Source organism: Manis pentadactyla, chromosome Y (genome assembly GCF_030020395.1).
Source record: "Manis pentadactyla isolate mManPen7 chromosome Y, mManPen7.hap1, whole genome shotgun sequence".
NCBI lineage: Eukaryota > Metazoa > Chordata > Mammalia > Pholidota > Manidae > Manis > Manis pentadactyla.
The window spans coordinates 450398-522486 of record NC_080039.1 but is presented as its reverse complement, the minus strand read 5'-3'; the positions used below and the strand labels follow the sequence as shown (position 1 = coordinate 522486).

Sequence of the window (72089 nt, the reverse complement as noted above, 5' to 3'; positions counted from 1 at the left end):
AATAATTCTTTGCATTTCTGTGGAGTCTGTTGTGATTTTTCCGTTCTCTTTTCTGATTCTATTGATGTTTATTGATTCTATTTTTGTTTTAATAAGTTTAGCTGGAGGTTTAATCTATTTTCTTTATTTTCTCAAAGAACCAGCTCTTGGTTTCAGTCATTTTTTCTATTGTTTTATTCTTCTCAATTTTGTTTATTTTTTCTCTGATCTTTATTATATCCCTCCTGGTGACTTTAGCCCTCATTTGTTCTTCTTATTCCAGTTTCGATAATTGTGATGTTAGACTATTCATTTGGGATTGTTCTTCCTTCTTGACATATGCCTGGATCGCTATATACTTTCCTCTTAATACTGCTTTTGCTGCGCCCCACAGAAGTTGGGGCTTTGTGTTGTTGTTGTCATTTGTTTCCATATATTCGTTGATCTCTATTTTAATTTGTTCGATAATCCATTGATTATTTAGGAGCATGTTGTTAAGCCTCCATGTGTTTGTGAGCCTTTTTGTTTTCATTGTAGAATTTATTTCTAGTTTTATACCTTTGTTGTCTGAAAAGTTGGTTTGTAGAATTTTAATATTTTGGAATTTACTGAGGCTCTTTTTGTGAGCTAGTATGTGGTCTATTCTGGAGAATATTCCATCTGCACTTGAGGATAATGTATATCCTGTTGCTTTTGGATGTAGAGTTCTATAGCTGTCTATTAGGTCTATCTGTTCTAGTGTGTTACTCAGTGCCTCCTTGTCCTTACTTATTTTCTGCCCAGTGGATCTATCCTTTGGGGTGAGTGGATTGTTGAAGTGTCCTAAAATGAATGCATTGCATTCTATTTCCCCCTTTTGTTCTGTTAGTATTTGTTTCACATATGCTGGTGGTCCTGTGTTGGGTGCATATATATTTAGAATGGTTATATTCTCTTGTTGGACGGAGCCCTTTATTATTATGTAATGTCCTTCTTTATCTCTTGTTACTTTCTTTGTTTTGAAGTCTATTTTGTCTTATACTAGTAGTGCAACCCCTGCTTTCTTCTCTCTGTTGTTTGCCTGAAACATGTTTTTACGTCCCTTGACTTTTAGTCTTTGCATGTCTTTCGGTTTGAGGTGAGTTTTTGTAAGCATTATATAGATGGCTCTTGCTTTTTTATCCATTCTATTACTCTGTGATTTGATTGGTGCATTCAGTCCATTTACATTTAGGGTGACTATTGAAAGATCTGTTCTTATTGCCATTGCAGGATTTAGATTCGTCGTTACCAAATTTTCAAGGTTAGCCTCTTTAGTACCTTACTGGTTAACTTAGCTTGCTTATTGAGCTGTTACATACGCTGTCTGCAGATTCTTTTCTTCTCTCTCTTCTTATTCCTCTTTCTCCATTCTTTATATGTTGGTTGTTTTATTCTATGCTCTTTCGTGTTTCCTTTAACTGCTTTTAGTGAGGAGTTGATTTTATTTTTTGCCTTTAGTTGGTATTTGGTTGGTCTGCTTTCTTTGCTGTGATTTTATTTTCTCTGGTGACACCTGTTTAGTCTTAGGAGTGCTCCCGTCTATAAGAGTCCCTCTAAAATACCCTGTAGAGGTGGTTTGTGGGCGGCCAATTACCTCAACTTTTGCTTCTCTGGGTATTGTTTAATCCCTCCTTCATAATAAATGATAACCGTGCTGGATACAGTATTGTTGGTTCAAGGCCCTTCTGTTTCTTTGCATTAAATATATCATGCCATTCTCTTCTGGCCTGAAGGTTTCTGTTGAGAAGTCTGACGATAGCCTGATGGGTTTTCCTTTATAGGTGACCTTTTTCTCTCTAGTTGCCTTTAAAACTCTGTCATTGTCCTAGATCTTTGGCATTTTAATTATTATGTGTCTTGGTATTGTCCCCTTTGGCTCTTTTCTGTTGTGAGTACTGTGTATTTCCATGGTCTTTTTGATTATTTCCTCCCCCTGTTTGGGGAAGTTTTCAGCAATTATTTCTTCAAAGACACTTTCTATCTCTTTTTCTCTCCCTTCTTCTTCTGGTTCCCCTATAATACGGATATTGTTCCTTTTGGATTGGTCACACATTTCTCTTAATGTTGTTTCATTCCTGGAGATCCTTTTGTCTCTCTGTGTGTCAGCTTGTATTCATTCCTGTTCTCTGGTTTCTATTCCATCAATAGCCTCTTGCATCTTATCCATCCTGCTTATAAATCCTTCCAGAGTTTGTTTCACTTCTGTAATCTCCTTCCAGACATCTGTGATCTCCCTCCAGACTTCATCCCTTAGCTCTTGTATATTTCTCTTCATCTCCGTCAGCATGTTTACGATTTTCATTTTGAATTCCTCAGGAAGACTGGTTAGGTCTGTCTCCTTCTCAGGTGTTGACACTGTTATCTTGGTCTGCCTGAAATTTTGCCTTTTGATGGCGATAATGATATTTTGCAGAGCTGGCATGAGTGACGGCTGGAAGAACTTCCCTTCTTGTTGGTTTGTGGCCCTCCTCTACTGGGAGAACAGCGACCTCTAGTGGCTCGTGCTGGGCACTGGCGTGGAGACGGGGTTTCTGATTACTGCCCAACTGCTATGGAATTTATCTCCCCTGTTGCTGTGGGTATGGCGTGCTTCAAACCGCTACTCTGATATGGTGGAGCCGTGTTGGAGGGGGAGCGGCCAGGAGGCTCTTTATCTCCGTGACGTGCCTCAATGCTTCCTGCTGCCCGGAGGGTTAGTTTGCCCAGAGTTACCCAGATTCCCTGCTGCTGGACTAAGTGTCCCAGGATGATTCCTTCCGGCTGTTGGGTCACTGTCCCTATAAGACTTCCAAAAAGCACTCACTTTTCTTTGTCCCCAGAGTGCCATCCTCAGGTACCCACTCACAGGTCGTACTGCCCTGTTTCCCTAGTATCCAGGACCCCACGCATGCACTGTGTCTGTGCTCTGGCCTCAATGGCTGGACCTGGGTGTTCAGCAGTCCTGGGATCCCTCCCCCTCCTTCTCCGTCTCCTCTTCTCCCGCCGGTAGTTGGGGGTTGGGGATCTCGGGTACCACCGGGCTAAGGCTTGTATCTTACCCCCTTCATGAGGCGCTGGGTTCTCGCAGGTGTGGATGTGGTCTGGATGTTGTCCTGTGTCCTCTGGTCTCTATTCTAGGAAGAGTTGTCTTTGTTATATTTTCATAAATCTATGTGGTTTTGGGAGATTTCCGCTGCTCTACTCACGCCGCAATCTCGGCTCCACCCCATAAAGCTTTTTGTAGAGGGTTACAGCAGTACACACAAAACCTGTTTGTGACATTCGTGGTTACGGAGAAATCTTGAGACAAATTTTTTTAAATTCACATAAGGTACACCTAGACAAGACAGACACCAAAGTCTGAGGAGAATTTTCCCAAAACTGAACCTAGAAGATGGGGAATTCATTACAGATAAAATTAAAACTCCTTGATGCCAAAAAACTGCCTGTCTTGGTAGATAAAATTAAAAGCACTTGATGATGAAAAACTATATCAAGCAAGAAATATGTAATTAAAGTTTATTACCAGTAATAAATATTAATACATATCCTTCTGTTTTTGTTTTAGGTTTTTCAAATCAACATTTCGTATTTTTTCTTTGACTGTGTCAGTGGTTTTGATGTCCTTCAGTCACATAAACATATATTTTTCTTGGTTATTTGTGTTTACACTTACCTTTAAAACTAAGTTTCAGTAGGTGGGTAATTCAAATATTTTTCAAAAGTTCATATTCTCTTTAATTTACTAGCTCTGCAGGTATTCCCCAAAGAGAAAAATAAATGTCACAAATGTGTGACTGGGTTTTTGCTTCTTTGTTTTCTTTTATTTACCTTTAGTTTTTGTGTGGTTTCTTAGAAAAATTTCCCCAGAAAAATACTGATCTTAAGAATTTCTCGAAATCTCTAAAGTTAGCTTTTTAATGCCTGTAATAATTCCAGCAGGAAAAAATGAGACCAGGAAGCAAATTACTTTGTTCTACCCTGAATCTCTTTATATATAGGATGATTTTGTATACCCAAAACTCCTTGGCCAAGATTATATTCTTAAAAATATTTTTACACATATTGCTGTAAGTGGTGTCTGTGGGTGAATGATTGCCTTTACTGTTCCCATAAATGTAGAAAATTAAATCTTTATTTGTATAAGATGAAATATATGCATGAGTCACATTATAATGTTCATAATTGTTTGGTTTGTCTAAAGGTTTCCTTCACTTCAGTTAAAATACTTATAATTAAAATTCTCAACTGCAGATGTAAGTAAGCCTCTACAGCTGCTTGTGAGGTGTTTGCTTCTCTTTTTAACATCTATATAGTTAAGGTATTTGTGTTTCTTTTTAGATCATGAGATATTTTAATAACTTTCATATTTCTCCTGAGGCATTTTACTCTATACCATAATAAACAGAAGTGCAAATAACACGTCTCTGGCATGACCTTCAGAAGAACTGGGAGAAATTTGATTCCTTGACCCTGAAATAATGTCTTATCTTCTGTGCACAAGCTTGGCCTCAGTACAAACTCTGTGATTAGAGAGGCTTGGTCCCTGAAACAAGTATGCAATATAATATGGTTATGCAGCTAAATATATTTTGCCACAAAGAAGGAAAACAGTCAAAATTCCCATGAACAACTACAATACAGGCCTAATTTTATAAAAATTTAAGGTTAATTGTGAACTCAATAAGTAGAATAGATTTTTACTAAAAAAATTCTGAATTTTAAACCAGACTCCCTGAGATGAAAGAAATTTATCTTCTGCAATATAGCCTGGCTTTAAATAACTGGTGCTAGAATTGTACCTGCATTTCCTTTCTGCCCCCTAGAAACACACAGTTCTTATCAGTACAGAGCCTTCATCAACCCTGTTCATCTGGGGCTGTCTAAACCTTAACCCAATTATAAAAACTGCTTGCCCTTAGAGGGCACTCTTGAAAACTTTGATACTTTTAACCAAATAAGCTAAAAAGAAGGGAATTAGATACTCGTAACTCAAATATTTATCAGTTTATGTGTCTGTATGTTTTTATGAAAAGTACTGCTAATTGTAGTCATTACATCTCAATCTGTATGTTTGTGTGTCTAATTGTGTAAATGAAAGATTTTTCTACCTCCAGATGGTATTAATAAAAAATGACATAAAGACAAGCACTTGTGAAAGTTGAGCATTCTAAAAGTTCCAGAAAACTCCAATAAAAAAATAAAGAATTAATGCTAATTTAAGTTGAACTGAAATGGACATGTACTTATGGTTATCAGCTGCCTGGTTACCTAAAGTCATTTAAGTTGATGTTACCTGTTAAATCTTTTAAGAAAAAATGTTTAGGATTGACTTTGTCTAGTGTTTGGTAAAAGTTTTGTGAGTGATCTAGCATAGTTGTTAAAAATGAGTAAACTAAATAAGTGTAGCAAGTGAACATCTTAATTGTGTGTTACAGTGTGTATACCTACAAACCACCTGAGAATCTTTGTAGTAATCTAAAACCTTCAACTATTGCTAAGTAGACATATTATATGCTTAGAGATTTTGCTATAAAGCACACACTTCCAGAAATTATGAAAGGTGACTATAAATTTGTTAATCTAAGAATGCTAGTGTAATAGTTTACAATAGCCACTTATCAGTGTTCACTGAAAATTAACGTTCCTAATGGTTTTAAGTTCTAAATAAAACTACTTAAAATAATAAAGAAAACATCTCTGCTTGCTAGAAAAGATGTGTGTTTTAATAAGAGAAGGTGTAAGGAATGGGAATTCATTTTGTTGATGATAAAAGAAGGTAACTGTTCTAAAGTCCAGCTGTTTATTTTAAGGGGGAAAACTCTGAATATGAAAAGAAAGTTGCAGAAAGTTTGTGGAAGAATTGACATAGTCATGCTGTGTGCAACTAAAGCAAATGAGTCTTGATATCAAGTACAAAGCAAAATTAGAATTTTGTTCTCAGTTAAAAAGACAAAGTTTTCTTAAACTGTTAGTCTGCTCTTAATGTTGAAAGATTGCAAAGAGCTTTCTAGGTGCTTTATGAAAGCAGTTTCCCATACTTAAAGTCTCAATGAGTTGTCTGAGTATTTAAGAAAATTATACCCTACTATTAAAAGGACTAAAAGCTAAGGTTTGCTAACAACTGTGTAGCCTTCTATACTTGCTTTTAAAATATTTTATTGTCATTCTGGTTAAGTAGATAAGTATTATTTCATAGTGACTTACTATTCTATTTAGACTATTTAGGCAAGTGCCTTAAAAACTTCCTGCCAGCTTCCCAAAATCAAATTCAAAAAAGGTGCTTTTACCTCTAAGTAACCAATATTTTCCAGAGGGCCCCTGGAACATGTCAGAGGAATTTTTCCTCTACATCGGTGAAAATATTTGGCTAAATTGACTTACTTATCTGATATATATTTACCTGGAAAGCACTGTCAAAGATAATGATGCTAAACTTTGTTACTGAAAGTTTTATGTTACAAAAATATCCAAATTTCGTATGTCAATCATCCTATATTAAGCGTCCATCAGCATTTAAACATTTCCATTTGTAAGTCTTGTCACTGTTTGATTACTCCTAAACTAGTAAAGAACGAGACTCTAACAGAGCAAGTATTAGTTACGTAAGATTAAGTAAGCTAAGGAAAATAATTTTATGACTTTATTTCAAATGTTGCTGTCAAAATGTTGTAAGTTTTTTCTCTGTAAGCTGACAACAGTTTAGTGAATGACAATACCTTTAGAAGCAAAATTGAAACAATTGTATTTCTACATAATCCCTCCAGAATTTAAAAACTCTCGGTGAACATTTTTCTATTTTATGGCAGTATGTTTATTTGCATAAGCTGAATAAGAATCTACTTTCCTTGTAACAAGACCAACTAAAAACACTGGGTATATTACGAAGGCTTTGACTGGAATGTCACACCTGAGAGACACATGCTCAAACTCAGATATGAACAGACAGCTGTAAGGAATTAAGGTTGACGTTCTAAAGCCAACAAAGCTCCTCGGAAGAACTGGCCTGGTACCTTGCTTACAGAGTTCCCAGCAGCCTTACCAGGTGAGTAAGTAAGGCCACTTCCTGGCAGGTGCAGGATCCTCAAAATGTCTTGGGGACCTCAAGAAGAGAGGAATTCATGAAAATCTACAGGTACTGCAGGCAAGACCTGATAGCAAGTGTCTCTGGCCCTGAGAGGCCTTTAAAAGTCCAATCTGAAATTCCTTACCAAAATTTCCAGCAGAGCACATTTAAAAGAGCATTTGTAATCAATTGCTCTTCTTGTACACTTAAGCAAATAATCAAGTCAAGTGTTAAGTATTTTCTTAATCTGGTTACTTCTAATAAAATTGAGGGTAATTTTGGAGAAAAGAGTTGTTTCACTAAAGCAGCCTTATTTATACTGAGTCCCAATATGAATCATTGGGACATAGACTAGATCTAGAGTATTTTAGTTTCCCCAAGATAACTGGCTATGATGTTCAATTACAGCTTCCCTATTTCTAATTCTCATATTCAGCCATGCATTCTTAAACTCCTTGTCAAGTCTGTTCTTCCAGAATGGAAAATTCAACTTCAGATGTTGCTACTAAACCTAATAACATGATCTGTTCTGTCTTGCCTAAGAATCCATAAGACTGCAAATAGTGATGGAAATGGAATGCAGGACGGAAGTGCCCATTTTCCAAAGCCCTCTTGACTGACCACTGGTGGAGACCTAACTGCACCCCTTCTCAGAATGAAAAAGCTATAGTGATCGTTGCCCCCTTTCCTCTAGAAGAAGCTATGGTCTCCAGCTGCTGAGGGGTAATGAGACCGGATTCATGGGCTTACACAGAGTAGGGTGAGGGCCTCTGGAAAAAAACAAAAGCAAGATAATCCATGTGACATTTGCTTTGGCCTCCTAAGGGGGCTCCACTTATTTTACCCAGGTGCTGTTTTTCTTCCTCCAGCCCCAAACAAATAATTTGTTGCAACTTAAGTAATGTAGCTAGCAAGCCCAAAACAACAGAGTAAAAACAGGAAGGATTCTGTATTAAAACCCAATTAGTTAAAAAAGTTTCTTAGCCAGCATCACTCTAATACCAAAAGCAGGCAAAGACCCCATCAAAAAAGAAAATTACAGGCCAGTAACCCTGATGGACATAGATGCAAAAATAATTAACAAAATATTATCAAACTGAATTCAAAAATACCTTAAAAAATCATCCAACATGATCAAGTGGAATTCATCCCAGGGATGCAAGGATGGTGCAACATTCGCAAATACAGCAACATCATCCACCACATTAACAATAGGACAAAAAACCACATGATCATCTCCATAGATGCTGAAAAAGCATTTGACAAAATTCAATTTCCACTCATGATAAAAACTCTCAATAAAATGGGTATACAGGGCAAGTATGTTGTCAACATAATAAAGGGCTTAGATGACAAGCCCACAGCCAACATCATGCTTAATGGCAAGAAGCTAAAGCTTTTCAGCTAAGATCAGGAACAAAACAGGGATGCCCACTCTCCCCACTGTTATTCAACATAGTACTGGAGGCCCTGGTCGTGGCAATCAGACAACACAAAAAATAAAAGGCATCCACTATGGTAAAGAGGAAGTCAAACTCTCCCTGTTTTCAGATGACATGATATTGTACATAAAAAACCCTAAAGACTCCTCTCCAAAACTACTAGAACTAATATCTGAACTCAGCAAAGTTGCAGGATACAAAATTAATACACACAAATCTGTGGCATTCCTATACACTAACAATGAACTAGCAGAAAGAGAAATCAGGAACACAATTCCATAAACAACTGGATTAAAAAGAATAAAATACCTGAAAACAAACCTGACCAAGGAAGTGAAAGACATCTATATCCTGAAAACTGCAAGACACTTTTAAGAGAAATTAAGGAGGACACTAACAAATGGAAATTCATTCCATGCTCTTGGCTAGGAAGAATTAATATTGTCAAAATGGTCATCCTGCCTAATGCCTTCTACAGATTCAATGCAAACACTATCAAAATACCAACAACATTCTTCAATGAACTGGAATAACTAGTTCTAAAATTCATATGGAACAACAAAGGACCCTGAATAGCCAAATAATCCTGAGAATGAAGAATAAAGCAGGGGGGATCTCGCTTCCCCACTTGAAACTCTACTACAAAGCCACCGTACTCAAGACAATCTGGTACTGCACAAGAATAGACCCGTAGACCAGTGGAACACAATAGGGACTCCAGATATTAACCCAAACATATATGGTCAAATAATATACAATAAAGGAGCCACTGACATACAATGGGGAAATGACAGCCTCTTCAACAGCTGGTGTTGGCAAAACTGGACAGCTACATGTAAGAGAATGAAACTGGATCACTGTCTAACCCCATACACAAAAGGAAATTCAAACTGGATCAAAGGCCTGAATGTAAGTCATGAAACCATAAAACTCCTTGGAAAAAACATAGGCAAAAATCTCTATGACATAGACAGGAGTGATCCCTTCATGAACATATCTCCCTGGGCAAGGGAAACAAAAGTAAAAATGAACAAGTGGTATTATATCAAACTGAAAAGCTTCTGTACAGAAAAGGACACCATCAATCGGACAAAAAGGCATCCTACAGTATATATTCATATATACATATTCATAAATGACATATCCAATAACGGGTTGACATCCAAAATATATAAAGAGCTAACCCACCTCAACAAACAAAACGCAAATAATCCAATTAAAAAATGGGTGCAGGATCTGAACAGACGATTTTCCAAAGAAGAAATTCAGATGGCCAACAGACACACGAAAAGATCCTCCACTTAGCTGGTCATCAGAGAAATGCAAATTAATACCACAATCCTGAGATATCACCTCACACCAGTAAGGATGGCTACCATCTAAAAGACAGCCAACAACAAATGTTGGCGAAGATGTGGAAAATGGGGAACACTCCTACCCTTCTTGTGGGAATGTAAATTAATTCAACCATTGTGGAAAGCAGTATGGAGGTTCCTCAAAAAACTCAAAGTGGAAATACCATTTGACCCAGGAATTCCAATCCTAGGAATTTACCCTACGAATGCAGCAGCCCAGCACTATTCATAAGAGCCAAGAAAAGGAAGCAACCTAAGTGTACATTAGCAGATGAATGGGTAAAGAAGATGTGGTACATATACACAATGGAATATTATTTAGCCATAAGAAGGAAACACATCCTACCATTTGCAACAACATGGATGGAGCTAGAGGGTATTAAACTCACTGAAATAAGCCAGGTGGAGAAAGACAAGTATCAAATGATTTCACTCATATTTGCAGTATAAGAACAAAGCAAAATCTTTAGGAGCAAAACAGCAGCAGAATCACAGAACTCAAGAATGGACTAACAGTTACCAAAGGGAAAGGGACTCGGGAGGAGGGGTAGGAAGGGAGGTATAATCGGGGGAAGAAAGGGGGCATTATTATTAGCATGTATAATGTTGGGGGTGCTGTACAACACAGAGAAGACTAGTAGTGGCTGTACAACATCTTGCTATGCTGATGGACAGTGACTGCAATGGGCTATGTGGTGGGAACTTGGTGATGGGGGGAGTCTAGTAAACATAATGTTTCTCATATGATTGGAGATTAATGATACCAAAACAAAAGTCATTACCATGTCCAATTTCATATACGTTTTATTCTATGTTATCATCTAGGAGTTTTACAGTTTTGCACTTAAAAAAAAAAAGAAACACAAGTTGCTTCGAGGAAATGGAGCAAGAAGAATATCTTGCCAAACAGAAGTGCAGGGGTAACGTTTTCCCTTTTTGAACTAAAGTGTGTGAACTTTAGTGCACATTATCCATTGGGCAGGTAGAGTGAACGCTGTTGAAGTATTGGCTTTTATAGGCAATTGGTGTGCATGTGAACCGTGTGGTGTCACAAAAGTTAGGTGTACACTTTCCATCGAAGACTCTCTTAGAAATTTCCTCTAGTCACATTACTTTGCTCATTCATTTCAGTTCTTGGTCCTCACCTCATATTCAATCGTTTTTACATGAAGGTATCAAATAGTACCATTTAACATTTTTTCATACATATTTCTGTTAAGCTCCATAAAAGGAGATTTCCAATAGTCAATGGTATTAGTTTTCATGGTCTGGTAAGTTAGCTCTTAGGAGGAAAGGCCCAGAGGCCATCTAGCTATTAGTAGACTGGGTTTGGAATTTCCCAGCAAACTCATTGTGCCTTCAAAAATTAAAGTCAGTAGTGTTCAAATGCTCTTTCATTTGAAAGCAATGTGAAATGAATAAAAATAATCACCATTAACTGTTTGCTGCTGAACTAGCCTATGATGGGGCTAATTAAAGAGGCTGGACAAGAAAGGGGTTACAAATTACTTTTGCTGGGGCACTCTGGTGGAGATGAGTGTCTTGGAGGATAAACACTCAGTTTTTCACTGGGCTGTGAACTTAACTGGAGTGTATCAAGCTCAATTTATTAACCCAAAATTTGTACCCTGTAAGTTAACTGGGCAATATGGGGCCTGGATATCATAGCTCACTGCCAATTTCCATAAAGTCTATTTAGTTTGGTTGGTATTCTAAAGGAAAAAATTATGTGTGTGTATACACATACCTCAGAGATAACTGTTAAGTTCAGTTCCAGACCATTCAATAAAGTATCTCAGTAGAGTGAATCAAATGAATGTTTTGGTTTCCCAGTGCACATAAATGTTGTTCACACTACACTCTACTGTTAAGCCTGCAATGAAATTTATGTATAAAAATACAATGTACAGACTTAATTAAAATTACTTTATTGCTAAAAAATGCCAACCATCATCTGAGCTTTCAGAGAGTCATAATCACTGATCACAGATCATCATAACTAATATAATAATAACGAAAAAGATTGAAACGTTACAAGCATTAGTAAAACCTGACACAGAGACACACTGTGAGTAAATGCTGTTGAAGAAACTATGTAAGGTTGCCATAAAACTTCAATTTGTAAAAACGCATTATCTTCAAAGTGAAATAAAACGAGGTAAGCCTATATATACACTCCAACACACATACACATGTGACAGATATATGTATTACACTGGCTTTGTTGTTCATACCGATGCTCAGTGAAACGTGTTCTGGAATCAACTGTCCCTCCTCAGGGAGGTCAACCAGAGGCAGAAGAAAGAACGAGGTCTCCTGTGCAGTTTAGACGTGAGCAGCTTCACTAACCGGAACGATGGACGGATCCGCTGCTCCACCGGCCTCTTTATGCCGATACACACATCCTGTTCCTCTGGGGGACGGCCTAGGTCCGGGGGCGGGGGGGGGTTTGCGGAAGTACCCGGAACTGTTTGCAAGGTTCCGGCAGCCCGGCAGCTGAGAGCTCCTTCGGTTCCGTAAGCGCCCGTTTCTCCTGCTGTTTCGGAGAACGAGCGGCAGTGATGGCTCCGGTGTCTGGTTCGCGCAGCCCGGAGCGGGAGGCCGCAGGCTTCGGGTGGGGAACGCCGCAGTTCGTTGAAGAGCCCCAAGCCCAATAAAGCCACCCTCTCCCTGCGGCGCCGCCGCTCGCGCTCGCGTTCTTGCTCTCGGTCGGGAGACCGGAATAGCCACAGCCAAGGCTCCCGAAACCAGTCCTGTCGCTCCCGCTCGCGGTCACGCTCTCGAGAGCGGCCCTCTGCGCCACCGGTCACCCCCTTCGCTTCTGCCTCCTCGTCCGCCTATTACGGCGGCTACTCGCGCCCCTCCGGGGGCGACAAGCCGTGGCCTAGCCTTCTGGACAAGGAGAGGGAGGAGAGCCTGCGGCAGAAGTGAGTGACGCGAGCGCACCTTCGCTGTGAGGGGCCCACCTGCCTTCGGAGTCCGCCTCGTCTTTCATCTTTCTAACTATTGGCATTTCGTGCTCGCTGCCTGCCTGTGTCCATTTTCTTCCCTTCCTTCAGTCTACCCGCGACAACACCTTATTCGCCCTTTTCTTCCCTTAGACTTTCACCCACCCGAGGGCCGCATCATTCAGTGCCCTGGTCTCTCCCTACCCTCTTGTCCCCCCCCTTATTGTAGCAGACATGGCCGAGAGCCAGACCTACGGGAATTGAAGCGTTTGCTTGGTTTTGCCATAATTCGCGATCATGTTTTTATGCCCCACAAGTTCATGGAAAGGAGGAGCACTACTTAATTGATCATAAAATTAGCAGTGCCAGGCAACTTGTTGAATGGTCAGACAGGTTTGAGATACCATGATATGTAAGTGGCAATATTTTTTTAGTGAGTTGGGGAAGACTGAGATAAGGGGTTTAAATTGGAGGGTAGAAAAGCCTCTGAGAGAAGATGACTGAATGTAGAAAAACTGATCTTCTAAACTGTAGGTTAGCCTAAATTGAGAAAGGTCTTGTTGAGATCAGCCTTCATTGACAAAGACCTTGTCAGTCTTGACTATGAAAAGTGAGGTCAGGGTGTTCAGGTCTCCTATAAGGAGAGTGAGTACTGGAGTGGAAGAACGGATAAATTAAGAAGCAGAAAGGAAAAGGGTTATAACTTTCGCTGTGTAAGTGTTAATATCTAAAGCTTATATGAGTGTTAAATTATCAGGCACTGTAGTAAGTGCTTTTACATGTACTGTGTTTAAGAAAAAACAAGAAATATAAAAGTATTACAGGCATTGAGGGTCAGGTTAATGTCCAGTAGCTGGGAGATGTCTTCTTGAATCTTTTCCCTCCAGAAGTGGGAAGTAATAAGGCATAGTGATGAAGAGGAAAGGCTTCAGAATTAGATCGCCCAAGTTGATGGGAGAAGCAAAGTACGGTTGATAGCAGAACACATTTCACTGAGCATCAGTGCTTTACTAGGTAATAGTGTTAAGTTACTTAACCCCTGTGGGCTTAATTGCTTAACAACTTAAAAAGGGATAAAATTAGCACAAAGTCTCTCAGAGCTATGTGATGATTTAGGGCCTGGAACATAATAAGTAGTCCTTAATTGTTAACTGTTAGGGTTTGGTGCATGGGGGCAGAAAAAGGAAAAAGAGGCCTGAGTTAAGTTTGGAGACATAACTCTCCAAATAACATTTTTCAGGAAGTTACCCCCACACTTTGTCAATCAAAAAGCAACCAGCTTCTTAAGGGACAATCCTCACCAAAGGATGTTTGGAACCTCTCACATGAAATTTGCATTTGTACATTTAATACATATAAGATAAATAATTTATCTAAGAGTACAGATAAAGCCAGGTGGCAGCAGGGATGAGACCTTGACTGCATACTCTTTCCTGCCTGTCAGGCATTCTTTCCCCGGTATGCATGTCCCAGTTTCAGGTTTTTAAGTGTGTCCCCTTATACACTGTTTCCTCAAGGGGGTAAACTGAGTCTAACTTTGTGATTATACCACGTTTTCCCATGAATAAAGAAGTAAAAACTGGTTTATTCAATCAAACCAAAATAAATTACATTTACTTTGTAAAGGTGTTTTTTTAAAAAGAGTCACAAGCAGCTAAACTTTGTGGAATTGAGCCCTAGTTTTTTGTGTTTGTTTATTATGAGAGAGAGCAAAAATTGAGAAGAAATAAAAAATAAATGAGAAAAATTTCCCATGTCCTCCAAGAGCAGATAGAGAATATATTCCTTTTCTAAAAAGGAACTAGGGAAAACAGAGAAAACCAGCCCTGTATGCCACTGAGTACAATTTTTATTAAAAAGTTTGTTTCATTTTCAGTGCTCCTTTAATTTTCTACTTGTAATGCTTTATTTTTTAGCTATCTTCTTTAATTCCTGAGTTTCTTTGAATGGAATGTTTGACCAAATAACAAGAAGAGTTTCTCTTTACTCTCAAGAATGTGTATAAGCAAATGAAGTTACTTCCAAATGTAAAACTGTTTTCTGTCACATATTGCAGAAGATGAAATGGGCAATTAGGAGCTCTGCCGTCTTTCAGCAGAAGGGACACACTTGACAGCCTCCTAGCCTCTTTGTAGTGTATACCATTTGATAATACTATCAAAACATCAAATTCTCTGAGTTTACATTTACACAAAGTTTTCATTAATTTAAAGTTTAAAATGTAAAGGGAAAATAGGACTTAACTGGACTTCTTTGAATTTGATGATATATTTAGTAAACAGAACTTAGGCCATGGAGTTATAATTTACACACCTATATTTCTAGGAGATTAAGTGAGAAACAGGGGATTGGAGAATTGGGAGCTCCTGAAGTATGGGAACTTTCTCCAAAGAATCCAGAACCAGAGTAAGTGATTGAAAGCTTTTTGTAATAAATTCCACTTAGTGATGATAAATGATCTTTTCAATGTATTTTTAAATTCAGTTTGCTGATATTTCTTATTGAGGATTTTTGCATCTATGTTCACAAGGGATACTGGTCTGTCACTTTTTTGTAGTGTCTTTGTCTGGTTTTGGTATTAAGGTGGTGTTGGCATCATAGGATGAATGTGGAAGCTTTCCTCCCTCAGTTTTTGGAATACTTTGAGGATAGGTATTAACTCTCTAATGTTTGGTAGAATTCTCCTATAAAGCCATCTGGTTCTTGAATTTGTTTCTTGGGAGTGTTTGATTACCAATTCAATTTTGTTACTAGTAATTGGTCTGTTCAGATTTTCTTTTTCAGACTTGGAAGATTGCATGTTTCTAGGATTTATCCATTCCTTCTTGACTGTCCAATTTGTTGGCATATAATTTTATAGTAATCTCTTATAAGCATTTGTACTTTTGTGGTGTCAGTTGTAACTTCTCTTCCTTCATTTCTGAATTTGAGTCCTCCTCTTTTCTTGATGAGCCTAACTAAAAGTTTACCCATTTTGTTTATCTTTTCAAAGAACCAGCTCTTCGTTTCATTAATTTTTTGGTGTAGTTTTCTTGTCTCTATTTAAATTATTTCTACTTTAATTTTTTTTTTTTCTTCCCATTACTCACTTTAGGTCATCTTTTTCTTTCTAATTCAGTTAGGTGTAAGGTTAGATTATTTATTTGAGATTTTTCTTGTTTCTTTAGGTAGGACAATATTGCTATTCCCTCTTAGAACTGTTATTTTTGCATCCCAAAAAATTTTGAACCATTGTGTTTCTATCTTCATTATTCTACAAGTATTTTTAAATTTCCTGTGATTTTTCTTTGACCTATTGATTGTTTAGTAACATGCTGTTTAACTTCCATCTGTTGGTGTTTTTTCCAATTTTTTCCTTGTAATTGATTTCTAGTTTCATATCATCATGGTCAGAAAATTTTCAGTCTTCCTAAGTTTATTTAAGTGATTTCTATTTTTTAAAATTTATTGAGACTGGTTTTGTGGCCTAACATGTGATTTGTCCTGGAGACTGTTCCATGTGCATTTGAAAAGAATGTGTGTTCTGCTGGTTTTGGATGTAATGTTCTGTATAGGTTAAGTCCATTTGGTCTAATGTGTTGTTCAAAGCCAGTGTTTCCGTACTGATTTTCTTTCTGGATGCTCTATCTATTGATGTAAATGGGGGTATTAAAGTCCCCTACTATTACTGTATTATTGTCAAATTCACCCTTTATGCCTGTCAATATTTATATATTTAGCTAGCCCTGTGTTGGATTCCTTGGTATTTACAGCTATTATAACCTCTTCTTAGATTATCCCCCTTATTGTTATGTAATGCCCTTCTTTGTCTATTGTTACAGTCTTTGTTTCAAAGTCTATTTTGTCTGATGTAAGTATCGCTACCCCGGCTTTGCACATTCAGATAGAAAGTTCTACCACTTAAGCACCTTCACATTTAGTCTGTTTGTGTCTTTAGGTTTGATGTGAGTCTCTTGTAAGGAACATATAGAGGGGTCTTGCTTTTTATCCATTCAGTCACCCAGTGTCTTTTGCTTGGAGCATGTAGCCCATTTACATTGGAAGTAATTACTTGTAGATGTGTACTAATTGTCATTTGATTCTTTGTTTTCTGGTTGTTTTTGTAGTTCTTCTTTCTTGTTTTCTTCTCTTGCTCTCTTCCCTTGTGATTTCATGGCTTTCTTTAGTGTTATGTTTGTTTTCGTCCTCTTCATTTTTGTTTATTTATTATAGGTATTTGGTTTGTTTTTACCATGAGGTTCATATATAACATCATATGTATAGAGTTGACTTTTATAAGGTGATGGTCACTTAAGTTCCAAAACATTCTAAATGCACTACATATTTACTTGCCTCACCCCACCCATATTTTCTGTATTTGGTGTCATATTTTACATCTTATTATTTTGTGTATCTCTTAAGTAATTACTGTAGATATAATTAACTTAACTACTTTTGTCTTTTCACCTTCATACTAGCTTTGTAGGTCGTTGGTCCACTATTTTTACTACATGTTTACCTTTGCCATTGTGATTTTCCTTTCATGATTTTTCTGTTTCTAGGTATGGCCTTTTCTTTTCCATTACATAAGTCCCTTTAACATTTTTTAAAGGGCTGGTTTGGTGTTGATCAGCTCCTTTAGCTTTTGCTTTTCTGGGAAATTCCCTGTTTCTCCTTCAATACTGATTTAGAACCTTGCTGGGTAGAATAGTGTTGGTTGTAAATTTTTTTCAGTGCATCGAATGTATCATGCCACTCCTTTCTGGCCTGTAAAGTTTCTGCTGAAAATTCAGCTCATTCAAGAAATAACAATTATTGTGAGGATGTAGAGAAATGGGAAACCTCCTACACTGCTGGTGGGACTATAAATTGGTGCAGCCATTGTGGAAAGCAGTATGGAGGTTCCTAAAAAGACTAAAAATAGAAATACCATATGACTCAGTAATTCCACTTCTAGGAATTTACCTGAAAAATCACAATCTCTGATTCAAAAAGATATATGCACCCCATGTTTGTTTCATGTTATTTACAATAGCCAAGATATGGAATTAACCAAAGTGTCTGTCAATAGTTGAATGAATAAAGAAGATATGGTACATATATACAATGAAATATTACTCGAAGCATAAAAAAGAAAGAAATTATTCCATTTGCCACAACAAGGATGGAATTAGAGGGTGTTATGCTAAGTGAAATAAGACAGGCAGAAAAAGATGCCATATGATTTCACTTGTATGTGGACTCTAAAAACCAAACAAACAAAACAATCGACTCTGAGACACTGAGCAGCGACTTGTGGTTACCATGGGGGAAACTTTGGGGTGGGCGGATGAAATATGTGGTGTGGGATAAAGAGGCCCAAAATCAGGGATAAAAGTGTAGCATAGAGAATACAGTCAATTCTGTAACATTTCTGTGTCGACAGATAGTAATCACACTAGTTGGGGAGAGGATTTAATAATGTGTATAACTGTTGAATCACTGTATTGTATGCTTGAAACCATTGTGATATTGTATATCAACTATACAACAAAGTACTTCAATTTTTTAAAAATTAGTTCATAGTATTTTGGGGTACACTTACATGTAACTAGTTGTTTTTCTCTTACTGCTTTTAAGATTCTCTGTCTTCAAATATTTACATGTTGATTATAGTGTGTGGTGTGTGAATCACTTTTGGTTCATCTTATTTAGGACTCTCTTTGCTTCCTGGACTTGGATATCTCCTTCATCAAGTTTGGAAATCTTTTAGACATTATTTCTTCCAATCGGTTTTCTGTTTCTTTCATTCTTCTCCTGAAACTCTGATAATATGAATGTTAGTATGTTTGACATTCCACAGGTCCCTTAAGCTTAATATCCTCATTTATATTTTTTTGTCTTTTCCTGGTTCACTACTGTACCTTTCAGATCACTTCTGCATCATTTAATCTGCTGTTGATAACCCTATTACCTCTTAATTAAAAAAAATCTTTTTATTGACATATAGTCAACATATTAGTTTCAGGTGTACAGAATAGTGATTTGACATTTATATACATTACAAAATGCTCACCATGGTAAGTGTTGTTACCTTCTGTCACCATAAAAATATATTACAATATTATTGGCTATATTCCCCATGATTTATTTATTTTTAACTGGAAATTTGTACTTCTTAATCCCCTTCATTTATTTCACTTTCCCCTTTCCCCACCCCTCTGACAGCCACCAGTTTGTTCTCTGTATGAGTCTGTTTCTAGGTTTGTTGTTTGTTTGTTTTTTAGATCCTGCGTGTAAGAGAAATCATATGGTATTTGTGTTTCTGTGTCTGACTTATTCCACCTAGCATAATACCATCTAGGTCCATCCATCATGTCACAGATAGCAAGATTTCATTCTTTTTTATGGCTGAGTTATATTCCTTTGTGTGCATGTACCACATCTTTATTCATTCATCTATCGATGGACACTTAGGTGGGTTCCATATCTTGTCCACTGTAAATCATGTTGCAATAACCATATAGGCTCATGTACATTTTCAAATTAATATTTTCATTTTCCTCAGGTAAATACAGAAGTGGAATTACTGGATTGTATGATATTGCTGTTTTTAATTTTTTGAGTAATCTCCATATTGTTTTTCACAGTGGCTACACCATTTTGCATTCCCACCAACAGTGCACAAGAGTTCCCTTTCTTCCGCATCCTTGCCAACAGTTGCTGTTTCCTGTCTTTTGGATAGTGGCCATTCTGACAGGTGTGAGGTGATAGCTCAGTGTAGTTTTGATTTGCATTTCCCTGATGACTACTGATGCGGAGCATCTTTTCATGTTTTGTTGGCCAACTAAGTAGACAGATAAATGTGTATTCAGTTCCACCAATACATTGGATATTCACCCCTTATTGGATATATCAGTTGCAAATGTATTTTCCCATACAGCATTTATATGTGCTCTAATATAAATATCCTCTCTAATGTGTTTTCCATTTTAGTTACTTTTTAGCTCTGAATGTTTTTTTAAAATATTTTTTTATCTCTTCTTTAAAGTTCTCACTGTGTCCATCCATTCTCCTCCTGAGTTTGGTGAGCTTCTTTATGACCACTACTTTGAACTCTTTATCTGGTGGATTGCTTATCCTCTGTTTCATTCAGCTCTTTTTCTGATGTCTTTGGCTTACCTTCCCTTTGGAGTATACTGATTTCCTCATTTTGTCTGATTCTCTGTCTTTGTTTCTATGTATTAGGTAGATTAGGTATATTTCCTGGTCTTAAAGGAGTGGCTTAAAGCAGAAGATGTCCTATGGGGCCTCCTAGTGCAGACCTCCCTGATCACTTGAGTCAGGTAACACAGGGGAGTCCTCTGTGTCAGCTGCATACACCCTCCTGTTCTGCCTGGGTCACAACTGGTGTAGACATGCTGATGCACAGGGCTGTACCCTGGTCCACTGTCTGCTAGGCCTGACTGTGAGTGCTACAACATGCTGGGGTGTGGGGCTGGCATTTGGCCCATCTGCAGTTGCTGCAGCCCACTGGTGGGCAGGGTTGGCCTTCAGTGCATCTGGCCATGAGGCCCATCTGCAACAGCTACTGGCACTGGTGTGTGGAGCAGGCCTCTGCTGTGTGGGTGGCTGTGAGGTCCAGCTGTGAATGTTGCAGGTGTTCTAGTGTGTAGGGCTGATAGTCTGGGGTGGGAACACTTAGCCACTTAGCGGCTGTACTGGTGCTGGCCAGGGTCATCCACCAGGTGTGGCAGGGTGAAGAGCTAATTGGGAGGAGTTCCAGGGCAGGCAGGTTAGTGAGACAAGTCTTCAGGGGAACACCAAGGACATGCAAGTGATTCCAGTCGATAGAGAGGTCATAAATGGCAGCACCAGGTCAGCCAGGTAGAACGGAATTGAAATAAAAATGGTGTCCATCGACATTTCCATCCCAAGGGAAAATTGCTATAGATCCCTGCCCTGCCTGCACATACACAAGATTAGTCAATAGGTCATGTTCATGTATAATCCAGGCACTTTTCAAAATGCTCCCTCTGCACTGCGACTCAGAGCAAGGGATATTGTATGCACACCATTTAAGATTGGACTCACAGTTTCTCTCTGCCCTCTGGGTATCACAGACATAAGTCCTATTGGTTTTCAAAGCCAGGTATTATTGGTGCTTATCTTCCCAGTGCAGGTCCACCAGGCTGTTGTGCTTGGACCTCTTGTTTCTCAGAGAGGGTCTCTGTGGTCATGATATCCCTCCTCCTTGTGGGTCACAACCCCAGGGGTGTTCATTCTGACTAGACCATGTCTCTATTCCTCTTACCCATCTCACTGTGGCTTTTTCTTTATGTCCTTAGTTGTGTAAGATCTGTTCTTCTAGTCTTCTGTTTTTTTTCTCAGCTATAATAGCTCTATAGGTAGTTGAAGATTTTGGTGTGTCCATGGAGGGAAATAAGCTCACAATATTCCTATTATGCCATGTGGATCCCCTCTCCTATACAACATTTTCTTCATTCATTCATCCATCAGTGGACTCTTATGTTGTTTCCGTATCTTAGCTATAATAAATAATGCTGCTGTGAACATGGGGGTGCATATATCTTTTCAAGTTAGTGTTTTGTTTTCTTCAGATAAATACCTGGAAGTGGAATTTCTGGACTATATAGCTGTTGTATTTTTAATTTTTAAGGAACCTCCATACTGTTTTCCATAGCGGCTGTACCAATTTACATTCCCACCAACAGTGCATGAGGGTTCCCCTTTCTCCACATTCTCACCAACACTTGTTATTTCTTGGGTGTTTGGTAATAGCTATTCTAACAGGTGTGAGATGTTATCTGCATTTCCCTCATAATTACTGAAAATAAGCATCTTTTAATGTACCTATTTGCCATCTATATACCTTCTTTGGGAAATTTTCTATGCAGGTCCTCTGCTCATTTTTTAATTGGATTGCCTGGGTTTTTCCTTTTGCTATTTTTTCTTATTGAAGTGTAGTTGATATACAATAGTACATTGGTTTCAGGCATAAAACATAGTGATTCAAAAACTAAATTCATTAGTAAATGCTCACTCTGATAAACTGTCACACAAAGATACTACACTATTATTGACTCTATTCCCTATCCTGTACATTTATCCTCATGATTGGTTTATTTTTGTTTTTTATTGCGGAATTGTATGAGTACTTTATATATTTTGGATATTAACCCCTTACCAAATAACATAATTTACAAATAATTTCTCCCAATGTATATTCATTGTTGATGGTTGCCTTTGCTGTGAAGAAGTTTTTAGCTTGATACAGCCCCACTTGCTTATTTTTGCTTTCTTTGCTTATCCTTTTGGTGTCAGATTTAAAATCGTCTCCAAGACTATGTCAAGGAACTTCCATGGAAGAAAATAAGCTCAAGATATTCCTGTTTTGCCATGTTGATCCCCTCTCCTATACAACATTTTCTTCATTCATTCATCCACCAGTGGACAATTATGTTGTTTCCATATCTTAGCTATTGTAAATAATGCTGCTGTGAACATGGGGGTGCATATATCTTTTCAAGTGGTGTTTTCTTTTCTTCAGATAAATACCTGGAAGTGGACCTATGTTTCCTTCTGGGAGTTTTATGGTTTTAGGTCTTAAATTCAACTCTTTAATCCATTTTAAATAATGTTTTTGTATGGTGTGAGATAGTGTTCCATTTTCATTCTTTTGCATATGGCTGTCCAATTTTCCCATTACCATTTATTGAAAAGATTGTCTTTCCCAATTATATATTTTTGCCTCCTTTGTTGTAAACTAATTGACCATATATGAGTAGGTTTATTTCTGAGCTCTCTGTTCTATTCCCAGAGGCATTTTTAAAAATGAATATTCCAATATGGTTTTGTTCAGAAGATTTTCCTATATCAAATTATCTGAAGGCTTAATGCTTTCTCTTTTTCCTAACTTTTTCTCTCTTTGGTGCTATTGATAAGCTTCTTCCTCCCTGTCTTCCATTTCTGTGTCATCTTTAGGTTAAGTTGATACATTGAGTTTACAAGTAAACTTGTCATTTTTGATGGGGTGATAAAGCATTATTATCTAAAGTTATTCTTATAGATGCCTTTGGAAACACTCATAGAATCTGCATTCGAAAAATTAAGAGTTCGAAGGAACCCTAAGAATAATTTCTAGGCAATTCCTGAATTGTTCCGGATGTGATCTTCAGAGGAAAAGATTATATGATATAGAAATTCCCTTTTAAATTATTGTAGAATTTTAATAACGCCCATTTGCAGAATTTTTTGCAACAGAATGATATCTTCTGCTGTAGTTTGTCAGGTGCTTCATGCTCTGGGGAGACAGACAGGTGCTGCTCTGCCGTGTGGCCTTTGCACACAGAGAATAGAGTTAGGAAGTCCTCCCACAGCCTTCTTGACTACAGTTCTTTGAGTTTCCTTATGGTTCATGACCTTCACCCGGTGGTTTCTTTTGAAAATACTAATCTCATGTGCTGCTTTCACTCAGTAAATACCACTTTGTAAACTCTAAGGCATTATGCAATGTAAACGATTATTATGTGATTATGAAGGTGGTAGATCCTTGAACTGTACAATTGTAAATGCAGTCCAGTGTTTGATTTTAATGTTTCTCAATCAATTTGTTCCTGAAAATTTTCAAGCCTATACTTTTATACTCCATGGTCTATATTTCATCACTTTTCTGATGCTTATAACTGTTTTCTTTAAATTCACCTCTGATGAACATACACCAGTAGAGGACGAAGGGCCAAAGAAACGTACCACTTCGTCTTCTACCTGAGAAGGTATTCTTTAAATACAGAGCTTTTTTTATTGAGGAGTTACAAAACACATTTATATATAGTTGAATATTGGACGTCGCTTTTATTCAAATTGCCTGTCATATATTCCTTTCCAGTATTTCAAATATAATAAAATTGGTACTCAGAAATTCCTCTTTAGAAGTAAGTTTTTTATTTCTGCTTTATGTAGAAGAAAAGAAGAAGAAGAAATCTAGTCATTCAAAAGAAAGGTCCAAGAAAATGAGAAAGAAAAACTCATCTAAAAGAAAACATAAGAAGTATTCTGATGATAGTAACAGTGACTCTGATTCTGAAACAGACTCCAGTGGTAAGAAAGACAGCATCATTCTGCAAACCTAGCTTCCAACCAAGTTGTGGTTCTTAAAGCTTATTTTAGAGGAAGGTTTTAAAAACAACAATAAGGGACAAGAGTTTATGAACACTCACTCACTGTGCCAGCCACCCTGCTTAGTACTTGATATTCACTATTGCTGTTCAGTACACACAGTGGTAACTGTTGGATACATCTTAGAGATGGGAAATGGAGGCAATAGAGCAGTTTCCAAGTACCGCACTCAGGGACACACAGTTGGGATTCACACCTAAGCAGTATGGCTCCAGATTGGTTGTGTGTATCGCACAAGGCATGTGGCATGGGAGCAAGTTGGGGTTGGGTTCTGAGACACGTGGTGCTGAACCAAACCATACAGGCTGTGTCTGCTCAGCAGAGCAGCTCTTCTGTGAAATTCTCACACTCAGTGGGCACCTTTGTGCAGTTTTCAAAAAGGCACATCGTAAAAGACCGCTTCCCAGCAGCTGATTGTGAAAGACACCTCCTGTAGGGTGGCACATCACAATAAGCCATCCTTTTGTGCCCTCTCCTGGCTGATGCTGGACAGAGGGTGCCTCCACTGGGGACACATGACACAAAGGTGCTCCTTCCGCTGATGTCACCAGGGTTTCCTGGCCCCCCTTGTCACTTTCCTTCCTCACTGCCGGAAGACTGAACTTCTGTAAAGCACAAATCCTAGGAGGTCAGTCCCCTACTTAAAGTCCCTCAGTAGCTCTCCATAGCCGTCAGGGTGAAGTTGGGTCCTGACCGATGCCTCAGTAATCACATAGACCTGGGTCTCTCTCTTGCAGCATCCTGTAGCCTGAGAACTACTTTCTGTCTCCTCAGTATTCCATGGCCTTTCTCTTGATTCTGTTACTTGGCACAGAGAGTCTTATCTGCCCACGACACCAGACCCTCCCTCCATGTGGCTTGGCTTACTCATCTCAGCAATGGGTGTGCATTGCTTTTCTAAAAACCTGGTTTTTGAAAGAACTAGCTTAAGAATCACCTTCTCCTGGGCAACCATTCCTCAATTACCCTCCCCAAATCAGCCTGCTTTTGAGACTCCTCTATATGCCCAGAGCACCCAAGATTTTAACATTTGTTAGCATTTTGACATATTTGTTTAAAAAATGTGAGTTTTTGTGGAGATACTGAAAGTAAATTACAAATATCACTGTACCATCCTAAATATTTCTGTATACACCTCTAGAACACAAGGACATTTCCTACTTAATCACAATACTATTATCTCATACAGTAAAATTAATAACATCGTCCTGTATCACCTAATACTTTGTGTGACTTTAATTCTGTGTCCCCAATGCCTAGCACATTTTGTGATGAGTAGCAATAAATGTTTGAATTAATTTCTATGTTTCAGCAAATCAGGCAACAGGATATTTATCTACTCAAAAGTTTTGGGGTTTTAGAGTTTAATTTTTTTAAACTATAATGTGGTTTAATTTGCAGATGATGATGCAAAAAGGAGAGCAAAGAAAGCCAATAAAACAGAAAAGAAGAAATGCAAATTGTCAGTTTTTTCCTTCAATTTTTATTTTGAAATGTTCAAATATATATAAAGTTATGTAAGATATTAAGTAAAATAATATGATGATCCCCCATGTAACTATCACCCAGCTTGATAATTATCAACTCACAGGAAGTCTCCAGTGACCCCATTATTTTGAAACCAATCCAAGATATCATTTCATTAGTAAACCAGCATGTTTCTCTAAAAGATAGATGTTAGTTTTGTAAAAAAAACTGTAAGCACAATATTACTATCATGTCTGAAATATTTAACAGTAATTTGTCAGTTCTCAGTTTCTTGTCCAGTTTATTCAAATTGGGACCCAAAGTGCAATTGGTTGATATATCTTGTACATCTCTTTAAATCAATAGGTTCCCCTTTTTGTTCCTGCATTTTATTCATTGAAGAAATCAAATCATTTACCTCAGAATTTCCTGCAGTATGAATTTTGCTGACCATAGTCTTATAGTGTACTTTTAACATGTTCTCTGGCTTCTATGTTTCCTATAGATTGATAGTTAGGTCTAGAGACTTGATGAGGTTCAGATGTAAATTTTTGGCAGGAGTACTTTTTAGCTGGTATTGCATACTTCTATCAGGAGGAAAATAATGTCTGGTTGTCTCTCTTTGTCATACTAACAGCCATTGATGGTCATTGCCTAAGTGGGATTGCAAAATATTGATAGTCTAATTCTGGCCTACATTCTTCATTTATTAGGTAGATAATTCTATAAAAGAAGCCTACCCTCAGCTATTTGGTTACCATGAAATTTAGTTTATATAACAAGGGCACAATAATGGCTTACTTCAATTTTTTTTGTTTTATGACTTTTCAAAATAATGATTTGGTTTCACTTCCTTGATTATGAAAACAAATTTGATACGTATTTAAGCTATTACACTTTAAATTATTGATGCTCAAATTGGTAAAAGCTGTTTTTTAAACACTTTATTTCCATTATCTTTCCGTAACATGAAAATTGTATTTCATTTGTCTCTGAAGGGATCCTTTTTTATCTCACATTTTTTAATTTTGTTATCATTAACCTACAATTACACGAAGAACATTATGTTTACTAAGCTCCCCCTTCACCAAGTCTCCCCCACAAACCCCATTACAGTCACTGTCTATCAGTGCAGCAAGATGCTGTAGAATCATAACTTGTCTTCTCAATGTTGTACAGCATTCCACATTTACCCCCTCCACATTATACATGCTAATAGTAATGCCCCCTTTCTTTTTACCCACCCTTATCCCTCCCTTCTCAACCTTCCTCCCCAGTCCCTTTCCCTTTGGTAAGTGTTAGTCCACTCTTGGATCCTGTGATTCTGCTGCTGTTTGGTTCCTTCCATTTTTCTTTGTTCTTATACTCCACATATGAGTGAAATCATTTCGTACTTGTCTTTCACTGCCTGCCTTATTTCACTGAGCATAATACCCTCTAGCTCCATCCATGTTGTGGCAAATGGTAGGATTTGATTTCTTCTTATGGCTGAATAATATTCCATTGTGTATATGTACCACATCTTCTTTATCCATTCATCTAATGACGGACACTTAGATTGCTTCCATTTCTTGGCTATTGTAAAGAGTGCTGCGATAAACATATGGGTGCATCTGTCTTTTTCAAACTGGGCTGCTGCATTCTTAGGGTAAATTCCTAGAAGTGGAATTCCTAGGTCAAATGGTATTTCTATTTTGAGCTTTTTGAGGAACCTCCATACTGCTTTCTACAATGGTTGAAATAATTTACATTCCCACCAGCAGTGTAGGAGGGTTCCCATTTCTGCACAACCTCACCAACATTTGTTGTTTGTCTTTTGGATGGTATCCATCCTTACTGGTGTGAAGTGATATCTCATTGTGGTTTTAATTTGCATTTCCCTGAAGACAAGCGATGTGGAACATCTTTTCATGTGTCTGTTGGCCATCTGAATTTCTCCTTTGGAGAACTGTCTGTTCAGATCCTGTGCCCATTTTTTCATTGGATTATTTACTTTTTGTTTGTTGACGTGTGTGAGCTCTTTATATATTTTGGATGTCAACCCTTTATTGGATCTGTCATTTATGGATGTATTCTCCCATCCTGTAGTGTACCTTTTTGTTGTATTGGTGGTGTCCTCTGCTGTGCAGAAGCTTTTCAGATTGATAATGTTCCACTTGTTCATTTTTGCTTTTGTTTCCCTTGTCCGGGGAGATATGTTTGGGAAGAAGCCACTCATGTTTATGTCCAAGAGATTTTTGCCTATGTTTTTTTCTAAGAGTTTTGTTTTCATTACTTACATTCACGTCTTTGATCCATTTTCAGTTTACATTTGTGTATGGGGTAGGACAGTGATCCAGTTTCATTCTCTTATGTGTAGCTGCCCAGTTTTGCCAGCATGATCTGTTGAAGAGACAGACATTTCCCCATTGTATGTCCATTGCTCCTTTATCGTATATTAGTTGACCATCTGTGTTTGGGTTAATGTTTGGAGTCTCTATTCTGTTCCACTGGTCTGTGGCTCTGTTCTTGTGCCAGTGCAAAATTGTCTTGATTACTATGGGTTTGTAGTAGAGCTTGAACTTGGGGAGTGAAATCTCCTCCCACTTTATTCTTCCTTCTCAGGACTGTTTTGGCTATTTGGTGTCTTTTGTTGTTCCATATGAATTTCAAACTATTTGTTCCTGTTCATTGAAGAATGCTTTTGATAATTTGATAGGCATTGCTTCAAATCCATATATTGCTTTGGGCAGGATGGCCATTTTGACAATATTAATTCTTCCTAGCCAAGAGAATGCGGTGAGTTTCCATTTTTTAGTGTCCTCTTTAATTTCTCTTAAGAATGTCTTACACTTTTCAGGGTATAGGTCTTTCACTTCCTTGATTAGGTTTATTCCCAGGTATTTTGTTCTTTTTGATGCAACTGTGAATGGAATTGTTTTCCTGATTTCTCTTTCTATTAGTTCATTGTTAGTCTGTAGGAAAGCCACAGATTTCTGTGTGTTAATTTTGTGTCCTGCAAATTTGCTGAATTCCAATATTAGTTCTACTAGTTTTGGAGTGGAGTCTTTAGATTTTTTTGTGTACAATATCATGTCATCTGAAAATAGTGACAGTTTAACTTCTTCTGTACCAATCTGGATGCCTTGTATTTCTTTGCTTTGTTGAATTGCCATGTCTGGGACCTTCAGTACTATGTTGAATTACAGTGAGGAGAGGGGCCATCCCTGTCTTGTACCAGATCTCAGAGGTAAAGCTTTCAGCTTCTCACTGTTCAGTATGATGTTGACTGTGGGTTTATCATATATGGCCTTTTTATGTTGAGATACTTGCCCTCAATGCCCATTTTGTTGAGAGTTTTTTTCATGAATGGATGTTGAAGTTTGTCAAATGCTTTTTCAGCATCTATGTAGATGATCATGTGCTATTTGTCCTTTTTCTTAATGTGATGGATGATGTTGTTGGATTTTCAAATGTAATGTAACATACTTGCATCCATGGAATTTATCTCACTTGGTCATGATGTATGATCCTTTTGATGTATTTTTGAAATCAGTTTGCTACTTTTTTGTTGAGTATTTTTGCATCTACGTTCATCAGGGATATTGGTCTGTAATTTTCTTTTGTTGTGGGGTCTTTGCCTGGTTTTGGCATTAGGGTGATGTTGGCTTCATAGAAGAGTTTGGGAAATTCTCAACGGTTCTGTTTTTTGGAAATCTTTAAGGAGAATGGGTATTATGTCTTCTCTGTATGTCTGATACATTTCTGAGGTAAATCCACCTGGCCTGAGGATTTTGTTCTTGGGTAGTTTTTTTGATTACTGATTCAGTTTCTCTGCTGGTAATTGGTTTGTTTAGATTTTCTGTTTCTTCCTTGGTCAGTCTTGGAAGATTGTATTTTTCTCGGAAGTTTTCCATTTCTTCTAGGTTCTCCAGCTCTTAACATATAGGTCTTCATAGTAGTCTCTAATAATTCTTTGTATTTCTGTGGAACGCACTGTGATTTTTCCGTTCTCGTTTCTGATTCTGTTGATGTGTGTTGACTCTCTTTTTCTCTTAATAAGTCTGGCTAGAGGCTTGTCTATTTTGTTTATATTCTCAAAGAACAAACTCTTGGTTTCATTGATTTTTTTCTATTGTTTTATTCTTCTCAGCTTTATTTATTTCTTCTCTGATCTTCATTATTTCCCTCCTTCTGCTGACTTTAGGCCTCATTTGTTCATTCCTGGAGATAATTTATCTCTCTCTGCATCAGATTCTATGCATTCCTGTTCCCTGGTTTCTGTTCCATCTATGGCTTCTTGCCTCTCATCCGTTCTTCTTTTAAATCCTTACAGAGATTATTTTATTTCTGTAGTCTCCCTCCCTACTTTGTCCGTTAGCTCTTGCATTTTTCTCTGCAGCTCCTTCTGTATGGTTATGACCTTTATTTTGCATTCTTTTTCAGGGACATTGGTTAGGTCTATCTCTCCATGCTCCTTCTCAGCGGTTGTTCTTTTTCCAATTTTGATCATTGTGATGTTAGACTATTCATTTTGGATTTTTCTTCCTTCTTTAAATATGCCTGGATTGCTATATACTTTGCTCTTATGACTGCTTTTGCTGCATCCCACACAAGTTGAGGCTTTCTGTTGTTGTTGTCATTTGTTTCCATATATTGCTTGATCTCTATTTTAATTTGTTCATTTATCCATTGATTATTTAGAAGCATGTTGTTAAGCCTCCATGTGTTTGTGAGCCTTTTTGCTCTCTTTGTACAATTTATTTCTAGTTTTATACCTTTGTAGTCTGTAAAGTTGGTTAGTAGGAGTTCAATCTTTTTTAATTTACTGTGGCTTCTTTTGTGGCTTAGTATGTGGTCTATTCTGAAGAATGTTCCATGTGCACTTGAGAAAAATGTGTATTCTCTTGCTTTTGGATGTAGAATTCTGTAGATGCCTTTTAGGTCCATCTGTTCTAGTGTGTTGTTCAGTGCCTCTGTATCCTTACTCATTTTCGGTCCGGTGGATCTATCCTTTGGAGTGAGTGGTATGTTGAAGACTCCTAAAATGTGTGCATTACATTCTGTTGCCTCCTTTAATTCTGTTAGTATTCGTTTCACATATGTTGGTGCTCCTGTGTTGGGTGTATATATATTTATAATGGTTAAATCCTCTTGTTGGATGGAACCCTTTATCATTATGTAAAGTCCTTCTTTATCTCTTTTGCTTTCTTTGTTTTGAAGTCTATTTTGTCTGCAAATACTAGTACTGCAACACCTGCTTTTTTCTCCTGGTTGTTTGCATGAAACATCTTTTCCCATCCCTTGACTTTTAGTCTGTGCATGTCTTTGAGTTTGAGGTCAGACTCTGGTAAGCTGCATATAGAAGGGTCTTGCTTTTTTATCCATTCTATTACTCTGTGTCTTTTGATTGGTACATTCAGTCCATTTGCATTTAGGGTGATTATTGAAAGATATGTACTTATTGCCATTGCAGGCTTTAGATTCATAGCTACCAAAGTTTCAAGGGTAGCTTCTTTAGTATTTTACTGTCTAACTTAACTCGCTTAATGAGCTCTTATAAACACTGTCTGATGGTTCGTTGTTTCTCTCCCTTCTTATTCCTCCTCCTCCATTCTTTATATGTTGGGTGTTTTATTCTGTTCTCTTTTGTGTTTCCTTTGACTGCTTTTGTGTGTAGTTCATTTTATTTTCTGCCTTTATTTAGTATTTGGTTGTTCTGCTTTCTTTGCTGTGATTTTATTTTCTCTGTTGACATCTGTTTACCCTTCAGAGTGCTCCAATCTAGAGAAGTCCCTCTAAAGTACCCTACAGAGGTGGTTTGTGGGAGGCAAATTCTCTCACCTTTTGCCTGTCTGGGAATTGTTTAATCCCTCCTTCATATTTAAATGACAATCCTGCTGGACATAGTATTCTTGGTTCAAGGCCCTTCTGTTTCATTGCATTAAACATATCATGCCATTCTCCTCTGGCCCATAAGGTTTCTGTTGAGAAGTCTGATGATAGCCTGATGGGTTTCCCTTTGTAGATGACCTTTTCCCTCTCTCTCGCTGCCTTTAATACTCCGTCCTTGTCCTTGATCTTTGCCATTTTAATTATTATGTGTCTTGGTGTTGTTCTCATTGTTTCCCTTCTGTTGGGAGTTCTCTGTACTTCTGTGGTCTGAGCGACTATTTCTTCCCCCAGTTTGGGGACGTTCTCAGCAATTATCTCTTCAAAGACACTTTCCATCCCTTTCCCTCTCTCTTCTTCTTCTGGTACCCCTATAATGCGGATATTGTTCCTTTAGGATTGGTCACCCAGTTCTCTTAATATTGTTTCATTCCTGGAGATCCTTTTATCTCTCTCTGCGTCAGCTTCTATGCGTTCCTGTTCTCTGGTTTCTATTCCATCAATGGCCTCTTGCATCTTAGCCATTCTGCTTTTAAATCCTTCCAGAGATTGTTTCATTTCTGTAGTTTCCCTTTCTACTTTGTCCGTTAGCTGTTGGATTTTTCTCTGCAGCCCCATCAGCATGGTATGACCTTTATTTTGAATTCTTTTTCAGGGAGATTGGTTAGTTCTATCTCTCCGCGCTCCTTTTCAGGGGTTGTCTCTGTGATTCTAGTCTGGATCAAATTATTCTGCCTTTTCATGGCAATAGAGGTAGTTGTGTGGAGCTGTCGCGTGTGTCGGCTGGGAGAACATCCCTTCTTGCTAGTTTGTGGCCTTCCTCTCCTGGGAGAATGGCGACCCCTAGCGGCCTCTGCTGGGCAGCTGCATGCAGATAGGGTCTCTGATTCCTGCCTGGTCACTGTAGATCTCCGCAAGGTTGCTGTGGGTGTGGCCGCTCTCAGGCTGCTGCTCCGCTGAGGCAGAGACCCCCTCTTGGAGGGGGAATAGGCGGGAGGCTGTTTATCGCCATGAGGGACCTCAGAGCTGTGCTGCCGCCTGGGTGGTTAGGGTGCCTGGAGTTCCCTGAGATTCCCAGCTTCTGGGCTAAGTGTCCTGGGATGCTTCCGTCCAGCTGTGGGTACCCTGTTCCTTTAAGACTTTGAAAAACTACTTGCTTTTCTTTTGTCCCAGGGGCACTGGCTGCAGGGAGGCACTCACAGGTTACTGTCCTGTTTCCCTATTATCCAGCACCCCACGCACTGTGTGTCTGTGCTTCTTGTGCAGATGACTAGGGCTGGTTATTTAGCAGTCCTGAGCTTCCTCTCCCTCCCCACACTGATTCCTCTCCTCCCACTGGGAGCTGGGGTGAGGGGCGCTTGTGTACGGACAAGCCATACCTTGTACCTTACCCCCTTCATGCGGCGCTGGGTCCTTGCAGGTGTATATGTTTCCTGGCTGTTATCCTGAATCTTCTGGTCTCTCTTTTAGGGATTGTTGTATTTGTTGTATTTTCAAAAATTTATATGGTTTTGGGAGATTTCCACTGCTCTGCTCACGCTGCCATCTTGGCTCTGCTCCCCTGTAGGAATCTTTTTAATAGGGAAACATGATTTAGTTAAATAAGTTAGAAAAAAAATTAATAAAAATCCTTTAACAAGTTTGAATAAGATGAGAATTTAAATCATTTTAATCAGTCTTTTCATTGCCTTGACAAAATGAGATGGCCTTTAACATGGGAATATTAAATCAATTTGTGTCAAATTATAATCATTACAGGAAGAAATTCAAGAAAAAGAAGTCAAAGAAGAGCAGAAAGATTCCAGTGATTCAAGCTCTAAAGCTTCTCAAGAAGAGTTTCTGGGGTACCCCTGGAATGATTGATTAAGTAGGTTGCTTCTGATAGACCCAGATTCAAAACCCAGGAAGCATACTAACCGAGTAGTCAAAGTGTGAGTATGTTTCTGAACATCCTTCAAGCAGAGCCTGAAGGACTCTCAGATTTAGTCGGCCCAGAGGCTCCAAAAACACTTGTCTCTCAAGATGATAAACTTCTGAAGTAAGTAACAGTATATTTATAATATCTAAAGTACCTTCCCAAAAGTATGGCCCTAACTTACCTTTCTAAGCTTATCTCCTTCTACTCCTTTGTTTATACCCCAGGTTCCAACTGAGAAGAACTGAAACTTCCCTGTATTTACTGTTCACTTTCCGACTTTGTGCCTTGTTCACCTTATTTCTTCTCCCAACATGCCTTACCTTCTATTCCCAGCCCTGGTTTCTTTACTGCCTCCAATCTCGCCCTGTTAAAATCCTTACCTTCCGTCAAAGCCCTTTTCAAAAGGACGGGGCATGTGCAGATTCCCAGTACCTTTCCTCCATAGGTAGGTATGATTCCTATCCCTCTTTAATCCTGTAGTCTTCACAGCATTTTCTATTTCTTTTGTGCAGTGTATTGTATATCCTATTTTGTGTTGCTATTAATATCCTTATTAATATGTAAATTCCACAAGAGCAGATATTACTTTTATATTACAGGCTTTGAGTTTAATAGGTATTCAAGAAGTAGTCAGTGAATTAAATGAAGGGATGGTAGTTTTTAAAGTCCCATTGAATGAACATTAATACTTGTTATTATATAGCATTGTTATTGGTTATAAGTCTAAAAGGTATGCAAATTTGAGATACATTTTTTCTTTTTTTATTGAAGTATAGTTGATGGAGAAATTTATGTTGGTTTCAAGTATACAGCACAGTACTTCAGGAATTACACACATTATTAAATCCTCACCCCAATGAGTGCAGTTAATATCTGTCAACATAGGAAGATGTTACAGAATCATTGACTATATTCTCCATGCTGCACTTCCATCCCCATGACCTATTTATATTATGATTGAGATTTTTGTACCCCTTTATCTCTCTCACCCTCCCCACTCACCCACCCCAACCCTTCCCCCATGGTAACTACCAGTCACTTAGCTCTGTGTCTCTGAGTCTACAGCTGTTTTGTACATTCTGTTTTGTACTGTTTTTAGATACCATGAATAAGTCATATGGTATTTGTCTCTCTGCCTGGCTTATTTGTCAATGTTGTCACAAATGGTCCGGTTTCTTTATTTTTTTAAGACTGAATAATGTTACATTGTCTATATGTATCACATCTTCTTTATTCATTCATCTGTTGATGGACACTTTGGTTGCTTCCAGAGATATATTATTTCTTTACTTTTTTTTAATAGAAAAGGAATTCACTAGAGGCAGAAGCCATAAACTCAAGGTCTATGGGGATAAGTTGATGGTTATAAATCTGTACTCAATACCATAGTTCTTTTGTTCTTCCAAAGTATGTCTGTATTTCTGGATAGTTATTTAGGACACAGTGCAATGTTCACTAACTCAAGAAAAGTAATACTGGGTTTCTCAGCATGCTGCCACTCAGCAACAGTTATTCCTACTGTTTTGTGAGGGAAGGTGGTTTTTTTGTGCTTTCTTTAGAAGATCACCTTTTTGTAATGGACCTTTTTTGAATTCAGAATTACTTTGTAGCTATGATCATGCGCTGCTACCTGGTGAAGGTACAGCTATGACTGAACATGTAAAAGCTGGAAACATACCCCACAAAGAGGTGAAATTAGCTTGACAAGTGAAGAAATTGCATCATTTGAGCACTCAGGCTATGTAATGAGTGGCAGCAGGTATGTTCTTTCCACTGAGGTCTGTTTCCATGATTAGATATTTTCCTCTTTCTTAGTTCCAGAATTATGTTTTGGTGATTGGTTTTCATTAAGTGACTTTTCCAAATGAAAAGTAGAACATAAATATTAGTTTAGTATTGGTTTTATTGTTACAAATGTGGTTGCCTAAAATTCCAAATATGTATGTACCTCTGCCTCAAACTCAGTTGTATCTTCAGCTTCAAAGAATCCATCTTTCCAGTGTCCTTTCCTAGTTTGTCTTTTAGTTTAGACAGTTTATCCTCTGAGGATATAGTTAAATTCAGGTATTTATCATTGCCCTATGAGGAATGTGGCATTCTGGTAGTTAGGAAAGCATTTTCATAAGTCAGTGTTCCTGTTTTCTGAGTTTTTCTCCAGTTCTCTGTGGAGTCAGAGAATGTGGACCCTGTAGTTCTCTGTGAACACTGAGATTTGAGAGCAGAAAATGGTAATGACAGACATCAGATTCAGCATGGGAAAATGAATATAAAGTTATGGAAGATAAAGAAAAGTACCAGGAGGAAAAGGAATAATGAACTGATAGGGCATCAGGACCAAAACAAAACTGAATTTTGGATTTTTTTTAACTTTTATGGGCTTTTAAAGCAGGTGTATATTTTTAAATGACGTTGGAGGCAAAAGTGTGCGGAACCCCTGGAGCACCTCCAGAATCTTGGAATTCTGAGGATCAACATTTGAAAATGTTATATCTGAGTTGTAGCACAGTATGATAAGAAAAATAAATTAGAGGCATAAGAATTGGAAAGGAGGATGTAACTCATTTTTTGTGAATATGATTTTTTACATAGAAAAATGATTTTACATAAAAATATGAATTTTTTCATAGACACATACTAAAGAATCTTCAGATGAATTATAAATAATAGAAGGGAGTAACAAATGGTTGGATGTAAGGTTATCCAGCACAAAAATCAGCTGCATTTTTGTGTACCAGGAAACAACTAGAAAACGTATTAAGTAAAAAGGAAACATTTATATTAAGTTCAGAGAATATGAAGGATTTAGGAATAAACCTTAAGAAAACACATCCAATGCCTCTGTAGGGAAAACTATAAAGCACTTTTAAGAGACATTAAAGAAGACCTAAATGAATGGAGAGGTACCTTGTCCCAGGATAGGAAGGCAACATTGTAAGTTTTTTCCAAGTTTATCTGTTCATTCAGTGCAGTTCTAATCAAAATCACAGAGTTTTTCATGAAACTTAATAAGATGGCTCTGAAATTGATGTGTCAGATGAGAGAGCCGAAAAGAATGGCCAGGTCACTTCTGAAGAAGAATAGGAAGATGAGATTTGCCCTACCAGACATGAGGATCTATTATGAAACATGGCACTTTAGAAAGCATGGAGGGAACAAACGAGTTGTTCAGTGGGATGAAGTAAAGAGCCCAGAGGTAGAGCCATACATGTATGGACATCGTTTTATGAAAGAGATGGCATGTCAGATCAGTGGGGAAAGAAAGGTATATTCAGTAAATGGAGGAGGAAAAATGGTTATCCATATGGAAAACGAAGTAGAACCCTCACCAAAATCATACAGCTTAAGGACTTAAATGTCAAAACAACTTTAACCCTCCTTGTATAAAATATGAGCAGATATCTATTATATCTTAGGGTGGGAAAGCATTTCTTAAGGAAAACAATAAACATATACTAATCAAAATAAAATGACAAGTTCCAAGCTAGGATAACGTCTTGCAGTACACACAACTGATAAAGAGTTAGTACTGAGAATCTTTAAAGAATACCTGTAAATAACTCAAAAGAAGAACGAGAGAAAGACACAAGCAGGCATTTGATAGAAGAAGAAATATATGTGGCCTACACATATACAAAAATTACTCACTATCATGGGAACTGAAGATCAAAAGTGTACTGATGTACCATTTTACACCCATTTGATAGATAAAAATTCAAACAATGCCAAGCATTTGAGAGGATGTGGGTCTACAGGATCTCTTAAATATTGCTAATAGTGATATAAATTGGTACAGTCATTTTAGAAAACAGTCTGAGATTGTCTTGGGAAGTTGAGCATTCATATGCTTTCTGACCCAGCAACTCTATACCTAGAAACCCAGGAGAAAATCTTTCCCATGTACTAGGAGATGTGAGCATAGATGTTTATTTCAGCATCATTCACGTAGCACTTCTTTCAAATAAACAGCCCTGCTCACTGTACCCTGAGCAACCTAAGTGCATTGTCATCTCTTTGACTGTCCATCCTGCCACTCCCCAAGCTTCACACTAACTTAAAATGATTTTCCCCTCTTGCCCTTACTTGGTTTTCTCTACTTTCCGAGACATAGCTACAGCTTAATTTTGAACTGGTTTTGTGGGATTGAGTTACATACACAGTTGACCCTTGAACAATGCAGGAGTTGGGGTACCAATCCCCATGCAGTCCAGATTATATAACTTTTGGCTCCCTACAAACTTTATGAGTAGCCTACTGTTGTCCAGAAGCCTTACAGATAACATAAACACGTATTTTATATGTTATATGTATTATATACTGTTGTATGCTTAGAATAAAATCAGCTAAAGGAACAACAGTGTTTTTTCAAATTGTTACAAATCTACAAAAAACTTCTAAGTATATTTATTGAAAATAATCCGCATATAGGTGGACCCTCAAATCCATGTTGTTCAAGAGTCAACTGTGCATTAAAGAGGCAAGTTTTCATGAAATTTTCCCTCCAAACCAGTAGGCCTTTTGAAAGTAATGTAACGGTTTCCCTCTGCCTCTGCCCTTATACTTCCGTATTTGACCCTTGTGTTACATCTCTATTTTCTGAGATACTACTGGATTCTAAGGAAGTTAAATTCATCCATAAAACTCACTAGAGACTCAACGATAGTTTTAGACTTGGTTCATTTGGTTATATGATAAGTTAGAACTTTGAAGAATTTTGAGTTGATCATCAACTTAAATCTTTTCATCTGTTCTACTATTAATTCCACAAAGGCAAATGCTACATATCATATAGAAAGTTTAATAATTTTCCCGTTTCTGATTGTTCTACAGGAAACAACAGAAATAGACTTATGCCTGTAGTATCTGAAATTTAATACATTCCTGATGTTGACAGAGCCTCAGAAATCATTATTTGAATACTAGAAATGAATCAAAGGATGCATCAGTTGATAAAACAAGTGATCTTTTAAAAATTGAACCCATAAACCGTTCCTATTTGTCAGCTTTCAAAATAGAACACCCTTTGTTAAAAAATGATTAGTGTGGAAGTACCATGAGAAGAATTCCTGAGAAATTAAGCCAAAAATAAAATTATCTCCAGGCATCACCAAATGGAGGCTGTGCAACTGCAGAAAGAAAACCAGATCAATCATGCTGATGAGAAGAGAGCCCTGGCATCCTTTAACTAAGAAGAGAGGTGAAAGAGAGAAAATGAGATCCTGGCCAGTGTTTGAGATATGGTATACAAAAAAAAATTAAAGGGAAAGATGACAAATAAGTATTTCCTAATTGTTCAGCAGACATTTTTAACAACAAGAAAGAAAGTATAGGATACACACACACGCAAATATATACACAAAAAGATTACTATGATTTGAAATATTTCAGTGCTACTGTGCCTTCTATTTAATTCCTTCAGTCCTTCAGTTAGAAGCTGATCATTGGTAGAACTTTAGCATGTTCCTTGGGTTATTTTGGATTGTCCATAATAACTTTCTGGTTTAAATATCGAGATTATGAATGGAATCATACCGGGGGAGGTGAAATTGAGAGAAAGTGTCAGTGAGAGAGAAACTTTACTCTCACACCATGGGACAGTACTACTATTAGCTCCATGTGATTCCCCACCCTCACCCCCACCCCAAATGCACTCATGGGAAATTATTATTCATGTACATTGAATATGTTACAAATGGACTTGTAGAAACTCACAGGGGGCCACTTTTGTTAACAGAATGAATGCATTGCTGAAAAAAGCAAATCTGGAATTTGGAAATTGGCTTGTATAATACCATATATAGTCTGCTCTGGAAATTATGTATATTGGTTTTAGTCCCTACCTCCACCCCCAAACCAATAAACAAACCAAAAAGCAGACAAACCCATAGACTTATTGAGTTGAAAATGTGAACATTAGTTATTAAAATTCTTAATAGGTTACTTAAAAATGGTTTTCAAATATAAACTATTGGGACTACTGTTGTTCCAATGTAAGTACCTTATTTCCATCTAAGCTGTGCTTAGGTCACTGTTTGAATACTGGAAATGATTGACAGTGAACTATGATCACGTTTTGTAAGGATAAAGCTACAGTGATGTTGAACATATTTTAAGTCTGTCTGTTATGTAATAAGCACATTTCATTTTAAACATTATTAAACCTTTCAGTTTATTTTTTGTATCTGACATTCGGTTTAATCTTTTGCTTTCTATAGTACCCCCACACTTTATCACTTTTTTATGGCTGCTATTGACTTAAATTTGGGAGAAAGGAAAAATTCTGAAACTAGGAAGTTGTGGTCTGTTTCCATCCTTTGTTCAACTTCAGTTGGTAGATAACAAGTATGTTAAGGGAAGAGGACAGTGGAAGTTTTGGCTGTTTGTGTTAAGATTGTTTAGAGTTGTCTTATTACTTTGGGCCTAGGATAAATTTAAATAACCTGAGTGATGGGGAAATTTGGACACTGCTGTTACAAAATACCCTCCTTTTGTAATAGTTCAGTGTGGTTTTTTTCAAAGTTTTAAAATACAGCAGTCATATTTCAAAGTATAGGTCAAAAGTTTTACTGTTTGACATATGCTCTAGGAAAATGTCTACCTTTATTCCAGTTGGCATGTAATAACACTTAGGACCCCTGAATTTGAAGTTATTTCTGTTTATCATTGTTGCTGCCTAACCTAATAAATCTCTCATTTCCAAAAGTTAGGAGAAAACTAGGCCCCAAATTTGTGAATCGTAATCTATCTAGTTCCCTGTGTAATAAAACCTAAATTTATAAACCCTACTTAAAAATTTTGCTCTCGAAGAACATAGTTTTTGGTAATGATTCCTGGAGACTGTAAGAGTTTGTTCTCTTACTTTAAATCAGCAAGGTAGTTTATATGCAGTAACTTCATGAAATATGAATATTGTGTATTTTCAGTGGATTCTCCTAAGTCTTCCACAGAGGAGATGCTTGTTGAGTGAATGAAAACATATTATTTCAGAACTTTAACCTTTCTTTCATCAGGTTTTGTTCAGCAAAGATCAGTCAAAGAATAACTTTGGGACCACATTCTTTGGGAAAGAGGAAGGAAGAGTAAAAGGGCTAACAGTATTTTCAGTTAGGAGAGTTACTGCTTGAAACTGTTCAGGCATCTGAGCCAGAAGTCAAATTAGGAGGGCTGTTGTATTTGAAATGTTTTTTGTTCTCCAAATAGACTTATCTTGTTTTCTACCCCCTCACCTGTTGCTTTAATAATATTTTCCCTACTTTTATATTTACCGTACAAATTTAATGGTTAGAAAAAACAAAGAATAATTACCCAGTCTTACCACAACAACTGTCTTTAGGATTCTGTGTTCCCTTCCAGTGCTAGTCTTCATAAATACATATTCTGAGATGCCTGCAAGTAACTGCTTGTAATATAATCTTGTCTTTGGTGTTTTAAAACTTTGCAGCCAGGCAAGGCAGCCTCAGAGGGATGGTAGGAACAAGTGACGATCTGTGCGAAGATGGAAAGAAGACATAAATAAGTAAGGGTGGCGATTGAACCTTCCCAGTTACATTGCCTCCAATCCTCAAGTCACCTTGCTGCCATCACAGTGTGCTGCTATGGGGTGAGGCAGCATGGCCCACTTCAGGTTCAGAATGTATTGAACAGTGAGGCTGAGCTTGCAATATGTGGAAGGGGTCTGTGAGTAGGGAAACCCTTCAGACTGGTTGTATTAAGAGCTATAGAAATGTTGCCATTTTCCTTTCCCCAGCTATTCCTGTAAAGAGACGTGTCTGGGCTGGAGAATTAGGCTCAAATGGGAGAACAAGCAGCCAAGTACCATTTCAGTTTGGTCTGAGACGTAAATTTTAGTAACTGTGTAAACTCAGTTTCTGTTCTCTAAGGCTGAGTGATGATCAGTGATGGCGAAAACCTTTTAGAAGACAGAAAACAACTTACTGGTTACTCTGCTAATGTGATAGACGTTGCCAAATGCACAGTGAATGAATACAAAAAAACAGCTGGTTAATGTGCCACCAGTTGTATTATTCAATAAACATTCTGTGGTTTGATGTATTGTATTGAATTTTTAATACATCTGATTAGAAATGCAATCCTAAAACATTTTCTAAGAATCAGACACAATTGCATTAGAAGTCAATTGACTCCAATAGAATATTTTTGGACTTAGTAATGTTCTTCATCCATATTCCTTGAAAGTGAGTCATTCCTGGTCTCCAGAGGAAGAAAAACAAACACAGCAAAAGTTTTAAAAGTAAAACATAATATTGAGCCAGGCATTAATTCCCTATTTACTCTGTTACATTCTCTGTGAGCAGTAAGTCTTTTAGGGGTCAGAGGTGAAAGTTGTCTCAATATCATAGGCTCAGTCGTGAAAAGGATTAGTGAGCATTTCTGTAAAGATTTTAAGATAGCTGCTCTGCAAATAAAAGGGATTATTATATAAGCTGATGCCATATGATTGTGAAGTTTCCCATAGAAACAGCATATGTGACTCATTTTTGCCCCACCCTTCTCCAAACAGCCAATCCTCAAGTTTCTAACTGTCAACAAAGGAGACATGAAAAAAATGCAGAATCCTTTCAACCATCCTAACGGGGAAGGTGGTCCAAAGAAGAGAGGTGACCGTGATGGGAGTTATCTCTGGCTGTAGGCCTGCTAGATTCCTGGAGTTTGATGACCATTTTCCAGCCACCTTTTTAAAATAAGTCTCCAAATGTCCATTACCTGTGAACTAATGAATAGTCCTCAAAGATGTAAGAGACTTCAATGGGTATATCCTATGAGAGAAAAGGACAACTGGCAACCTAGATCATACCGACTCGTAACTACCTCCATGCCTATACTTAGCAAACATACGTTTACTCTTACATTTCTGCAATTCGTTTTCCTTATAAATTAGTAGTCTCTAGATGGTAGTTCTTTGTCACTTCAAACTTCTGTTTCTGAAAATATCTTTTTGGCAACAGACACCTTAAAAGTCTTCACAAAATTAGAAACAAGTCAGGAGAGGCTTGGGCTCCTTGTTAACAGGTGTATAAGTTAGTCATTTACCTTCTTCCCGTGTTGCAGTTTGCTCAACTAACAGTGACTTCTTTATCTCTTAGGAATGGCATAAGAATGAAATAATATAGATGAACAAGTTTCAAAAACACTTATAAAGAAGCATCAAGTGTAAGTTGTAACATTATCTCGGTGGTCCCCACCCATTCCCCCTTCAAAATTATACTTGCTGTTGTGAGCAAGAGCCCTTCTCCTAAGCCCTGTCTCTCTATGGTCTCTGGTCATGGTCTTGCTTACCTCCACCAACCTTACTTACTGATTTCTAACCCTGCCAGTTAGCAAGACAGCTGATGACAGGATATGTGATCAGGAGAAGTGAGAGCTGCACATATTTTACCTCTTTGTATTCCAGGCTCCAAACTCTGAATAGATAAGTTTCTACTAGGATGGGATGAATAAAGGGTGTAGTTGGCTCACTATGTGATCATATATAAATAAGGCCTTAGATTCAGGCAAAGCCTCAAATAACTTCTGTGAAAGAATATAAAGAACAGAGGGGAAATAAGATTTTTATGTCTGCTGTGTTCAAGGCATTATGCTTGGTACTGGCCCTGCTCCTCTGAGGACCCTGACGCAGGACTCATAGATGTTATTTTGTTTCCTTTCATATCAGCTATCAACGTACTTCATAATTTGGTCTATCTAGTAGCTACATTGGTCATTGCCTCAAGTATTTCTTGAGTGCCTGTTTGCTAGGCCTTGTTTTACAGCAAGACAAAAATCCCTGCCTTTGTGGTGCTTAGTTTCTGGTTGAGGGAACGGACAGTAACAAGATAAAAATTATATTGAATACTGGAAGGTGATACAATGTTATGTAGAAAAACATGGGGTGAGAACAGAAAGTGTGATCTACGAGGTTGGGGGACCAGGCCATGCACATACCTAGGGAGGTGTTCCAGTCAGCGGGAACAGCAAGTGCAAAGGCTCTGAGGCAGGACTATACCCGGATTATTACAGAGTAGCAAGATCAGAGTGGCAGGAGCAAAGTAAGTGAGGGAAGGGAGGGGGAGTGGGAAAGCGGGAATAACAAAGGCCAAATCACAGAAGGCCTTGTAGTTCTCACTACTCAAAGCTTAGTCAGTGGACCGGCAGCATCAGCATTGCCTCGGAGCTTCTTAGTAATGCAGAGGCTCAAGGCTCAGCCCAGACCTGCTGAAACAGAACCTTCCTTTTAACAAGATCACCAAGTAATGTGTATGCACTCTGAAGTTTGGGAAACATGTTGGAACGTGTTAAACAGAGGAGTGACATAAATTCATTTTATAAGGCTTACTCTGGCTTACTACTGTATTGAAAAGACACGTGATGAGGGCAAAGAAAGGTGGAGGCAGAAAGATGGGTTAGAAGGCTACTGGAATAATCTTGGTGAGAGATGTTGGTGTCTTCGACCAAGGTGGTAGAAGTGGAATGGAAATAAATTGTTAGATTCAGGACCTATTTTTGAAGGTAAGGCCAGCAGGATTTCCTAATGGATTGAATGAGGGATGTGAGAGAGTCAAGGATGTTGCCAAGGACTTTAGCCATCAGCTGAGGTGAGAAAGATGCAGGTAGGCCAGGTTTGGAAGGGAAAATCACAAGTTCAGTTTTGGATACAGGAAGTGAGATGTTTGTCAAACATCCAAGCTCAGAGAGCTGTGCTGGAGATGCAAACTTGTGGATCATAACCTCAAGGTGGCATTTCAAGTCAGGAGACTAGATAAGATCATCAAGGAAGTAAGAGTCATCCTTGGAGGAGTCATCAAGGAAGGAGGAGGTGGTCCAAGGCCCGAGTGTTGGGACATTCCAACATGAAGAGGTTAATAGGAGGAGGAGGAGAAACCAGTAGAGACTGAAAAGCAATGGTGAGGCAGAAGGAAAACCGGGAGAGTATGTTGCTCTACAAGCAAAATGGAATGTGTCGTGGAGGAGTGAGTAATCAGCTATGGCAAGTGCTGCAGATAAGCCAAGCAAGATGAGGAGAGAAATATGACTGAAGTCTTACAAAGAAGGGGTCATCAGTGGCCTCAGCAGAAGTCTCCATTCTCACTGGAGGCTCACCAAAGGGGAGAGCGCAGGAAAGGAGCACATCCTGGTTTGCTTTCGAAGACCTTGATGGTGAGGAAGGCAGCAGCACCAACTTGTGTCATGGGTCTTGGAGTGGTTGGAATGCTCCAACATACACAGTAGATGTAGTGGAAGCTGTGAATCAAATATTTCCTCTCTATAACTTCTGTGTACTGCACCCAGTTGTCTTGAGGCTGCCAAGTCTGTTTCGTAGAAAAAGAAAGTATACAGAGAAACCAAGGCAGACTTACATTCATATCCTCAAGATAAAGGCAGTGCACAACAGTAGGAGTTAAATCCTTGCTTCTGGAGTCCATTTCTAACATTTTTTATTGGGATTCAAATGGAGGGACATCCTAATTATTTCCTCAAATGAAGGACATAAAAGGTGGAGCTAAAATGAAATGAGTAATGCAGACATGACTAAATATTGGGCTTTGAATGCAGAGGTGTGCACTCAGGTGTGTATATGTACATACACACCGCACACACACTGACCTTTTGGACCCTTACTTGGGAGGCAAGGGAGACCTACCGGTGTGACTAGAAAGTCATAAGGCTGATTTCACTAGCTGTTTTTGAAAATCAGACTCACTATATTGAAGCCATAGGTGGCTGATCAAATAAGTTCGGAAAAGGAGTGAGTCAGGCAATAGATCACCTAGATCCCTCACACCTGTGTCTCCACCCTGGAGAAGCCTACCCTTGTAAGGCACATTCTTGCTAGCATCTGGGTCTCACAGAAGTCATAATGCAGCCCTGCTTTTTAGCACACGGCTTGAATACTGTAGGTACTCAACAAGTTCAGTTCAACTGAACCCCCTTGGGCTGGATATTGGAGCACAGGAAGTATCCAAATCAAATAATATCCAAAGAGATGATGGCAACACGACTAGAGCAGTGGAAATCTCCTCCCAAAACCATATATATTTTTGAAAATACAATAAATAGAGCTCTTCCCAATAGAGAGACCAGAAGACAAAGGACAACAGCCAAGCTACATCCACACCTGCAAGTACCCCTCACCTTGCAAAGGGGGTATGATACAAGCCACAGCCCAGCGGGACCCAAGAGCCCCTCACCCCATCTCCTGGTGGAAGGAGAGGAGTCAGAGCTGTGAGGGAGAGGGAGCCCAGGACTGCTAAACACCCAGCGCTAGCCATGCACACTGGGGTGCAGACACAGAGTGCATGCATGGGGTGTTGGAAACTAGGGAAACAGGACAGTAAGACCTGTGAGTGGGTCCCCACAGCTGGCAACCCTGGGACAAAAAAAAGTGAGTGCTCCTATAAAGTCTTGAAAGGACAGTGACCCCACAGCTGGACAGAACTTTCCCGGGAGACTTAGCCTAGTAGGAATCTCGGCAACCTCCAGGTGCTCTAATTCCCTGGGTAGCAGTGCAGCTCAGAGGCCCCTAATGGAGATAAACAGCCTCTCAGCCGTTTCCCCTCCAATGTGGCTCCGCCATATCGGAGCAGCTGCCTGAGTCAGGCCACACCCATAGCAACCACAGAGCTTAACTCCATAGCTACCCGACAAGAATTAGAAGCCCCATATGCACACAGCTGCACAGCACAAGCCGCTAGAGGTCGCTGTTCTCCCTGGAAAGAAGGCCACAAACCAGCAAAAGGGATGTTCTCCCAGCCGTCACACACGCCAGCTACACAAACTATCTCTATCGCCATGAAAGGGAGAAGAATTTGATACAGACCAAGATCACAGAGCCAACCCCTGAAAAGGAGATAGATCTAACCAGTCTTCCTGAAAAGAATTCAAAATAAAGGCCATAACCATGCTGACAGAGCTGCAGAGACATATACAGGAGCTAAGGGATGATGTGTGGAGGGAGGTTACAGAAATGAAACAATGTCTGGAAGGATTTATAAGCAGAGTGGATAAGATGCAAGAGGTCATTGACGGAATAGAAACCAGAGAATAGGAAAGCATACAAGCTGATGCAGAGACAGATAAAAGGATCTCCAGGAATGAAACAATATTAAGAGAACTATGTGACCAATGTAAAAGGAAAAATATCCGCATTATAGGGGTACCAGAAGAAGAAGAGAGAGAAAAAGGGATAGAAAGTATCTTTGAAGAAATAATTGCTGAAAACTTTCCCAAACTGGGGTGGGGTGGAGTGGAAATTACAATCAGATCATGGAAGTACACAGAACTCCCAACAGAAGGGACCCAAGGAGGACAACACCAAGACACATAGTGATTAAAATGGCAAAGATCAAGGACAATGACAATTTTAAAGACTGCTAGAGAGAGGAAAATAGTCACCTACAATGGAAAACCCATCAGGCTATCATCAGACTTAACAGAAACCCTACAGGCCAGAGGAGAATGGCATGATATATTTAATGCAATGAAACAGAAGGGCCTTGAACCAAGGGTACTGTACTAGCATGAATATCATTTAAATATGAAGGAGGGATTAAACAATTTCCTGAAAAGCAAAAGTTGAGGGACTCTGCCTCCCAAAAACTGCCTCTACAGAGTATTTTAGAGGGACTGTTCTAGATGGGAGTACTTCTAAGGCTAAATAGATGTCACCAGAGAAAATAAAATCACAGCAAAGAAAGCAGACCAACCAAATATTAACCAAAGGCAAAAAATATAATCAACTATGCACAAAGCAGTTAAAGGAAACACAAGATCACAGAATAAAACACCCAACATACAAAGAATGGAGGGGGAGTGAATAAGAAGGGTGAGAAATAAAGAATCACCAGACAGTGTTTAGAAAAGCTCAATAAGTGAGTTAAGTTAGACAGTAAGATACTAAAGAAGGTAACCTTAAACCTTTGATAACCACGAATCTAAAGCCTCAACTGCAGTAAGTACATATATTTCAATAGTCACCCTAAATGTAAATGGACTGAATGCACCAATCAAAAGACACAGAGTAATAGAATGGATTAAAAAAAAGCAAGACTCAACTATATGCTGCTTACAATACACTCACCTCAAACCCAAAGACATACACTGATTAAAAGTCAAGGGATGGAAAGAGATATTTCATGGAAACAACAGCGAAAAAAAAGCAGGTGTTGCAGTACTAGTATCAGACAAATTAGACTTCAAACAAAGAAAGTAACAAGAGATAAAGAAGGACATTACATAATGATAAAGGGCTCAGTCCATCAAGAGGATATAACCATTATAAATATATATGCACCCAACACAAGAACACCAGCATATGTGAAACAAATACTAAAATGCATTCACTTTAGGAAACTTCAGCATGCCACTCACTCCAAATAATAGATCCACTGGACAGAAAATAAGTAAAGACACAGAGGCACTGAACAACATACTTGAAAAGATGGACCTAAAAGACATCTAGAGAACTCTACATCCAAAAGCAACAGGATACACATTCTTCTCAAGTGTGCATGGAACATTCTCCAGAATATACCACATTCCTGGGCACAAAAAGAGCCTCAGTAAATTCCAAAAGACTGAAATTCTACCAGGCAACTTTTCAGACTACAAAGGTATAAAACTAGAAATAACTTGTACAAAGAAAGCAGAAAGCTGACAAACACATGGAGGCTGAACAACATGCTCCTTAATAATCAATGGATCAATGAACAAATTAAATACAGATAAAAGAATATATGGAAACAGATGACAACAATAACACAAAGCCCCAACTTCTGTGAGACTCAGCGAAAGCAGTCTTAAGAGGAAAGTATATAGCAATCCAGGCATAGTTAAAGAAGGAATAACAATCCCAAATGAATAGTCTAATGTCACAATTATTGAAATTGGAAAAAGAACAAATGATGCCTCAAGTCAGCAGAACTATGGACATAACAAAGTTCAGAGAAGAAATCAACAAAATTGAAAAGAGTAAAACGATAGAAAAAAATCAATGAAACGAAGAACTTTTTCTTTGAGATAATAAACAAAATAGATAAGCCTATAGCCAAACTTATTAAGAGAAATGTAAAATCAGCACACACCAACAGAATCACAAATGAGAATGAAAAAATCACAAAGACTCCAGAAAAATACAAAGAATTATTAAATACTACTATGAAAACCTATATGCTAACAAGCTGGAAAACCTAGAAGAAATGGACATCTTCCTAGAAAAATACAACAATCCAAGACTGACCAAGGAAGAAACACAATAGTTAAACAAACCAATTATGAGCAAAGAAATTGTAGTAGTAATCAAAAAACGACCCAAGAACAAAACCCCCAGGCCAGATGGATTTACCTTGGAAATTTATCAGACATACAGAGAAGACATAATACCCATTCTCCTTAAGGTTTTCCAAAAAATAGAAGAGGAGGGAATACTCCCAAACTCATTCTATGAAGCCAACATCACCCTAATAACAAAACCAGGCAAAGACCGCACCAAAAAAAAAATTACAGACCAATATCCCTGATGAATGTAGAAGCAAAAATACTCAAAAAATATTAGCAAAGTGAATTCAAAACTATATCAAAAGGATCATACACCACGACCAAGTGGGATTCATCTCAGGTATGCAAGGATGGTACAATATTCGAAAATCCATTAGCATCATCCACTACATAAACAAAAAGAAGGAAAAAAACATGATAATCTCCATAGATTCTTAGAAAGCATTTGACAAAATTCAACATCCATTCATGATAAAACCTTTCAACAAAATGGGTATACAGGGCAAGTAACTCAATAAAGGCCACATATGATAAACCCACAGCCAACATCATAGTGAACAGTGTAAAGGTGAAAGCTTCTCCTCTGAGATCAGGAAAAAGACAGGGATGCCCACTCTCTCCACTGTTATTCAACATAGTACTGGAAGTCCTAACCAGGGCAATTAGACAAAACAAAAAAATACAAGGAATCCAAATTGTTAAAGAAGAAGTTAAACTGTCACTATTTGCAGATGACATGATATTGTACATAAAAAAACACTAAAGACTCCACTCCAAAACTACTAGAACTGATATCACAACACAGCAAAGTTGCAGGATCCAAATTTAACACACAGTAATCTGTGGCTTTCCTATACACTAACAATGAACTAATAGAGAAATCAGGGAAACAATTCCATTCACAATTGCATCAAAAAGAATAAAATACTTAAGAATAAACCTTACGAAGGAAGTGAAAGTACTATCCCCTGAAAACTATAAACACCCTTAAGAGAAATAAAAGGGGACACTAACAAATGGAGACTCATCCCATGCTCTTGACTAGGAAGAAATAATATCATCAAAATGGCCATCTTGCCAAAGCAATATACAGATTTGATGAAATACCTATCAAATTACCAACAACATTCTTCAATGAACTGGAACAAATAGTTCAAAAATTCATATGGGACCACCAAAGACCCCAAATAGCCAAAGCAATCCTGAGAAGGAAGAGTAAAGTGGGGGGATCTCGCTCCCCAACTAGTACAAAGCCACAGTAATCAAGACAGTTTGGTACTTGCAACAAGAACAGAGCCACAGACCAGTGGAACAGAATAGAGACCCCAGATATTAACTCAAACATATATGGTCAATTAATATATGATAAAGGAGCCATGGACATACAATGGGGAAATGACAGTCTCTTCAAAAGATGGTGCTGGCAAAACTGGACAGCTACATGTAAGAAAATGAAACTGCATAACTGTCTAATCCCATACACAAGAGTAAATTCAAAATGGATAAAAGACCTGAATATAAATCATGAAACCATAAAACTCTTAGAAAAAAACATAGGCAGAAATCTCTTGGAAATAAAGATGAGTGACTTCTTCATGAACATATATCCCTGGGCAAGGAAAACAAAAGCAAAAATGAACAAGTGGGACTATATCAAGCCATAAAGCTTCTCTACAGCAGAGGACACCATCAATAGAACAAAAAGATACCCAACAGTGTGGGAGAATATATTCATAAATGACAGATCTAATAAAGTCTTGACATCCAAAATATATAAAGAGCTCACCCACCTCAACAAACAAAAAGCAAAGAATCCAATTAAAAAATGGGCAGAGGATCTGAACAGACAGTTCTCCAAAGAAGAAATTCAGATGGCCAACAGGCACATGAAAAGATGCTCCACATTGCTAGTTATTAGAGAAATGCAAATTAAAACCACAATGAGATATCACCTCATAACAGTAAGGATTGATACCATCCAAAAGACAAACAACAACAAATGTTGGTGAGGTTGTAGAGAAATGGGAACCCTTCTACACTGCTGGTGGGAATGTAAATTAGTTCAACTATTATGGAAAGCAGTATGGAGGTTCCTCAAAATGCTGAAAATAGAAGTAGCATTTGACCCAGGAATTCCACTTCTAGGAATTTACCCTAAGAATGCAGGAGCCCAGTTTGAAAAAGACAGACGCACCCCTATGTTTATCGCAGCACTATTTACAATAGCCAAGAAATGGAAGCAACCTAAGTGTCCATCAGTAGATGAATGGATAAAGAATATGTGTTACATATACACAATGGAATATTATTCAGTCTTAAGAAGAAAACAAATCCTACCATTTGCAACAGTATGGATGGAGCTAGAGGGTATTATGTTCAGTGAAATAAGCCAGGCAGAGATAGACAAATACCAAATGATTTCACTCGTATGTGGAATATAATAAGAACAAAGTAAAACCGAAGGAACAAAACAGCAGCAGAATCACAGAACCCAAGAAGGGACTAAGAGTTACCAGAGGGAAAGGAACACGGGAGAATGGGAGGGTAGGGATGGATAAGGGCAGAGAAGAAGAAAGGAGATACTATGATTAGCATGTATAATGTGGGGAGTGGGGGACAGGGGAGGGCTGTGCAACACAGAGAAGACAAGTAGTGATTCTACAATATCTCACTACGCTGATGGACAATGACTCTAATGAGGTTTGTGGGGGAATGAGGTGAAGAGGAGAGTCTAGTAAACATAATGTTCTTCATACAATTGTCCATTAAAAATAACAAAATTAAAATTAAAAGAAATATCTGGAAGATGAAGTTTCACATATGGAAGTAGGATTGTCTTAACAATTCCAGTGATATGAAGAAGGAGAGTGCGAGGAGATGGTAAAAAGTTTTCTGGCCCTCTTAAAAACAAAGATTGGTCTTCTGCCTCAGCTTACTCTATTTCACACAACACCCAGTTGGCTGTTTCAGTCAGCCAGAGTAGAGCACCAGACTCAAGATTCCTTGAGATCAGGGACTACGGCTTATGTAAATCATTATTCCTTTTAATGATGGAGTCTGATAGTCAGACCCTTGAGGCCCATTGGAGCATGTCTTTCTTACATCCTTTCTATATGACTCAGCATATTTTTTCAGCTCTAGTGTTTAATCTGTCACACAATCACAGATTTTGTAGCATTGGAATGGTCCCTAGAGATCATATAACGAAGGCCCTTACTTTGCAGATGAGGATATTAGGGCCTAGCATGGGAAGGGACAGTCCAAAACAAGAGCTGGGACTGGGACCCAGGGCTCCCAAGCACCTAGTTAGAGGCTTTCTCACCACCCCCACAGAATTCTCAATTCCAAGATTTTCATCCTCTCAACTTGGTGTCTTAGTGAAATGTTTTTTCCCCATTTAACTAAGGCAGCCTTAGATACATTAAACTCAACAATCTCCATCAGGCCTATATTCCCATTTTTACCACTGTGCAGGCAGCCAACTTATGTAGCTTCAGTGAATGTGTCTTAGTCCTTGTGTTTTGTAATTTTTTACGTAACATTGCTTCATACACTCACTTCCAGGAAACAGTATCTCATTGTGCTACTCTACCATGGATGGCTTAGGCAATTACCTATTATTGAACACTCAAAATCAACAGGTGCCTGGAATTATATGCACAAAACTGTTGTCAATTGTAAGTGACCTTTGAGGGTGTAGAACTGGGTACTGTGGTGGTGGCAGGGGAACTTTCATTTTGTAGTTTGTGTATTTTTGCTCACTGGGTTTTTTTTTAAATATGATTTCTTATATTTATTATAAAAATAATTTTAACTTTGTTAGGCATTGGGGATTTTCTGATTTTTTCCTCATAAAGACCTTATTGTTTATTCTTGTTACCAGGTTTCATTCCTAAGGAGAATAAACCAATTATTTTGCCCCCCTGGCAAATGTATAAATGTGCCCATTTCCTCCCCAGAAACACATAAGTCTTCTTCCTACTATGGTAGAAAAAGTGTATAAGACAAACCTATGATCACAACTTAATTTTGCTGCTTAATCAGAAAGACTTTGGACAAATTGTCAAACCCCTCTGAACCTCAAGATTCCTCATCTACAAAACTGGTATGCTGATGTACCTACACAGACATTTCTTGTAAAGATTAAATGAGATAATGCATGTAAAATGCTTAGCAGTGCTTGGCACATCACAATGCTTTGTAAATTGTAACTCCTAATTTGCCATCCCCTGGTGTATGGTGGAATTTGGGAAATCTGCAATAAGCTCAAAAAAAATTTTTATCAGAAATGCCTAGCACCTAGATGGCAGACTTCACTTCAAGGGCTTGCTTCATTAGTAGGGCTAGGAATGAGGTGATTTTATGTGAGGAGTTATGGTTATATAGTGAGCTTTTAGCTTATCAGTCACCTACTTTCTAATCACCTCTGTCCTCAAGAACAGCCCTCCAAAAGAAGATAAGCTCTTCATCTGTGAAGACAGAGTGGTATGGAGAGAATACATCTGTTCATGTACTTAACACATTTATAGAGAATCTCTGTGTATACCTGACCTTTCTAGGGACTGCAAACAGAGAAATGAAAAAAAAAAGTCTTTGCGTCATGGACCATATGATCTAGTCATGGAAGAAAGGCAATAGTGTCAGTAAGTAAAATCTAATATCTTAGGTAGAGCTAAGTGCTAAGGGATAAAAAAATCAAGGGAAGGAGAGAGGGTTGCAGTTTTAGGTGAGGTGACCAGGAAAGGCCTTAATGAACAGATGGCACATTTAAAAAAATATATATTTATTTTTAATTGAACTGTAGTTGAAATATATATATTAGTTTTAGGTACACAAAAGTGATTTGATGTTTATATACATAGCTAAATGCTTACTACAATAAGTGTACTTACCATCTGTCACCATACAAAGGTATTACAGTATTAGTGGCTATACTCCCTCTGCTGTACTTTTCATATCTATGACATTTATTTTTTAACAGGATATTTGTACTTCTTAATCCCCTTCACCTATTTCACCTATTCCCCCAATCCTTTCCCCTCTGGCAACTACCAGTTCCCTATATTTATGAGTCTGTTTCTGTGTTTGTTATTTTTGCTTTTTAGGTTCCACATGAAAGTGAAATCACATGCTATTGTCTTTCTCTAACTTACTTTACTTAGCATAATATCCTGTAGGTACATACATGCTGTTGCAAATGGCAAAATGTCATTCTTTTTATGGCTGAATAATATTCATGTGTATGTGTGTTTGTGTGTGAGTGTATGTACAAATATATCTTCCTTATCCGTTTAACAGTGGACACTCAGGTTGCTTCCATATCTTTGCTGTTGTAAATAATGTTGAAGTAAACATACAGGGTTCATATACATTTTCAAATTAGTATTCTTATTTTCCTTGGGTAAATAACCAGAAGCAGAATTGCTGGGTTGTATGATATTTCTGTTTTTAATTTTTTGAGGAACTTTTCATAGTAACTGCACCAATTTACATTCCCACCAGCAGTACACAAGAATTCCTGTGACGTCCTTAAGGTCCATTAAACTATTCTCATTGTTTTCTTTGCAGCTTGAATGAGCTCCTCTATCCTGTCTTCTAGATCACTTATCTGTTCTTCTGTACCTCTAATCTGTTATTTATTCCCTCTCATGTATTTTTAATTTAATTACTGTATTCAGCTCTGATTCTTCCCTATGTTTTCTTTTGTTGGAAGTTCTGAGTTCTTCCAACTTGGTAAGAATCTTTATGACAATTATTTTAAACTTTTTATCTGGTAGATTCTTTATCTCCATTTAGTTCTTTTTCTGAGGTTTAGTCTTCTGTATTTTGGAATACAGTCCTCTGTCCCTTAATTTTGCCTGACTCTCTGTGTTTGTTTTTATTCATCAGGTTAGTCAGCTGCATCTCCTGGTCTTGAAAGTAGTGGTTTTTTGTAGAAGGCATCCTGTGGGACCCCGTAACACAATCATGCCTGGTCACCAGAATCAAGCAGTCCACAAGTGTCCCCTGTGTGGGCTGCCCATGCCATCCTATTGTGACTGAGCCCCAATCGCTGCAGGTGCATAGGTGGGCAGGATTGGGCCCAGGTGCCACTGGCTGAGAGACCCGGCTACAGGGTGGGAGCTTGTAGAGAAAATGAAGGTTCCTATGACCAAGATTCTCACCTGACCCTGGTTGCCTTGCTCAGTGCACATGTGTGGGCAATACATTATTAATAACTATATAAAGAGCTCTGAGCTGCATGGCTGCAGGAGAGCAGAGGCTGGAGAGGTTGCAGCACTGAGGACAGAGACTGAGACAGCTGTGGGTGGTAGAGAGGCCCACTCTCTGAGTGGATGGGATTCTAGTGATTGACCTGCCACCATGGGAATAAAGTTGGGTATAAACCCTTTTACCCCAGGAATGTTCCACTGTCATTTTTTCAGCCCACTGAATCCATAGTGAACTTGTTCAGGGCTGAAACCCACTGGTAAGACAATTGGTGATGTTGGCAGGATTCACTGAAGACCAAAGAATGAAACAGGCTGCCCTCATGGGAAGAGTGCTTTAGCGGGCTGAATCTATGGATGGGGAGACATTTGAGTGTCTCCCAAAGGACATACAGTCTGACGTAGCTTGCCTCCTAGAGGACAGGGTCCCACGCCAAGACTCGGGAGAGTTGGAGGTGACACCTGAGGCAGTAGAGTTTTGGCCCTCAGCAAAATAGGGAATTCCTTAAACAGCGCCCATGAGGCAGCGGAAACTGGATTGTCCTTTTTTTCACACTGTTAGGAAAGGCCATAAGGGAGAAAGATATCCTCCTGCAAGAAGCATGAGAAGAGGCAGCACAAGAACATGAGCTGTGAGGTGCTGTAGAGGAGGTAAGAAAATTGTTGATAACTGAAATGACCTCACTACAGGGGGCTATGGAAATGGTAAAGGAGGTCATGGCAGCACAAGAAGTAGCAGCATGAGAGTGTGAATGGCTGTGGGAGACATGAAGGATATAGTGGAGCCTTCAGGACCAGAAATGAAGGAGGAGCCGAGGTTTTACAAACAGGTGGGGGCATCAGCCCCTCCTCTGTTGAAAGTGCCAACCCGGTTGAGAGCTGGTGGAGAACCCTCCCCTCCACTGGTTGTAGAAAAGCAAATAAAGATGCAGCAGCCATGGGTTCCTCCAGGAGAGGTGCAGCACCCTCCGCAGGTCATGGAGCACTGTATGCTCTTCCACTCCACTCAGGCTGAGTTGGTGTATTTGGGCTTCCACTTTAGGGAGAAGTCCTCTGAGTCGGTATCAGCTTGGCTCCTGCATCTACAGGATGTAGTTGTTGATGGAATTAGTCTGCCGGGTTTAGAAACGGGAAAACTGGCTTCCCTGATGACTTACGCTGCCTTGAGGCAACAATTGCAAAATGTACTTTAGACACTAGAAAATCGCTCCTACCTTGATTGAATTATGGCCACTTGTCACAATGTACGGCCCAATTACGCTGATTTGCCTTCCTTTCCCTCTAAATGGCAGATGTATGCTGAGCTCCACAGGTGTTTGGGGAGGTAGGCATGAAAGATGCCGTTTATAGTCCAGAGAATTATGGCCCAGATGAGTACACTTTTACTGTGGGGATGAGAAATGTGGTGCTTCAGATGGCACCCACATCCTTGTTTGGGTCCCTAGTACCCTTTCTTGCCCCTCACTTATGGAGACCCATAAGTGAGATTTCCCTTACAGTAGTAGCAGAGCAGACTGGGGAGAGGCCAAAGCAGTGAGAGCATGGAAAGAAATACGGTCCACTACTCAGAGAAATAATTTAAAGAGCCCATGAAGGTCACAAGGACCCAGATGTGCATTGATTTAATAGAGGCAGGTGCAGACAGAAATTAGAAGGGAAGTCAAATAAACTCTTACTAGAACTGTGACAGCAACTGAAGCTGGAGCACAGTTTTCAGCAGTTGACTGAAGTGAGGGCCAAGAAATGGGAGCCAGAGACAAAGCAACAAGACTGGCTTCTGTGTCTGCTGGAGAGCTTGGTGAGCTCCCTAGGGGTTGGAGAAGGTGGGTATTGTAAGGGTCACCCATGGTCCTTTTGGTTAACTTTGAGTAGAACTGGTTTGAATACAGCTGGAAGACCACTTGATGGCAATGGATCTCCTCAGGCTTCAGCGTTTTTACAATTTCTTTTATCTGTATCATGATTTTTCTTATTTGTATATTGCCATAGCCTCTGTTTTTATTGTGGAATTTGGTTGCAATGTTCCAGCTCTCTCACACAGGGACTATTGCAGAAGATTGAGGGTGCATAAATTGAGAGGCGAGATTCCTGGAGTGGTGGAGTGTAGAGAAAATGAAAGTTCCTATGGGCAACCTGTGTTCTCACCCACACCTGGTCGGCTTGCTCACTGCACACATGTGGGATATATTCTATTATTGACTCTAAAGAGCTCTGCCCAGTGCTCTGGGCTGCACAGCTGCAGGAGAGCAGAGGCTGGAGTGGTGGCAGCACTGAAGACAGAGACTGAGATGACTGGGGGCTCAGAGAGGCCTGGAGGCAGAGACCAGCTTGTTGCATGCAGACTTGCTCTGAGGTGGATGGGATTCTAGTGACTGACCTTCCACCATGGGAATAAAGTTGGGTATAAACCCTTTCACCCCAAGAATGTTCCAGTATCATTTTTTGTCTCACCAAATAAAGAGTGAACTTTCCTGGGGCTGAAACCCATTGGCAGGACAGAGCTGCTCTAAAAGGGTGCCTTCTGGGGCAGGGTAGGTGCACAGGGGAACCCTGGGCCAAGGTGAGCAGTACTAGCAAGGTACTGGAGAGCGTCAGAACTTGCATTCCACCAGCCTCAAGCCAGATAGGGAGAAGGAGGGAAAGAAAAATGGTACACACCCAAAAATGAGTCAGTGTATTTCCTTCACATATAGCCCAGTTTCTTTTCAACTTGCTGCCTCTGAGCTAGGTCTCAGAGAGTGATACTCTATGCTGGCTCTTTAAGAGCAGAGATGGTTTCTATAACCCTGTAGCTCTCCTAAAGTTAAGCCTCACTGATTTTCAAAGCTCCCTAGGTTAAGCCCTGCTGATTTTCAAGGCCAGACATTATGGGGGCTCATCTCCTGGTACAGATCCCCAAGAGGGGAATGCCCCATGTGGGGCTTGAAGCCCTCCCTCCTCAAGGAGGACCTCCATGCATATAATATGCCTCCTTGTGGGTCACCATGCCAGGGGTTTTATTCCTAACTATTCTTTACCCCTCCTACCCGTCTCAATGTGACTTTATCTTTGTCTTTAGTAATGGAACAGCTGTTCTGCTAGTCTTCAGGTCGTTCTCAGAGTGAATGAGCAGGTGGCATCTTAACAAAGATATGAAGAGAGGTAAGTCCTGAGCCATGAGAAAAGATCTCAGGGGAGAGGGTTCCAGGCAGACAGAATCACAAGAACAAAGGCCTTGCCCTGGCAGCTGAACAGCAAGAAGGCAAGTGTGGCTGGAGTGAGGAAGGTGAAAGGGGAGAAAGTAGCAGCAGGTCATGGAGTCTAAGCTGTAAGTTAGGAGGGAGAACGGGACTCAGACCATGTCCAGCCTTGTAGGCCAGTGTCAGGACTTAACTTTTGCCTTTTAGTCAGAATAACCAGTGAGATTTTCAGGGGAAATTTTTCCTGTCATTCTGTGTCCCATTCCAATCTGATTCACAAACCCTGTGTGCAGTGGGCAGGGGCTTTTGCCCAACCTCAAACTAGAGGTTTGCTCTAGTAGACATGCTCCAGAGCAAGACAGCCCAGAAGTAATGAGTACTTTGCACTACTCACTTCACTAGAGACCCCTTGTAATGGGAATGGTGAGTTGTGCAGTGTGTTTGTGTGTGAGTAGTGCAAAGTACTCATAGAGGGTGTGAAACCAGAAATCGGTGACTTTTCCTCTTTCCCAATGACTTGGGCTTCCTAGAGTGTAGGGTCCTTAGGGCTTTGAGGGGCTAGCCGGAAAACAGTCAGCAGGAAACTTCTCCAGGGGTCAGGAGTTTGCCTCTGCCAATTTCAACTGGTCTCTCTTCTGAGAAAATATAATGAGTAGGGATTTCAAATTATACTTCTTCCCCCACCTTGCCTGTTTTGCAAAGCCACCCAGAGCCTTTTCACCAAAGTTGCCAGGATAAGCCACACAGATGTGTCAAAGCCAGGCACAGGAGGAAAAGGAAAAGGAATTCATAGGCATTTACATCTTCATGTGTGGGCAGTTCCTTCCAAAGCTGAAAAAAGAGTTTTGATCCATCCACATCCCCTCTGTTTATATGCCAGTGATGGACAGCTCCTGTTTTGGGAGAGCGGCATCCTACTTAGACAACTAGGTCCCTGTGTAGAGTACCAGCATGGAAAATTTGCTTAACTGGGAATATCAGATTTTCCTAGAGAGATGGACAAACACTGGAAAATATGACTGTGCTTTTCACCTTCAAAGACTATTAGAGTTTGATTTTGGAACCCAGGTGAGGGCAGTGTTACTTATTCTCATCCCCTTTGTTATTGTCTCCTAGGGTTTCTGGACTTCAAACTTTTCACCAAACAAGAGCCTTTTTAATTGTTCTTCCCCCTTGTATGCCAAGCTGTAGTTAGTCAACTAACATTACAAAATGAACTCTTCTATTTGTTCACAGCCTCTTTTTTCTGTGAATTCACTGTGTGTGATCCAGTTGATGGTTTTGATAGGGTTTTCAGCTTCTGCAAACAGGTGTGAATTTGTTAGTTGCCTGGTCATGAGGCATTCATTATATTAGGCAATCCTCTAGGTGCCCAAACAGGATTCCTAACTTCTACAGACTTAACAGCATCAGTGACGGCCCTGTTAACTGAAGCCAGAGCTGTTTCCGTCAGGTTGCTGTAGTCGTCCGTGGCTGTCATCTGGCTTGTAGGACTTTTATCCACATCTATTTTCATCTGAGTTTTGACACTTTAGTCACATCCATTTTCTTCTGCCTGGAAAATAATTCAGGAAGTTATATTTTGTGTGCTTGTGTGTGTATGCACTCGTATAAGTACAGACAATCTATGGAGGAATCACAAGACACAGGAAATGGTTGTTCCATCTATGGACGGGCTTAAGTGTTGGGGTAGGAGTCAGGCCTCACTGTTTTCCCATTGTGCCTGGCCTCTGAGGTCTACTTTTCCACACTTCTTAGGATTTTCAGATTCTTAAACCATGAAGACTTAAATAAAGGTGTAGTATAATGATTCCTAACTTCTTTGGAGTTCTAACATTATTGATTTCTAGTTGAGTCTTTATAATAGAACCTCAATCCCTGATTTAGGTGAGGGCACACAGCTCTTGAAAAGTGAAGTGAATTAAAATCTTTAGAGGCAATACAGCATAGGAGGGGTTGGGTTTTCATTTTTTTCTCTTGGATTTTCTAGTATATAATTGTATCATCTGCCAGAGACTCATTTTTTTTTACCATCTTCTTTCCTGAAATATATATTTCATAAGTATTAATTTAGGTTAACACTTCCAGAAAAATGTCAAGTAAAAGTAGAGATAATGAGCATCCTTTTGTGCCTGACTTCAATGGGCATGTTTTCTGGTGTTAACACCATTCAGAATGATGCTGGTTGATGGCTTGAGATTGATCTCATCAAGAAAATAATTATTTGCTCCTAGTTTAGTAAGATGTTTATCACAAGTGATAGCTAAAAATTTCCCAATGCCTTTAACATCTGTTGAGATTGTGAAAATTAGTTATCAGAGCTATAAGCAAAGGTACATCCCAGAGCTAGGAGTTTTGTATATTTTCCATCTTTTTGCTTGAGTCTTGAATTCTCTTATTTTCGTTGCTTAAGTCCCTTATGTCACTTGTGGCAGAGTTAAAAACTGCTCACAGATACTCCTTGCATTGGAGTGTTGCAGGAAAGTGGATCTCTCTCCAAAGGGAGCTTCTTCTTTTTCTCTAAGTAGCAGTTGTGGGCTATTCAGTGGGCTCATTTTAGTGAACTCCGCACCACCCTATGAGACCTCACTTGCCCTTCCAGATCCACTCTGCCACACCTTCCCTGCTCTCTGCCCTGGAGGACTGACCTGACCAGACCACAGCAGTGGTCTCTTCAGTGCCTTCTGGCTTCCAGGAGGTTCCACACAATGGGAAGATCTAGCTGAAGGGAGGACAGTGAGGGCAAGGTATATATTCCCCAGGGGCTCTGTGCTTGAGGTCCCTGTGGCTGGCTGAATGGAGGGTGCCCCCACCTCTCCCAGGGAAGCTTCTCACAACTTCTCAGGCTGGTAAGGGCAGCCATTCTCTCCCCTCAGCCCTGTGGCCCAGTACTACCCCCAGGGAGCCGCACCTGTTTCCCTATTGTCTTCCCACACCTTTGTAAACATTCTCTCCACTTAACCCTTCCCTACCTGTCCTACCTCAGTGGGCCAGCAGTTTCCTGCTGGGACTCTCAGTCACATAAAGAGGGCCTCTTGTTACTATGTGAAATGAGGAAGCCAAGCTCACACCAACTGTCTGCCTCCGCAGTCCATACTCTTAACTACCCTGCCCTCCTCCCTCTAAGACTCACAAAGTGTTGTGGGGCCCTGTCTCATGTTTCCTTCTGTAGTCCAGAGTGTGCTCACTCTGCTTCTGTGAGCTCTTTCAATGAAACAGTCACCCTTGTTTCCTTTATTGATGTCACTGTGGGTTACCAGGTGTGGCAGGTGCTGCACAAGGCAATACGGGTCCCTGTGGCCATCAGTCCAGGAATGGTTTGAACAGCCTTTAAACATTCAGTAATAATGCTGATTACTCATATTAGCATGAAGCTCAGTTTGCATCTGCCTCATTTTCCTGTTGCTGCAAGCAGGGGTGGTCAGGGTCATTTGCTTGGGGAAAACCTTATCTTCCCAAGCTGCCCATCCCAGAATGAGAAGACTGAAAGGTGGGGGATGAGGGAGTCTGATATCCCTAAGCCCTGCAGCACTGGCTCTCCCCAGCCTGAAGGCTTTGCCAATTTCACTGAAATGATTTGCTATAAGTTCTGTTGTTAAAGACAATTGCAGAGCTTTTTGGTAAATTGGTAAATTCACTAGTCTCTGGTGAGTTAACCATACAGCAACTTGATACTTCAAAGACTGGCGTGTTTGGTGACTTGGTCAGTCAGTGACTTGGCATTCAGCAAATTGCCTCTTGGTAAATTGCCTGGGAGCCAAATCTTTGACCTTCAACACCAAGGAAATGAAGTGGGGCCTTCACCCATGGAAGGACCTCCTTAAGGCCTCCCTGGGGAGCCCTGTGCTCCAAAAGGAAAGGGAAGGTGCAGAGAAGGGCTCTGGAAGCAGTTCATATCTTGACCTCACACATCTGTGGCTACAAATCATTCTTCAGTGTCCTTCCTACTGACCTCTCATTCTTTTTGTCCTTTCTGTTCCTAATGAGAAGTTATGTGGGCATAATGGGTGAAAAGGGTCAGGGTGTGGTCAAGTTTGGATTCTGGGTGATGCCTGGGGAGAACCAGTGCAGAGCCTTTTTGTGAAGCCCTCCAACCATTATCAATATCCGATACCTGTGTGAGCATATCCTTGTTTGGAACCATAGTAGCCTGGGAAGCCTCAGAAAGAGCCTCTCTGCAGCTTTTCCCCAGGATTCCCAGACTGAATGTTGACAAGTGCTGTCATGGCAACACCCATTTCAGCCGATGGGAAGCAAAGCCCAAATGTTTTTGCCTCTTTTGTTAGTGAAGGAGTGGACAGTCAGTCCCAGCAACCACCTGACCCCCAAAGTAGAGCCATGCTGTGGTATCCACACCCAGTTTCTTCCTAGCAAGAGGTAAGCTTGCAGGGCCCTGCCAGAGGAATAGCAGTGATGAGCCCCGTGGCTGGAACACACTAGGTCCTTATCACTGTCAAGTCGCTGTGCAAGGGGCCCTTTCTGAGGAGCACGTGTGAAATTCATTCTGCCCAACAGTCCATGGGGTGGGTATTCTTATTTTCATTGCAGGTGAACAAACTGAGGCACAGTGAATGTTAAATAAGTGTCCTAAAACTCAAAATCAGAGCCATCCAGCTTCACTGATGGGGCTTCTCATTCATTTATTCCCAAATTTTGAGGTTAGGACCTGCCTTGTGTGCTTGTTTTCAAAAATGCACTTATATTACACTAGTTATCAGTATAGACCCAGGAACAATTTACTTAGCATAAGGAGTTTCCTTGGGTATAAAATGGGGATAATAGTGCCTACAGAATAGGGATTTTTATGAGAATCAAATAAATTCATGAAAGACATAACAATGCCTGGTCTATCATAAGCTCTCTTTATAATGGTTAGGTTTTCATTCTCATATTGTTATTAATAGGAGTATTATAAAATGTTTTTTAAGAGGTGAAATCAAAAGTTGTTGGCCCTATGTTAGGATCTAGTTTTAATTTATAATTCTATTAAGCCACAAATCCCTAATCTCAGAACCCCTGCCTGTACCCACCTTGCTTTGCATACAGAGTGGTTGGCTTCTCACCCAAAGACAGTGGGTCTCAGTCCCAATCAAGAGAGGAAGGTGATTTGCTAAGTGTCCTCTTTATCCAGAATGAAATGCTGAACTCCCTGCCTAAAAGACATCCCATGCATAGAGAGCCTGCTCCTGAGGTGACTCAGTGAGCCTGGGCCAGGAGGGGTGTCTGGGAGGGAAAAGGGTGGAAGGTAGTGCAACATGGTCAGAGAAACTCAGACTCCAACCACAGGCAGAGGGTTTTCAGGCCCAGCTCTGCCATGTACTGGCTCTGTGACTGTAGGCAGGTGATTGTACCTGTCTAGCTCCATGTGTAGAATGGGAATCTTAAAAGGAGTTACTTCTTAAGGTTGATAATAGGTGAAATGAAGTGATTCATATAGAGCACTCAAAACAAGGACAGGCACACTTGTAAGTGCTCAATACATAATAATTACCACCGTCATGATGAAGAGACTAACCACAACAGACAGAATCAAAAGTAGAAGAGTGAGTATTTGCAATAGCCAAGATATGGAAGCAACCTAAGTGCCCATAAATAGATGAATGGATAAAGAGGATGTGGTACATATACCCAATGGAATATTATTCAGCCTTAGAAAAGAAAGAAGTCCTGCTATCTGTGATAGTGGACGTAGGGATATTATAGTAAGTGAAATAAACCAGGTGGAGAAAGACAAGTACCAGATGATTTCACTTATTTGTGAAAAACAGAAGGAACAAAACAGCTGTAGACTCAGACACTAAAAAGGGACTGTTGGTTACCAAAGAGGAGGGGTTGGAGTGAGTTGTGGGGAGAGGGTGAAGGAGATAAAGGGGCACAATCACAATAAAAGTTAGTCACCGAGACAGTAACACAGCATGGAGAATATAGTTAGTGATTCTGTAAATCTTACTACGTTGATAGTGACTGCACTAGAGGGGGTAAGGTTTTAGTAATATGGGTAACTGTTGAGCCACTGTGTTGTGTATTTGAAACCAACATAAGATTGCATATCAACCATACTTTAATGAAAAAAACTAAAGGAGTCAGAAAGAGCCATGACTTCCCCAAAGCTGGGAGTCTTTGCCTGGGACAAATTTCAGGGGAGCATGTGTGTCTAGAGCTCTCACTGTTTAGGCCCAATGCCCAGCAGCAAAGCCAGGACTTCTGTGGTCACTGTCATTGGTGAGTCTTCAGGTCCCAGATCTACAATGCTGTTGATGATGACTGGCCTCCTAGTCACTGGTCTGACTCCCACACAGCCCATCAGACCAACTGCTGTGAACCTTCTGGCACCAGAGCATGCTCCCATCCACACCCTGCTCTCCTCCTTGATTCTCTGTGGGGAGTGGGGAAGGTGGAAACACAAGACCCCACGGTAGCTGCATCCAAAAGAGCAGAGCTTCAGCTTTCTTTGTGTCAAGGTTTTGTGGACAGGGCAGCAGAAACTTTCCTAAGAAGCCCTGGGGCCACTGGTGAGAGGCCTGGGGTGAGCACCTGGCCTGTGAGGATGGGCAGGAAGAATATTAATTACATAGATGGAAGAAACATGTGGCAAGGAGGAGAAACTCCTTGTAGGCAAAATGTCTTCCTTAGGGAGCTGGGAGACATTGCCCACTGGGTTAGAAAGGAGCTTGAATTTCATGAGCCAGAACATGACCTTTCCTCAACCAAACCGCTCATCAAGGAAACAGTTCTGGCCTCTGGGCTGCACAGATAGAGAATTTTGAATTCTCAGGCAGCACTGAGAACATGTTCCTTCCATCAAAGCATGCCGTAGGATGCTTGTGCTCTTCCCATACAGGTCAGTGTGCAGAAGGCGCTTGAAAGTATCAAGATGAAAGTGGCAGGTAAGAGGAGTAGGTGCCACAGGGGAAGGGGCTGGCCACAGGCTTGCCAAGCCCAGCCCCTCCCTCCCCAGGAAGGAAATGGAAATCTGGGAAGCCCTCAGCCCAAGTATCTACTGTGCTCCCCCAAAACCCCACCCCTACCTCACCATGAGCCACTCCTCACATTGGGCGCCCTACCTCCTTGGAGCTCCAAGCCCTTGCTCCTGGCTGAGATGCTGGCACATGGTCCTGCAGTGCTCTGGAACTCACCTGAGGGAGCATGCAACGTGTGCACAAAGACATGCTGCTAGGTTCCTTCCAAACCACACTGCGGAAGCCCCTTCCTGATGGCCGCTTGATGGTGAGTATGCCTGGCATCTGCTACCAGAAAGACCGACAGGCAGGACTGGTTGGATGCCTGCCCACCTGGGCTTCCTGAGGCTGCCAGGGAAGAGTGAGTGACCGGTGCCTCATTTGCCCTGCATGTGGCAAGTGGGAGGAAATTTGTAACGAGGATATGGTGCTCACCAGAGAGTTGCTTTAGTGACCTGGAAGGTAGCTAGCTGTTAGCTTCTTCCTGAGTTGTGGGCAGCTCGGTTAGACATCAGAGCACAAGAAGAGGGGCCAGGGCTAAGGTCAGGGGCCCTCTCTTGAGGACTCCACACTCTGGACTTTGAATGATACTCTTTCCTACCTGTGTCGCTTAAGTCATTCCATTCCCTCTCAGTTTCTACCACCTTCTCCCCTTGTACCCTCATGCTCACCCTGTCACCCCCTTTCCTTATTTTTCTTCTTTCTCTTTCTCCTTCTCCCTCCTCTTTCCTCCTCCCTGCCTGTGCCTAGCAAGGCTGTCAGCTCTCAGCAATGAAGCTCTGGCTAAATTCTGACCTTTTCGTCAAGTGAACCCAAGTCAGCTAGTACTTATCATTCAAGTAGCTGCCAATGTACAGGTGGCAGGCGCTGTGCAGAAATGAAGCTGAATGTAAGACAAGGCCCCACCCTCAAGGCACTTACAATCAAGTTGGGAAGATAAGGCGTGCTCGCGTGAAAAGGTAACTAGCAAGTCAGAGGCAGCAAGGCATGTTGGATTTAGGTAGGTTCTAAGCAAGTGGGGCTGAGTAACCTTGCTTTAAGTCTAAAAGGGCACCAGACTATCCCAGGAAGGGGGAGGAGGCAGTAGGAGCTCAGGTCATTTCCCCAGCTGAGGCCCATCCTCCAACAGTAAAGGCCAGGGCCCCTGCTTACTGTGCATCTGCCATAGGGTGAGTACCTCACTGAACAGTGTCTTTTTTGCTCAGAACAAAAGCACTATGGCAGAGTTGTGGAATGGCTGGACGTTTGATGGTGATGCCTTAAGGATTCGGGTCCACAGTCATAACTACAGTGGGCTGCTCTTGCAGGCCCTGGATGAAAACTCAGGATTGCCCTAGGGACCTAAACCACCCACCCCAACGACTAGGCTCTTAAGACAGTGGGCTTCTGGGGGCTGTGCTGTTTTCTGACCTCTAGAAACAAAGGGTATTTGGCCTAGAAGGAAAAAATCTACCTGCTGAGTGAAACAGACAAGGCCAGCCATGTGTAGGTGGCAGGGTATACCAGAGAAATTTGAACACATGAGAAGGACTTTTAGTTTCTTAAGGCAGTAATGCTCAGTGTTTTATTGTCTTCCCTACCTATTTTCTGCTCCCTTTGGAAGTACAGTTTTTTGCTGAATGCCAGTCTCGCTAGATACCTAAGATCTGCATCAGCATACTTGGGAGAGAAAAAATTCTGGAACTGTCCCATGTGTCTTGTCTCACACTAGAATCATTCGAGTATCACAAAAGTGTCAGGGAACTCTTGGTAAGTTCTCACCCCCTACTATCTACCCTCATCTAGAAGCCTCCTGTTGAAGGTAACTGGTTTCAGTCCGATCCACTTGTGTTCCTTCAGAAGAGGACAAGTGGCAACTGCTGAGACAGATAACCAAGCTCTAGGTTCTCACAGTGGCTCTAAGCTGGATTATCCTCTCTTCTCTCAGAAAATACCTTCAGAGCAATTGGCATCTTTATGGAGATTAGTATTGTCTGTTGTGTTTTGTTTGCCGTGCTCTGTTAATAACCTTAGGCATGATCATTTTCTAAGAGGGGACCTAAGATGGCTGCTGTCACCTATTTGGTTTTTCACTGGGCCTGACGCTCCTCCAGACATCACATTTGGGTATATGCCTTTGGGGGGCCTGGGGGTGGACTGGACAGCTGTTCAGGGGGTGCTTAGCAATGATCCCTTCCACACGCACAGGGTGGTACAGTTACAGACCACTTCGCATACGTGACTTCATGAGTCTCAGACACCCAGGGACATATGCAGAGCCACATACTATCCTTACTTGAACGATGGGAGACCTGAGACGCAGAGCAGTGAAGTGACTTGCCTAAGGTCACACAGCTGACAGGTGATGGAGCCTCCTGACATGATGGTCCTCCCCACACTCCAAGTCTCCACATCGCATATCAACTCTTCAGAAAATAAACTGTCCTGGAAGGGACTGTGCTGTGCATTTTATGACATTGAAAAGCATTGCTGGCATTTATCCACTAGATGTCAGTAGTGCCTTTCCCAACCCTCCATGTAACAATGAAAAAATGTCTCCAGACTTTTCAAACGTGCTCCCAGAGTTGGGGGCAAACTCACCCTGTTTGAGACCCACTGCTTTCAATCCTTCAGCTGGGCAGAGGTATGGAAGTCATCACCTCCCTCTCCTGCTTCCTGCTCAGCAGAGTCTCCTGATTACCCTCAGGAGAAAGTCCAAAAGCCTGGAGACATTCCAGGTCCTTCTTTTTTATTTCATTTTATTTTATTTATTTATTTTTATTTTATTTTATTTTATTCTATCAATCATATTTAATTCTATCAATCAATCTATCAATCTATCTATGTATTTATTTATGTATTTTATTTTATTTTGGTATCATTAATCTACAATTACATGAAGAACATTATGTTTACTAGGCTCCCCCCATCACCAAGTCCCCCCCACATACCCCTTCACAGTCAATGTCCATCTGCATAGTAAGATGCTGTAAAATCACTACTTGTCTTCTCTGTGTTGCGCAGCCCTCCCCGTGCTCCCCCCACACTATATATGCTAATCGTCATGTCCTCTTTCTTTTTCCCCACACTCATCCCTCCCTTCAAACCCATCCTCCCCAGTCCCTTTCCCTTTGGTAACTGTTAGTCCATTCTTGAGTTCTGTGATTCTGCTGCAATTTTGTTCCTTCAGTTTTTCCTTTGTTCTTACACTCCACATATGAGTGAAATCATTTCGTACTTGTCTTTCTCTGCCTGGCTTATTTCACTGAGCATAATACCCTCTAGCTCCATCCATGTTGTTGCGAATCATAGGATCTGTTTTTTTCTTGTGGCTGAGTAATATTCCATTGTGTATATGTACCACGTCTTCTTTATCCATTCATCTACTGATAAACACTTAGGTTGCTTCCATATCTTGGCTATTGTAAATAGTGCTGCCATAAACATAGGGATGCATCTTTCTATTTCAAAGTGGAGTGCTGCATTCTTAGGGTAAATTCGTAGAAGTGGAATTCCTGGGTCAAATGGTTTTTCTATTTTGAGCATTCTGAGGAACCTCCATACTGCTTTCCACAATGGTTGAACTAATTTACATTCCCACCAGCAGTGTAGGAGGGTTCCCCTTTCTCCACAACCTCGCCAACATTTGTTGTTGTTTGTGTTTTTGATTATGGTAATCCTTACTGGTGTGAGCTGATATCTCATTGTGGTTTTAATTTGCATTTCTCTGATGGTTAGCGATGTGGAGCATCTTTTCATATGCCTGTTGGTCATCTGGATTTCTTCTTTAGAGAACTGTCTATTCAGCTCCTCTGCCCATTTTTCATTGGATTATTTGCTTTTTGTTTGTTGAGGCATGTGAGCTCTTTATATGTTTAAGTTGTCAATCCTTTATCAGATCTGTCATTTATGAATATGTTCACCCATACTGTAGGATACCTTTTTGTTCTATTGATGGTGTCCTTTGCTGTACAGAAGCTTTTTAGCTTGATATAGTCCCACTTGTTCATTTTAGCCTTTGTTTCCCTTGCCCTGGGAGATATGTTCATGAAGAAGTCACTCATGTTTATGCCCATGAGATTTTTGCCTATGATTTTTTCTAAGAGTTTTATGGTTTCATGACTTACATTCAGGTCTTTGATCCATTTGGAGTTTACATATGTGCATGGGGTTAGACAGTGATCCAGTTTCATTCTCTTACGTGTAGCTGTCCAGTTTTGCCAGCACCATCTGTTGAAGAGACTGTCATTTCCCCATTGTATGTCCATGTCTCCTTTATCGTATATTAATTGGTCATATATGTTTGGGTTAATGTCTGGAATCTCTATTCTGTTCCACTGTTCTGTGGCTCTGTTCTTGTGCCAGTATCAAATTGTCTTGATTACTATGGCTTTTTAGAAGAGCTTGAAGTTGGAGAGCGAGAAACCCCCCACGTTATTCTTCCTTCTCAGGGTTGCTTTGACTATTTGGGGTCTTTGACGGTTCCATATGAATTTTTGAACTATTTGTTCCAGTTAATTGAAAATGCTGTTGGTAATTTGATAGGAATTGCAATGAATCTGTATATTGCTTTGGGTAGTATGGCCATTTTGACAATATTAATTCTTCCTAGCCAGGAGCATGGGATGAGTTTCCATTTGTTAGTGACCTCTTTAATTTCTCTTAAGAGTGTCTTGTAGTTTTCAGGGTATAGGTCTTTCACTTCCTTGGTTAGGATTATTCCTAGGTATTTTATTCTTTTTGATGCTATTGTGAATGGAATCGTTTTCCTGATTTCTCTTTCTATTAGTTCATTGTTAGTGTATAGGAAAGCTACAGATTTCTGTGTGTTAATTTAGTATCCTGCAACTTTGCTTAATTCTGGTATTAGTTCTAGTAGTTTTGCAGTGGAGTCTTTAGAGTTTTTTATGTACAATATCATGTCATCTGCAAATAGTGACAGTTTGGCCTCTTCTTTACCAATCTGGATTCCTTGTATTTCTTTGTTTTGTCTGATTGCCATGGCTAGGACCTCCTGAATCTAAGCATGAGCAACTTCTTCCTGAACCCATCTTCTTGAGAAAGGGAAACAAAAGCAAAAATGAACTCATGTGACTACATCAAACTAAAAAAATTCTGTACAGCAAAGGACATTATCAACAAAACAAAAAGGCATCCTACAGTATGGGAGAAAATATTTGTAAATGACATACAGATAAGGGGTTAACATCCAAAATATATAAGCAACTTACAGGCCTCAACACCCAAAAAGCAAATAACCTGTTTAACAAATGGGCAGAGGATATGAAGAGACAGTTCTTCAATGAAAAAATTCAGATGGCCAACAGACACATGAAAAAATGCTCCACATCACTAATCATCAGGGAAATGCAAATTAAAACCACAATGAGATATCACCTAACAGCAGTAAGGATGGCCAGCATCGAAAAAACTAAGAACAACATGTGCTGGTGAGGATGCGGAGAAAAGGGTACCCTCCTACACTGATGTGTAAGCAAGTTCAACCATTGTTGAAAGCAATATGGAGGTTCTTGAAAACTAAAAATAGAAATACCATTTGACCTGGGTATCTCACTCCTAGGAATTTATGCAAATGCAAGTTCTCACATTCAATAAGACATATTCACACCTATGTTTATTGCAGCACTATTTACAATATCCAAGATATAGAAGCAACCTAAGTGTCCATCAGTAGATGAATAGATAAAAAAATGTGGTACATATTTATACATTGAAATACTATTCAGCCTTAAGAAAGAAACAAATCCTACCATTTGCCACAACATGGATGGAGCTGGAGGATATTATGCTCAGTGAATAAGACAGGAAGTGAAAGACAAATGCCAAATGATTTCCCTCATTTGTGGAGTATAAGAGTTAAGCAAAACTGAAGGAACAAAATAGCCACAGACTCAAAGACACGAAGAAGGGACAAGTGGTTACCAAAGCGGAGGGGTGAGGGAGGGTGGGTGCATAGGGAGTGAGAAGGGGATTGAGGGGTATTATGTTTAGTACACGTGGTGTGGGGGGTTATGGAGAAGACAGCACAGAGAAGGCAAATACTGACTCAGGCATCTTACTATACTGACATACAGTGACTGCAATGGGGTATGGGTGGGGACTTGATAATATGGGTGAATGTACTATCCACATTGTTTTTCATGTGAAACATTCTTAAGAGTGTATATCAATGATATCTTAATAATTTTTAAGAAACGCAAGATCCAGAATGATAAAATATAAATACAATAAGCTGAACATCAAAATTAAAAACTGTTGTCTGATGAAAGACATCATAAATTGAAAAAGACAACAAGCAGACTGGGAAAAATATATTTAACAAATAAAATAGACAATCAACAGTCATAACATAAAAAGAACCCCTATAAATTTAAAAGAAAACAAGCAAAGGATTTAGACAAATGATCCAGAATCAGAAATACAAACATTAAATATGTAAAAGGCTGTCCAGTCTCACTAGTAGACAACAACAAATTACATTAACAATAAGATCTTTGGCAGAAGAACAATAGAACCCACCTCAACTCTGACAGATGGTTAGTATCAGAGCCATCTTACCTTTGAAACATAGTAATGATTAACTCCAGAGATGCAGTTATCTCTTTCCATCAACGTCCACTGATATGGATAACAGGCAATCCTTTTTTCTAACAATTAAAAGAAATTATTATTGCAGCTTATGAAGCTATGGACACAACAGAGGGATAGTACGTGATATTCTAGAAAAATGTAATCATCATTGAAATTAAGCCAGTTTAATGTAAGACTAGAGTCTTAAATAAAAATGGACCACTAGACTTTAGAAGTAAGATGGTAAGCATGAGTTCGTACACTTTTTTAAACCTGTCTTTTGTTGTTGTTCAAAAGGCATATCATAATTCTCTTTGGGGACCCTAATAAGAAATAATATCAGGCCATTGTAAGGTTGAAGGCACTGGGGGGAGGGGGGAGCACATCAGTCACTGATGATGTGCCAAAGTTCACAGCTGCTGCCCCTTCCAACCTGAAAAACGTGCCTTAAGCTAGCCCATCCTTGCACCGCTATAAATCTAAGCTCTGCCTTCCAGTACCTTCTTTAAAAACTTGCTGCCTGCCCTGCTGACTGTGACTACCCCAGCCTATGACAGCAAGACTGAGGAACATCACCCAGGAATTTGCTATCAATCTACCTGGGCCTTTGTTGCCTCTCTTTGCCTTATTATTTTGGCCAGAATTTACTTACATTTGGTGCCAAAATCCCAGGAAGGAGCATGAGTGTGGGGCCCTGATTGG

General features: G+C 39.7%; 1 pseudogene; it reads left to right on the top strand.

Moving 5' to 3' along the window:
- Positions 1-12403: 12403 nt before the first annotated feature.
- Positions 12404-39372, top strand: LOC130682076 (NF-kappa-B-activating protein-like; annotated as a pseudogene).
- The last annotated feature ends 32717 nt before the right edge of the window (positions 39373-72089 follow it).